General features: G+C 47.1%; 1 protein-coding gene and 1 pseudogene across 1 annotated transcript in view; one reads left to right on the forward strand and one right to left on the reverse strand.

Annotated features, from left to right (window-relative positions):
- The first annotated feature begins 34,337 nt into the window (after nucleotides 1-34,337).
- LOC119374950 (GTPase-activating protein skywalker-like) lies at nucleotides 34,338-59,079 on the forward strand (annotated as a pseudogene).
- Nucleotides 59,080-61,738: 2,659 nt separating this feature from the next.
- The window catches only part of LOC119374528 (protein Smaug homolog 1), a gene marked incomplete in the record, with an annotated part of 61,123 nt that continues 50,772 nt past the window's right edge, over nucleotides 61,739-72,089 (reverse strand). The window contains 2 exon segments of the mRNA XM_037644665.2: nucleotides 61,739-67,993; nucleotides 71,926-72,024. Of these exon segments, the coding sequence (XP_037500593.1) occupies nucleotides 67,974-67,993; nucleotides 71,926-72,024 (119 nt within the window).

Genomic DNA, 72,089 nt, shown 5'->3' on the forward strand with positions numbered 1-72,089 from the left:
GAGAAATAAGATAGTGGCAAGGAGACTGTAACGAGCAGTTCCACAAGGACCTCGTGTACAGATGCTGAGGTTCACGCAGACACCACACACGTTCAAACCACACACACTTCTGTTTTCGCGGTAGACATTTTTTCCTTTTAAGAATGTCTCATCATACGTGAAAAGGGACCATCGGGGTAAACACGAGTGTTGTAAAATATCGTAATCACGTGATGACGTCACCCTACGGCGCCATTATGACTTCACAAGTGACCGAAATTTGTGACCGAATTTGTGCTTAGTCAAAGGTGGGCAGTGCCAAATCATGTCGAGTGCAGAGAGCGTCCGAGGGGGGAGGGAGGGAGGGGAGAATGAATACAATCGACTGGGAAGAAATAGAAGATGGTTTTCGTCTTCCACACCGTGCGACTTTCTTTCTTTTTTTCTTTTTTCTTTTTTTGCTGTCATGAACATTCAGGCACATGTGCCAGATAACTCCCAGCATCATCATGGAGACAAAAGCTCAACTTCATTGCACGTTTAGAAACAAGGTTGGAATTATTATGCAACTACACCCTTGTATCTTGGTTCGAACTTTCCAAGCGGGCAACAGATGCGAAAATGCGGTGTCTCTTCAAGGGTACGCGAGAATTCACAATGGGCGCATCAGACGAGACCCGGATGTAGTGCCATGGCAACGTGCAGGCACGCGCCGCCTTGCGGGCGTTAGAACCCCGAGGCACAAAGGAGGCGCCTTGTGCTGTGTTCTTGCCCCTCAAAGAGAGAACAATGTCGTTGCCTCTGCTTACGAGACGCCCACCCTACCGTACTTCCGTGGCCGAGTGTGCCAGATTCCGAACCCGAGTGTCAGGGTCGCGACACCCAAATTTAGAGCACTTCCTGTCGTCCCTGTAATTGGCGGGGAAGGAAGCGTTCCAGGAAGGGATGTCGCCCCTTCTTTATGCTTCAGCCTCGACTCTAAAGTAGTTGAACTCATCAGATATGCAACTGCGTGACTTTTTGACTGCAGGAAGGAATTGTATAAAGCTGATAGGTGACCGCAGAAACTTCGTGCACTCTTGGTAAGAATGTTAGGAACAACGGTGATGTTTTGGGCACCAAACTAAAGCGGCAATGCTGTCACGTGACAGCATTGTCAACAGCTGTCACCAGCTGTTGTATCACTTTACGTTGGTCACATATAGCAACAGAAACAGGTGCTTTATTTGTGCTATTTCGTTTGCATATAAAAAACCGACACACAGCTCATATCATCTGAGTCACTTGAAGGGCTGCGGTGATGATAACCGTACAATATCTTCAAGGAAGGAGACAGAAAAAGAAAGGGTTGAAATCAGCCCTTCACTGAATTCACGTGGGCGAAAGGGAGGTCTAAGCGGGAACCAAAAAGGGTTAGCTGTTGTGCTTCTTGGCAAGTCATCTTGACACAGGAATTAATAATAATATCTGGTGTCTTACGTGCCAAAACGGCGATATGATTATGAGGCACGCCGTAGTGGAGGGCTTTCGAATTTTTGACCCTCTGGTGTTTTTCAACTTGCACCGACACCGCACAGAACACGGGCATTTCGCCTCCATCAAAATGCGACCGCCACGGCCGTGTTCGAACCCGCGAATTCCGAAACCTGTAATTAGGACGCCTATTTCGTTCACACACATACAGGAACACCACTGGCGCAGCCGGAGGGAGGGGGTATGATTGAACACCCCTCCACCCCCCCTACCCCGAAAAAAATTTGTGGCTACGCCACTGACGAACACACACCCGCGCCGGCAATCATTCAAAATCCTTCCAAAAACCGCCAGAGCGTGTGGGATCCTTTTGACTGATTACGTGTGCGGGCGTCTGCTTGCATGCGTGTATGAGTGTACACGAAATTGAGTTCTAATTAGATTATCAGGAGGAGAGAGGTAAAATGACCGAGATTTTGAAAGGTTATACGAGGGCGGTCCGATAAGTACTTAGCCTTCAAAAGAAAAACGAAAATTTTGGAATGGTGTCGATTTATTTCTCAACATAGTCCCCTTTCAACTCTATACACTTGATCCAGCGATCCTCCAACTTCTTGATCCCGTCAGAAAAATACGTTTTCTCCTGAGCTGCAAAGTAGGCTTCTGTGGCGGCGATAACTTCTTCATTCGACTCAAATTTTTGTCCGGCGAGTGATTTTTTCAAGTTGGGAATCAAGAAGAAATCACTCGGGGCCAAATATGGAAAATACGCTGGATGGGGCACCATTTCGTAGCCTAGTTCGACCAATTTAGCCATGGCGACGGCGCAGGTGTGAGCTGGCGCATTGTCATGGTGGAAAAGCACCTTTTTCTTCACCAAATGTCGCCGTTTTTTTCGTAATTCGGTGTCGAATTGGCCCAGTAATTCAGCGTAGTAGGGTCCTGTCACCGTTTTGCCCTTCTCAAGGTAGTTGACGAAGATCCCACCTTGAGAATCCCAGAAAATTGTGGCCATCACCTTTCCGGCCAATGCGACAGTCTTCGCCTTCTTCGGAGCAGGTTTTCCGTGTGCAGTCCACTGTTTCGACTGTTCTTTGGTCTCTGGTGTGTACCAGTGGATCCATGTGTCGTCGACGCTCACAAAACAACCCAAGAACTCCTTCGAATTATGCTTACACAGCTTCAAACACTGCTCTGAAGTGGTCTCACGGACACGCTTGTTGTCCGGAGTGAGCAAATGCGGCACCCATCGCGCCGACAGCTTTCTCATGCCCAAAATTTCATGCAGGATATGACCCACGCGGTCTTTTGAGATGCGTACTGTCTCAGCTATCTCGCGCACCTTCAGTCGGCGGTCTGCCAATACGAGGTCGTGGATTTTTGCCACGTTATCGGCCGTGGTAGCCGTATACGCGGCCCCTGGGCGAGGCTCATCAAAAACCGACGTGCGACCATGTTTAAACTCATCGAACCAATTTTTTACGTTTGCCGTCGAAGGAGAAGACTCGCCGTAGACGGCATCCAGTTGCTCTTTGATTTCGCTGCACGATTTTCCTTCCAAAAGCAAAAATTAAATCACCGACCGATATTGCTCTTTTTCCATTTTTAACGGACACACGAACAACACCTGCTTCCTCAAGCGGCCAAAACAAAACCCCGAGCCCGATTCGACTGAACCTTCGCATGTGTCCCTCTAAGAGAGCGTACTTAACGTCAGTATATGTCTCATGCGATAGAGTCGCGCCCTCGCGGTGAGGCTAAGTACTTATCGGACCGCCCTCGTATAACGCAGGAACTTGTAGAGCGGTCTCGTTCTGCTACCTTACTTATGTCCCTCAATATCCACGTTCTAGCTCCGGTTTCCCGGAGGCGACTGAAAAGTCGCAGCGCTTCCCTTCCAGATATAGCCGTGGCTGCTCAAAGGAATTAAAATGTTATTTGATTACGTGCTGGGCTGACTTTAGTTCATCTATTAATAGCTCACAATATACGTTCCAAATGAAACTGAAAAACGTCCCAATGGTCCCTTATGAATTTCGCGAAGACGATTTGGAAGCGAAAGCCAGCTACGCAAACATGGTGTTCAGTAACGTGTCGTCAGTGCCGTAAGTACCGCGTGTATCGCTTTGCATGACCTAAAAGGTGCAAGTGTTTCGTAGGATTACAGCTGTTGCAGATTTGGCTCCCTGCGCAAGACCCGCCTGTCATACCGTCGCGTTTGTTTTTTGTCGTACCGCTGTACCACTGAATACGTCTAGCTTGTTCAAGTTACTGGCGAATGCGCTTGCCAGGCACTAGCGTGGCCATAATATCATCAGTGCAAGCCGTTCTTAGGTGTCTGTTTCGGACGGCATGAGCCCCAATACGGCACAGTTAGTAAATTCGGTTTTTATGACGCAAAAGCAGCTGAGGCTATGCTGCGCCAGTTACAAGGTGTCAAGTAATGAACAGTGAAATGATGCATTTTTAAACCTTATTTGAAAAATCCCATTCTTTCAGAAAGTTTAGCACGTCAGGCTAGGGTACAAGAGGGTGATAAGGCACAAGAAAGACCGCTTCAACAGGTAGCATTGCAAACTACGATAAGTAGACTCCAGGAGTAGAACGCGGGTAGTTCAATCAAGGTGCCAACACACAAAAAAATAAATCCGTAAGTATAGCTCGTGTGGATTGTCCCGCACGCTTGCAGGTCGGAGGACGCACAGTTTGAATCACACTTCTCTACAGCGGCCAGTCGGCTGCTTCCAACGCCGTTTTTTTTTTCTTTTTTTGCAAAGATATGCAGAGACCGACATCGCGATGATACCAAACATAGCCGCACTGCACGCTAGGTCTTTGTGCTGTAATTGAAGCATAAGCGCATGCTTATAGCTAACGCGAGGTAGCATCTGTGGACGGCGCCCGCGTCCACAGCCACGCGCTTGACCGCTCAAGACAAGAGTGATTTTTCAGACTGTGCTAGCCCGATAGCGACTGTCACTATGAGAAATGGCACAAATTAACAAGCGTAGGTTGGTCAGCTAACTGCTTATTAAGGAATGCGCGGACGGTAAGCAAACGGTGAAGCTATGGCACCGAAATAACGAAATGGCATCCGTACTCACCGCGGAAAGGCGGCCCTGGACGATTTCTTCTCGGATCTGAGTCATCAGGACCAGGCACGTTTTCTTGAGTTTCCACAGGCGTGCCTATACAAAGGGCGGAGATAAAAAACCGTATCATATCGCGATACGTCACGGTTTACGACTGGCGCAGCGCCGGATACGTATCTCCAAAGGCATAAAACGAGTCAAAGCCTGCCGAAAAGACTGCGTACGGTTAAGAACGCATTTAAACAGGGTTGCTCATATTCGTCGTCTCTTTGCTATCACAGTAATTTTGTTGACTGTTTCTCATGCACACTCAATTAAAAAAATAAACTCTGTTAACGGCATTTTCCTGGCCTCACATGACCCACACATGCTTCCTTCTTTTGCAAACCGTAATAAAGGCAAGGGCCAGCAGGTGGAATTCCAATGCGCTATACAGTAAACGAGCACTGATCAGGTGACGAGGTCAGGTGTACGAGGCATGCTGAACGTCACGCGACACTACCGAACCGCAGCAGTCTGTTTTGCTTGATGTGCTTCGTTCTGTAGAAGCTTTGGAACGCGCAACATTAGTGAATGATGTCATGGTGGGTCGCTGTCGGTTTTTGTTATTGCAGCGACACCACGTGGCGTGACGTCAACAATTAACCCTCTTAAAACTAATGCGTCAAGAATGACAAGGCTCCTTTGACAAAGTCCACCCATAGAAATGTCGACCAGCCGGTCCAAGCCACCACATTCTTATTCGTACACCTCGCATTTTACAAAGGTTAATATAAAAGGCAAAGATAAATTTCCTAGGGAAACGAGAGGGGGGGGGGGGGGAGTAATAATCTCAACACATCTTTTCTTCCTGATTCGCAATTAAGTTACTAGTAACAAGTCCCTATCAAATGAAAGTTAACTTCTGGAATTGTTGAGATGCGGGCGGTCGTTGTATGAATATTTTTCTCACCATGTCAAGCCTAGGTGCGCTAAGTACGTTAACAGGTACCGACATCAGGGTCAACCCACCTGACACGCCTTGCACCACGCATCTCGGAGTTGAGCTTCGACGCCTCGCTGATGACCCTCCTCCCAGAAAGCAGGTGGAAGAACGCTGGCACATTGTTCCGGCAGCCTGCATAGTGGCTCGTTTTGAAATTTATGTCGAAGAACGCCATTGGAAGGTCACTGAAATGATCTTATCTTCTTCTAGCATATGGCATAACACTGCGTCACTACAACTCATTATGTGGTAACGTGAAAGACAACTGTGCTATCTTACCAAGGCGCAATAAGCACGCAAACCAAAAACGTTGAAATTAATATTTCTCTGCTTTTTCGGAGAACACGTCACAGACACAAGAGAATGAAGCAGTTTCCCCAATTTTCCACTAGAAAACTAAAGTGGAATACTTGATAAAAATGGTTTCGCACTTAAATTTAGTTCAATTCAAGTGACTTTAACGAAGGGCACTAAATTTGAGCCCTCAGAATGCTTCTCGAACTCTAAAACGCCAAGAATATTGCATCCACGGCATTGCAGCCGCTAACTTGCACAAGTTAGACATCAGTTTACTTAAGATGCAGCCTGTTGATGTAATAACCTTATTGAAGTGCGTTTTTGGGTGCTATATTACTAATTCGTTAAAACCTACAAGACACCAAGTATCGGTATTATCCGCTGGGTACGGTACTCCGAATGCGAATTTAACGACAAGAAGCGGCATGTCTACAACAAGTCTACAGCACGTCTACAGCACGTCTACGGCACGTCTGCAGCATTGTTACATCTCCTGCAGTACACAAAAAAAATATCTGGCTACTGACGGTCCCGACGTGGGAGTCGCCCGCTGCGCGCTGACGCGCGCCTTGCAGGACCCAAATAAAGTTTTTCAACCAACCAACCAACTGACAGAATGAATGCATGCAGTAGAGCTTCAAGAGCGGAAGTCAATGAGCACAAAACACTGCTTACACACTATGTATGTGAAGAAACAGTCTTTGCCTCCCTGTTATCGGAGTAATAAAAGCCCTGCATTTTACCCCGTTACCGACTTTTCAGTAAATGCTTGGGAGCCCCAACTTCAGCCCAAACATCAAGCAGGGGGATCTTACTCCTCGAGGAGATGGGAGAACACCTGTTACTGCAGTCAAGCGTGGCGCAATAAGTTACTCCTGTAGCTGTCAGAACCCACGCAACAGTATATTGAAGTTATTGGAACAGTTGCACGATGTGAATCATCACACTTACAGTCTCTGACAAATTTCATTATAGAGTAAGAGGTGCCAAGACTTTCCTGAGACGTAATCATTGAGACGAAAGTTACGCCAGATGCCGCTCATTCTTTGGGGACAAGGTAAGCAATAAATGATGTATGAAGCCATAAGGCCTAAAGAAAATATTTTTAGAGGTCACTTGTATTTTAGCACGTCCGTACATTTTCCACGATTTGTTCGAACATGCTTCCTCTGAGATGAACCCATAATACTAACGAACACACACTAGACTACACAGAACGGCACAGGACAACCGCTGTCATTATGTGTATAGTCTGTAGGGTGTTCGCTGTACTCCGTTTCATACATCAGGTGCAACACTGTGGAAGCTATGAAAAATGTTCGGCAAGCAAAATGTCTAAGCTCATGCGTCTCGGGCTTGGATTTCGGCGTTGTAAATGTGGCCTCCGTGACTGGCTCCGGCTGCGCACTACCGGGACTAATCGCGGAGGCCACGATACGAAAACAAATAAGACACTAAGCGATTCGGAACAACCTGTTGACAACCGCACAAATAGCGTGGTTTGTTTATTTCTAAGGAACAAAGAATGTTCATTTATTACTCAGTTTAAGAAAGAAAAAATAACTCGCATTACATGTGGTAACATCATTTAATTATTTCTTGGTACGAACATATCAGTGCAAGAAGACTCACTATAGCTTCCATCGCGGTAGCACCTGATGTATGAAACGGAGTATAGTATTATGGTTTCATCATGTCAGTCCCAACTAGCCCAGTTAAATGCATTAACGAGTCACTCTGAGATGCCGCCGCAACTGACCTAGTAGGACCTCGCCGGATCGAGGCGAAGCAGGGTCGCTTCACGGGAGGAGGGCCGTGTGGTGTCGCTCCCCAGGGGCAGATGGCGCTCTCGTCGTATACCGGCGGCCACCGCGGATAGTCGGGCCGCGGCGGCGGAATGGGCGTCAGCGAGTGCGCCATCTAGAGCACAGACGACAAAGTAAGCAAGGACATTAGCACTGTGGCACAGAGGCTGTTGCACAAGAAAGAGAGAGCCCCTCGTTACTAGCTGGAATATCCATCTCCCTCAAAGACTTCTTAGTAGACACTAGACTAGATATGCGCTTGTGATGAACAGTTATGAATGTGTTGCTACAAGTTAAATGATGTGTTTGTCCGTACAGTGTGGGTAGAACTTAGAAATGTGTGCTTGTGAACGTTCTTTTGCAATGTGAACACCTGCAGGCGAACTCTGCATTACAATGTTATTTTATTACTTGTTTCAGTTTGATATACGTGTTTAGTAGCAGGCTAGAGCATGCTATCGCTCAGGCCGACCTCTCTGTCTTTCTATAAATAAGCCTCTCTCTCTCTCTCTCTTTACTTGTTCATTTTTGTTTTTCGGTAACCACTTTTTTTTTTTCGCTGCAGAACTTATCATAGAAATGGAGTGCCAATATGATATAAACACCAACCTCTGCCCAGCAAGCCAGTTAAAGCAGAACAGAACAGAAATATCCATTTAAATTAGGGTTCACGCTACGCAAGCTCTGCATCGAACGTACTTTGAGTGGCTGCTCCGTCAGCAATGCCAGTACGAGGCATTATAGAATAAAGACATATGACATAACACATCAGTAAAGGAAGGAGTGGTCAGAAGTTCCCAGGCCGCGGTTCCTAGGATCATAGGCGTGCGCAGGATCCCCCTTCAGGGGGGGGGGAGATTCGTCGCAGCGCCCCCCCTCCCAATTATGTCAATGTATGTCGATGACATTGCGCACCCCCACCCGAGTCGCAGCACCCCCCCCCCCTATTATGTCAATGTGTGGGGCTGACTTTGCGCCCCCCCCCCCTCTTAGGTGAATAGGGGGGGGGGGGGCAGGGGGGCGCCCACCCGTGCGCATCCTATGTATAGGATGATGGGATAGCGGCGAGGGAACTTTTGACAACCCCTGTACACACTTAGCCACACGACACGAGTACAGAGGTGTAGCGCTGAGGATTGATGGTAAACGATTCCACAGTGGCAGGTTGACTGGTCTTCTGTCCTCGCGAAGGTTGGCCGCTAAAGAGGGCGACATGGTTATTGGACAGAAAATAAAGACATACGAAGAGCGCATATACGCAGAGGAAGAATCTCCTTATTTGGTAAAGCGAACCGAAGAAAAAAAAGTTCTAAATCAAAACACTATTCGTAAAAACACTGGGAGTATAATTTATTCTTGGACAAAGAGCGCAGGCTTTGATCCGTTCACTTGTATCTGTTTCCCAGCATCCCATACAAAAAACGAATTACTACTTTTTTGAACGAAGAAACAGCGCTAGAACAGGACGAAGACGAGAGCACACAAACACGGCGCTGACTAACAACCATATTTTATTGCGTTTGCACCGTCAATATATATACAGGGGAAAACACAATCAGTACACACATCGGGGAACAAGATATCGCTACATCGGCCTACGGTGCCTACGGTGCTACATCGGCCAAACCGGCCGATGTATCAATGAGAGGTTACGCGAACATGCGTAGTCGCTAAAAGGGTCCGTGAGCAGTCACCTGGTAGAACACTGTAGGGAAATGTGATTGCGAACCAGGTTTTAAAGATTGTGAAGTTCTAGGCACTTAGGTAGAGCAACGCCAACGTGAAATCTTTGAGGCTTTTTGCATCCAGATAAGTCGAGACTGTTGTGTCAGCGCAGCTTCGCTATCGTTTCGCAAAAATGAAATGTTGTATCTTTCAAAACGCTGATTTGGCAATCTTACAGCGATATCTTGTTCCCCGATGTGTGTACTGATTGTGTTTTCCCCTGCATATGTTGACGGCGCAAACGCTATAAAATATGCTTGTTAGTCAGCGCCGTGTTTGTGTCCTCTCGTCTTCGTCCTGTTGTAGCGCTGTTTCTTCGTTCAAAAATCAGTATGTACCAACCAGCCCAATGCAAGACGCCTATACGAATTACTACCCTTGTGCTACTCGTTTTCAAATATCGTGATCTCTCAACAGCTCAATCCTTCCACAACAGAAAAAGGACTTCTAGCAATAACAAACGCTGGTCGTATACACATGAAGAGGATAGGCATATGCAGCGGTGCAGTATTCGTTATATTCACTTCATTCACGCTCTCTGACGTCCTCGCGCTGTTTCTCTAATTGGGACCCGAGGATTTGCCCAAAATAAAGATAATGACGTCGCTGATTCTTACTGTACACAAAAGATCGGGGTTCCCGCCCGGTCGAGGAAAGAGTGCTGATTCTGGAGGAAGCAGGAACTGCCGCAAGGGCTTACGATAAGGCGGAGTAAAATAGAAACGCACGTCGACGAAAGCACCACGAGAGGAGAGAAGCCAGCCCTTGGACCCTTTCTTCGCGGAGGCCCAGTACGGCCTGCCGTGTCAGGCGAAGTTGAAGCCTCGGCTATAGTATATGGACTGGTGGCGCACATGGTCGAACACAGAGGGTTTCCCTTCCTCGTGCTGGCGAGTGCTTATTTGCACGTGCCGGCGGCTCCGTCACGTGCGCAGGCCTTGCCCCGCGGGCCAAAAATAGGAGCGCGTCCAACTCGGTGCCTTCAACCCCTGGTTAACACTGCATGCCCCACCTCTTTCCTCCCTCTTCATCCACTAAGCTTCCGCGGCTGACGAACCCGAGTTCAAAGCCGCAAGGGTGCCTTCTCCATTGGCCTTCTGTCTTAATAGGGATCACTCTGCCTGTCAAATCAAGAAAGCAGATCTGTGGGAGAAAACTCAGACGATCCTTAATGCATTTGCCTAAAACGGCTTGAAGGCGAAAGCCATCTTCTTCCTTTTCTTCAGTCGATGTACTGGCCCTCCCACGCCCTTCGAAAGCTTTCTGCACTTCACGTGGTTTTACAGTGCCTCCGGGAACGTCCCGGCTCACTCTTGAGCAAGCGACGATGCAATGCGATGACGTCACGTTATGTGACGTTATGATGACGTCGTAATTTTTGCGACCTGTGACGTGAAGACATGATGATGGTTTTTTTCATCCCTCGTGCTGACGCCAAAGCCGGCGGTTACTTTTCACGCTTGATGAGGCATCTAAGCGCTTTTAAAGAAAGCCTAAAAAAAGAAACAGAAAGAGTTCGAGGTATATGAATGGAGTGCTTTTCAATTTGTTGATTAACGATGGACAAATAACGAAAACATAATTAAAAAAACGTCGCCTTTTGGTGCTGCCCGTGTCTGTCGGTTTTCTTCATTTTTCTTCTGCGCTGTAGTCACAGTAGCATTAATAAGCACAACCTTCGAATTCCAAGGTTGTAGGTTCGGATTCCACCGACGTAAACGGTGATTTTGCGTCCACTTTAATTCATTTAAGTTTATGTCACAATTACCACACTACAGCTAAAGACAACAATTAATGTCCCATATATGCTTTTTTGGGCCCTACTTGTTGGATCAATTCGGTTGTGCCTAACCCAGAAATGAGTCCCTCCGAAGAAATATTCCTTATAGAATGCTTTGCTGGGCGAGTTGATTCAATGTCTTGAAATAAAAGTGCCCTTCCCGTCTTCTTGTCTTGCCTTTTTTGCGCTTTGCTTTTATTGTTAAGTAGTAGTCCTTCTTTCGTTCATTGAACATATCAAATAGCTTCATTTGTTCTAGCCGTGTAGCTACAAGTTGGTGAGTGTGAAGAAGATGCAGTTTCAACCAGTGGCGTAGGTAGAAAATTGTTTCGGGATGCGGGGGCACGTCCTTTATCTCAAGTGTGAGCCGGGCAGGCAAGTGTGGTCGAGTGCAATTTTAACGCGATGCCGTTAAATAGCTCGTTTCGCAGAAATTCCGGTGTCGGTGTCGTTGGCTGTGAGCGAAAAATCATCATCTTGTCCGTGGCCAAAAAATCGACAAAGATGCAAATAAAATAAATAATAAAAAAAACTTTGATTCGATTGATCGAACCCATGGCTGTCGGCGTGGCAAGCAGGAGTTCTACCACAGAGCCACGCTATTGCTTGAAACTGCTTCGGGAAAAAAAGCCCTATATGAGTGTCATGTATATTAGAATGAGTCTCCTTAACGCATGTAATACTCCGTGGCAGAAGCCTGGAATCACGCCGGGCGTCAAAACATATGAATTGCGCAACAAGTACGTGTTTTAAAGATCCACCTATTACAAAGCCGTGTTGCCTTACGGACACGTCGTGGGCCCCTCGCTGATTCGCAAAAGGAAGAATTATGGCGTAGTGGGCACTTAACAACTGTACTTGTAGTAGGCATTCTAGGATAGTTTGAAACCGCCAATGCTACGCGCACAGTCGTTCGTTTCCTTACGGCACGGTTGATGCATGCACCGAGAACCGAAGCTAGGCTTGCAATTGAGAAGGCGATGCGCACGGGGCCCGATTACGATATCGCATTCTACTCTTGAAGGCGAAGCTCAAGCGTCCTCCAAGTTTTTTTGCTCTGTATCCAGCACCAGAAAAAAATATTTGGGAGCGGGGGGACACGTACCCGCTGTGTCACCCCCTGGCTACGTACTGGTACGAGCTATAGACATAATAGATTATATGTGCTGAGCTCCTTTCTTCACGAACAGAAAAGTATGCTGTCTTGAGTTCATAGTGCTTTCTCGCACGTAGGTTATGCTGGCCATCCATTGCCATACGTTTTTCGAGAAAGGAAGATAAATACATAGGTAGAATCAATAATCGTAGAAGGTTATGCAGGGTGTCCCTAAGAGTCTTGAACGGCAGAAACAACGACGCTATAATGCCGCGCTCAAAAATCTTCGTGGCTGCGACGTCAAGTGAAGCAGCAAAGCGTCACTCGTACTTGTAGTAATCCATTTGAGGCAATCAGCGCTGCACATTGAGAAATGTCCTCTGTTAAAGGACAATGAGCAATACTGAAAGGCCACACGGATCAACTCGGCATGTCTTGCTATAAGGTGAATTTCTCGAAACGACGTTAGATTGAGCTGATCGACGCCGTTGCAGGGAGAACCCATCCATCCCCGCTGTCGAGATCAATCTATCGATAATAAGCGGGACCGAATAGCTGGCACAACGATGGCGACAATTCCGTTGACGTCCGTGACAGATGAGCCCACCCCATCTGTCTCGGTTACTGTGCGCCTTCTTTTGGCCTTAGACACTTGGGCCACGACGGGGCACTTGGGTTTGAGCTGTTACGAATTGCAACTGCATTCTATCTCCATGATTCTTCGCGGCCCCGCGAAAGGCAAATTATAGCATCGGTCACATAGCGGTTTCCGCCGGCTAATCCTTCTCTGTACGAGAGTAGTCGAATGAAAAGATTGTGACGTGAGCTGTATATTTATTTTATTTAGATTCGTGCCGCCGCTGCTGTCCTTCGGTGTTATGGTATCGGGGATTGTAGACATACAGAGCAGTTCCAGCGGTAGTGCTATATAAAGGCGAAAGCCTTAGATGTCAAACGCGAAAAGTGATCGTCGGCGTCAGCAAGAGTGATGCAAAAGACCATCATCCAATGATGACGTCACTCTACGACGTCATCATGACGTCACAAGGTAGCCAAAATATGTGACATCCCTGCGACATCGCTATGACGTCACATGATGACGTCACCACATAACATCGTCGCTTAGTCGAAGTTGGACCGATCCCGCAGGCACTGCAAAACCACGTGGGATGCAGGAAGCTTCCAATGCCTCCGATCTCGGAGGCAGTGCCGAACCACGTTGGTACAGAAAGCTTCAGGGGAAGGATCAATATAATCGACTGAGAAGAAAAAGAAGAAGATGACGGCTTTGGCTTTCACCTTCGAGTCGTCTTATGCAAATGCATGATGGAAAGTCTGAGTTTTTTTAATCATCCCCTTGGCCTCCCAGGTCTTCGAGTGTCGGCAGGTGCGGTTAGTACACTTAGGATGTGATATGTGCTCGTAAAAGAAATCCTGAGGGCCCAATTTGTCTCCGTCAGGTACACCAACCTGTTGCCTACCGCACGCAACGGAGGTCAATGGCCACACGCTTGCCGCATCCTCTCCCGACTCACTAGCTGCAGCGCGACGCGCAGCAATCACGTATACGACCAACGCACGTCACGGCAAACCCGGAAGCAGCACAGCTACCAAATGTCACGTTCACCTTGTAGTGAGCGGATGCCATCGCAAAGTATCTCTCAGATATTGTATGTGCAGCGTTTCAGGAACCTCAGTAGACGGCTGTCTCTTGTTGCTGGAACATTAGAATTTGAGACTCCTCGAAGCAACATTTAAACGGAGCCAGTCACCGATAGATAGAAAAAAATCCGCTAACGAGTATTTATTGCCCGAGCCCTCAGGACTATATTTAATAAAGTTCCTCCATCCATCCATCCATCAGGTGAAACACGGAGGATAACAAAGAAACAAGTGGAGTGAACTCTTTGTTGAGATCGCTCATGCGAGCGCGCACAACTTCCTTGTCTAACCCTGACCATCGGTATCGGCGTTTGCAGGAAACAGACCCTCACATGACTTTTCGCCTTTCGACTAGAATAAGCCGAAGCCGCGCCAGTTTGCTACACCGGATTCGCCAGGGCGTCACCTTCACTCGACGCTACGCGCACCTTCTCGGCCGTAGACTTCTATAACAATTGTTGGGGTTTTATGCCCCGAAACCACGGTATGATTATAGAGACACTGTAGCGGAGGGCTCCGGAAACCTCGACCATCTGGGGTTCCTTAACATGCGCCTAAATCCAAGCACACGGGCCTCTGGCATTTCGCCTCCGTCGAAATGCCGGGATTCGATCACGCGACCTTCGGGTCAACAGTCAAGCACCATAATCACTAGACCGCTGTCGCAGGCGCGCTGTCGACTTCTGAATGTCTCCCTAGTTTTCAAAGACGCCGATTCTACACACCTCGAGCGCTCAAAACATATGCATACATCTTATAATTCAAACGCTGCGAGGCCGTTCCGTACGAAGTTTGCAAGTGGCGAGTCGACGTGCACGCATTAAACGTGGCTATTGTAAAAATCAATAAATGCAGCAGCCAGCTAGAGCGTTGCCCTTAAATATTTTTACGTTTTGAAACGAAGTTACGAAAACAACCTATTTTCTTTTACAAAGGAAGTACTGCGTGTCGTTTCCTATACCGAATAACTATACACTACGAAACGCGTCTAAAGACGTATGTGTGACTTTGCTATTGCCAAGCTGGTGCCACGAAACTTCAAGGCAATGCGATGTGAGTGTCTGAACCCACCGAAGCGAAAACTAATACTTGTAGAACGAAACGTAAGCGGAACATTCAGGTTCGAAATCTGCGCCCCAGGACACCGTTCTTATCTACGCCACAACTTTGTGACAAGGAGGCACAACCGTAAATCAACCCCGGAGAACTGGCTAAGGTCTCGCCGCAAATGAGCCGGAGTAACTACCCCACGCTTCGTATATTTCCCTCCTTGCAGCGTAGCGTCTGCTTTTCGGAAACCTTGTGTCAAGTTGCAATGCATGCTCTTCGTCGTGCTCGAGTACAGATCATTCCGGGAGGGTGGCAAGCACTTTTTGGCGAGTTCACGAACAAGAGGAGCCCTTGTTTCGAAATCGTACACTGAGACGCAAAAAAAAAAAAAGGAAAATCGCCGGAATGAGGATCGGGGAAAAAAAAAAAAGGAAAAGAAATATCCTCTCCGTATAGAAAACGCCGAGCAACCGAAGCATCGCAAAAGCGTGCAAAGCTGGGCCATTTGGTAATGGTTCATTGCGGAACAGCGCAAAAAAGTTACAGAACGCCAGAGATGAGAAAGCGCAGCGCTTGTTTGTGTCTTTTTCACATCTTTGGTGTCCTGTCTTTTTTTTTTTTTTTTTTTTCGCGCTGTTCCGCAACGAAACTATCGCGACTGTCGGGCGCCTCCCGACGAGGCGACTTATGTGAGAAGGTCGGTACCCTATCTTGTTTCCGCGGCACGACGCGGCTAGCGTCCCGTCGCCTCGAGGTCCAGGCAGTGGGGGCCGACGCGTCTTGCAAATGTCAGCCGATGTTTGGAGAAGGCCGCGGTGTAGACTTACGGGTATCGCCGGTCCCATAAAGATGTCATTGTTACTGCTCGCCCACTTAGCTGGCGACGACCGCTCCTTCCCCGCTGCCTCTGCGAAAAGGAACTCCGTCGCCCAGAGGGCTTACTATGTCACCAACTCCGAGGTCCTTCCTTATTTTGTACTTTGGTCGTTTCTTACTGCGGTCTTGCGGTTTCCCGCTAATTTGGGTGACTTGACTTTTCTTCTTTTGCTTCTTAGGTACTGATTTCTTTGCTCACGATTGTGTATGTCTGTGGTTGACGCGTTGGGCGTAAAGCTGTTCTGCAAAGGTGCGGAATCCTCTGGCAAAAAGGCTCCTCGTCCCCATGAAGCCTTCAACACCCTAGCTAGCCCCCTGAACCATAAACGGCGCTCGGTTGAAAAGACGCAGAGATAGTTCTCACCAAAATGAGAATTTAGATGATATATGAATAGTCTGTATGGGCTACAATTACACTATATATAGTCCTGTCATCGCGGATTTATGCCACTTGCCACTTTCACTTTCCATTTCTAAGCGCCGTGATTTTGGACTGACAGACGAACTGTGAAAGAAAACTTGATCATTTTTATGGAGCCATTCTTAAGCTGAATAAAGAAATAACAATATTTCCTGCCTTGCTGCACGTCCGTCTCGGTGCTATGCCGAGGCTACGGTGGTCGGCCGCTGACCCGAAAGGCGCGATTCGATAGCAACCATGGCGGTCGCATTTCGATGGACGCGAAAAGTTAAAACCCGTGCACTGTGGAATGTCAGTGTACACTAAAGAACACGAGATGGTCGAAATATTCGGAGAACCTTCAGTACGGCGCGCCTCGTAATAGTAGCGTGGCTTTGACACGTTAAATTCCGGTAGTTATTATTAAGTTAGCAAAGATATTCCGTAGCGAACATCCATACGCGCATTATGCAGCAGTCTTTTATTTCTCTGCGCGTTTCCTGCGCGCATATGTACGCTCGTGCCTTTCTACCTTCTGCGCGCAGTGCGTCCACGCGCAAAGCGTTTGCAAGCATCGGAGCATACACAGAGACTATTTCCCTCTTACATTCTCTCTATGTCCGTAGTACCTAGTCGAGTAACCTTTTCGATAGGCTGCAGCCACTGGCAAGTTTTATATCGGGAACGCTGCAAAACCAGCTATGCGTTGTTCGGGTTTCTGTTGGACAAATCAGTGCACCGGACCCTACTGGCAGTGTGAAGTATTCTACACCTTTAGTGAAACCCTAGCCCGTACTGCAGAAAAACTTCACTTCATCTTCGGATTCATCACTATCGTCAGGCACGTAGGCAAGGGGGGGGGGGGGGGGGCCCGGGGGGCCCGGCCCCCCCCCCGAAATTTTTCCAGCCCTCTATATTTCCAGGCAACTTTTTTTGTTTTTGCCATGGAAAGACTGTCTTTCGAACAATTAGGCCTTGCCCCCCCCCCCCCCCCCCCCCGAAAAAAAATCCTGGCTACGTGCCTGACTACGTCGCACTGCTCGCAATTCCTTTCCATTTACGATTACAAGTTAATTAGTGCTACATCGCTGGCTTGCGCAATACGACAAACAGAAAAAAATGATTCAGGAGCCCTCGTTCTATAGGGAAAATTGGAGCAAGCGAAGCTTCGCGTCTGCATGCCTGATATACTACTTTTCTTCCTTTCTTTCTATCAAATTGCGCAACGCCCCCTCATAACTTCTTCCTTCCTCCATGCCGGGAATCGGACCTTCATCCAGCAGCGCAACACTTCAGTTGCTACGGGCAACAACGACGTTCATGCCAGGTAACAACGAAATGTGGCAACGTGAAATAGCAAGTCACTTCGATAAGAGATCACACTGCCGTATCAGAAACGGCTGATCGCCAAGTCCACTAACGAGAGATCATCACTTAATGGAAAAAAGGCGCACACAAATGCGCTTGTGACCGGCGCATCTTCGAGGGCCGCATTTTTGTACGCTCGCCGGCGCCGGCTTTCTCGCGGGCGACGCCGCCACCGAAATCTGTGATTAATAGAAGCTTCGCTTAAAAACAAAGCACACGCTGTAAGAAACCAGCGCAGACAATCGCATGGTGTCTTGTGCCGCCTATACCTCCAATTGAGCCTTTCCGCTTGTGTTTGCCATAATGAAGACGCTGTGCCGCCCACGCAGACTTAGTTCAATTTCAGCCCTCCTAGCATTTAGAGTGAACGCTCCTCTTGCGGCAATCCTGATATATATCGAGAATTACCTGTTCTTTTAGACAAAGTATCGGAGCGTTCGCCGAACATTTCTTGTGAATTGCCCGACCTGTTTCTCTCTCTCTCTCTCTCTCTCTCTGTATTTGTTTTTTTAGTGGGTAATCTATCCCTATGGCCGAACACCGCTAGGTGCGCTACCTCACGTTGGCTGCTCGTTGGTTGGTTGTTCCTAGAGGAATGGCACAACTACAGTGTAGGCACAACCCACCACGGGGGATCGGCCACGACTCGTGCGGCAGTAGGATTTGTGAATGAGAAAAAAAAAGGGGGGGGGGATAATTCTAAAGAGATAATATGATAATTTGTAGGTAAGCGAAAATAAAATTTATTTGTGTTTCCGGTTTCCGAATTGGATGCTAAAGAGATAGAAGAAAAAAAATAATCAAAGGGAGAGAAAGAGTGAGTTAAATAAAAGAATTAAATAAATAATTAACGATAAATGAAATAAATCAAATAAGTATGTGCTAGAAACATTAGCATGGCAGTCGGTTTGATTCTTTTATATAGTTAAATACCGCCTCACACATGCCCCTGTTGCAGTGAGCCAGTACCGACGCCCCCAGGGAGAGTATATATAATGCCGTTACGGAAAGCTGAAGCCCAAGTTTTCGGAAAGGAGGCTTGAGAAATCTTTGCCTTAGATGTTGATATCTGCAACATTCTGGGAAAAATGCTCTATGGTTTCTGCTTGCGAACAATAACAGCATTGAGGGGAAGGAACAAAGTCAGGCCTGTGTAAATAAAAATTTAAAGTACGCGCCCGCAATTCATTGTCCCAGTGATTTCATTTCTCTTATTCGTTTATGTTTCGTTCACAGTGATGAAATGTACGTATTCGTTTGTAAAATTTTGTTAGCCAATTCAACTGCTCGTTTTAAGCTAAAGGGACACTAAAGCGAAACAATGAATCGGTTTAACGAAACAAGGAGGATTTATCGCACATATTCCTCGCAAATGAATCGGTTTAGATTGATAAATTGCACTCTAAGAACTCTCATGTCGTTAATTTCACCATCATAGGTTTATTAATATAGGAGAAAATCAGTCAATTTTTCATTTTTAAATATAGCGCCGAAAACTGCACTCGTGACGTCACGAATTTCAAAGTATGTTTTTCGTACTTTGGCGACACTTGCTCAAGGAAATTTCCCGAAACTTGGCGTGTTTAGTCTATGGCCCATTCAGAGGGCAATGTACTTCATTCTTTACCGATTAGGAACTCCATAGCACCTAGTAGATACCGTCAAAATCTATGACGTCACAGCGATTGGTGCGACAACTTCAAGGCCGCGTTGCCACCGGCTATTCGTAGTACGCGTTTCCTCGCTTACCAAGCGTCTTCTCGCGGCAGACGTGGTGATTTTGGAATTGTGAAACAGTAACTTACTAATATGAGAAACATCGTTTCGTCTCTTTAGTGTTCCTTTAATCAAATCGAGACGAAGTTTTCGAGCATACTGCCTGCAAGTACTTGGAAGGTTCCCTGCCTCACTGCTCGTCCGACTAACCGAAACCACGCGAAGGCAAATAGTGCGTTTTTCCGCGCAACGCTGACATCGAGAACGGCCCGGGATCCGGCAACATACCTTTCCAATGTCCACGTCTTCAATCCCGTTGTGGACGAATGCAATCCGCGAACAACGCGCACATATTCCTGTCGAACACACCGGTCTCGCCGAAACACTCCAAGCTCGCCACCGGAGTCGTCGTCCTCATCGTCGCGCAGTCTTCGAACTTCGCCGTCAAAACCCGAGCCACGTCTCGCGAAGCCAGCCGGCTTTCTCATCGAACCCGCGGCTGAGGAGAAAATGCGTGCCCGCCAGCATAGGACAGGAAAGGAAAAAAAAAATTGTTGCTCGGGCTTAGCGCTCTTAAGACAGTGTGTAGTGGGAGGAGTGTTTCTTAGCCTCCTTCGTAAGAACAAAAAAAAGAAAAGCGAAAGCGTAAGGACGCACAGTAGGGAGAGTCCGGAGGGTGCCCAGTCCGGAGGGGGCTTGGGGGGGCACATTAGAATGGGGGGGGGGGGGGGGCGGAGTTGTGGGGTTGGAGGGGAGCGAGAGAGCACCACGAAAGTTGGGCGAGGGAATAAGATACAGCCTCGGTAATAGTAGAGCAGGAGAGGGATCGCTGTAGTTCAGGCGGAGCGGGCGCGCGTAACATGTATCTGCGCCCAAACCAGACGGAAGGGGGCGGGGGGGCATAGAGGGAGCATAGACTCCCCCGCAGTCCCTCCTTCTCTCTCTCTCTCTACCCCACCCACCCCCCGCTACTCTTCCCAGCTGCGCTTCCGCGCTGCGGGCGCAGCACGGCAGGCTGATTTGAGAGAGGGTGGGGGAGAGGATATCGAAACAGAGAACGTGTACTGTCTTGCGGAGGGAGGAGGTGGGGTGGGGGGGGGGCTTGGAAAGCAAGTCCACGCTCCGGAGCACTTTGTTGTTATTACTGACTGCCGGGCCCCAGACTCCATACGGGACGCAGAAACGCGGCACGCCGAATATGTAAACAGACACGAGGCATGATAAAATAAAGAACAAAAATAGAATAAGAGGAAGTCGACGGAGAGGGACAAAGCCAGGGCGTCAGAACTAGGAGCATTTGTCAGTGCGGTTCGATACAGCGCGGGCGAGACCCCGTTGCACCGTCGGAAGTCGAGAGCCGGCGGCAAATGAATTTCACTTTCAAATCGGCGCACAGACAGGGTATACCTTGGCAGGATGGTTTATGGGAGCTAAGGGTGGTGGCGCAGTATACGTTCTGAAGGAGCGCTGTCAGCGATGATACCGAGTGTACAAAGACGCGGGCGTGTCAATCGATGTTAAAGGTTTTCGGCAATGGAACGTCCGTCCGGCCATGTCTGAGATGTCAAGGACCGAGATATCAATATATATCCGACGATGTGCTTTGAGCCGTGCCCCTTTGGCAGGGAAACCTGGAGTCGTCAGGAAGTGGCGAGGGTAGCAGGTTTGAAATGTGCCAGTGCGAATCAGTGGCGTAAATCCCGAAAAATCACAAGGGGGGACACACACCTTGTCATGACGGTCACATTGTGTTTACAAATATCAGTTTTACTTTTATTTACGTAAGAACTGAAATCACGCTTTTAAATGAAATAAGAAAACGAGCACGGGCGTTGGCTCTGACATAACAGTATAGGATCGGGAATTCTGTATTCACTTTGCATTTCAAACAACAGTATAATAACTATTTGCGGCACGTCAGACGTAACCCATAGCATTTCAGGAAGCTCGTGCTATACGGTGCCTTTTGAGACGAAAAGCAGCTTCCACTTCTCTAATTCGTGTTTGCTCACGCAAAAGGTTTCAGGTATTAGAGTTGGTTGCACGGAGAGTGCGCTATTCGTATACTTAACTGTCAAGCAATTCAAACATAATGTTTTAATGATAAATTTTCAGAGGGGGGGGGGGGGGTGGAGCACACCTGCAAGAGGTGTCCTCCCAGTCTGAATACAAGGGGGGTCAGGACACCCCCCCCCTGCCAAGATTTATGCCACTGGCGCGAATTTGAGATGAAAGAATAGCACGGATGATGTAAAAATATTTTGATGCCGCTACAGGGCCGACATGCAGGGCGCTGGTTTTTCGCAATTCTTTTATTACCTGCATTCGATATCCATTTCCATGCGTTACTGTCCTCACTATAGACGCACCAACTATAAGCACGATTTGTTTTACAACAGGGGACGAGTAGACTTTTAAGCAAACATTTACTTTCAATTGCAGTTTTTTAAATTTTACTTTCTGGGTGATTTGATGTTAGGAACGTATGAGTTTTCCAAGCGCCACAAAAAGCCTCGAATCTGGCTCGGATTGAAACGTTATCGAGGATACTCCTACCTCTCCTCGTCACTATTATCATCATCATCAGCAGAGCAGCATCAACATTATCGGCATTACTACTACCACCATCACTACATCGCCACCATTATCATCCTCGTCAGTCTCGTGTGCGTGTGTGGTTGTGCTTATTTTTCTTTTTTCCCTATTATTTATTTTTTCTCTCTCTCTTTCAACCCCCTATTGCCCAACCCCAGTGCAGGGCAGCATACCGGATACCACCTTCTGGTTAACCTCCCTGCCTTCCGCTTCTCTTCTACAAAGCTTGTGGTTTGTTCACATACGTACTGATTTTACTTTAAAACAGATGATGACGACTGCCCACGTTGCGCAAATGGAGCCTTCATAGAATCAAATCTAGATAAAACAGCAATGAAAACGCTGGACACCTCGTGAGACACGACTTTAATTCATTCTAACATAGTTCTTATTTAGACCTGAAGTCCGTTCGATACTTTCATGCATCCTACAGCGCTTACTCATATTTACTTTCCTTCTCCACTTACTCTTCCCCTTCGCGGCACGCGCCCGGTGTGCCACCTCCTGGCTACGCCACTGTCGCCGATTATAAATCTTCAGTAAATACAGTGCCAACAGCGAGGCAGGCTTTCGCCTTCAAGTGTTACAGAGCGCAACATGCCACTTTTTTCTTGCGTATATGTCGTATTTATGAACGTGGGTCCCGTTCCATTTCTCCTGTCGTAATTCACAGTCACCTTATAATAATATGTGGGGTTTTACGTGCCAAAACCACGATATGAGGCACGCCGTAGTGGATCGAACCCGCGATCTTCGGGTCAGCAGTCGAGCACCGTAACCACTGATCCACTGAAGCGGACAACAGTCACCTTATGGGGCTTCAGCATGAAACTGAAAGTTTCTTTTTCTATTCAAGTCAATTTACTGCTTTAATAATCTGTCAATGAAAGAAAAGAGCAGTAAAAAAAGAAGCTACTTTTTCCCTTTTTGAAATGACTGCGCCTATGTGACCGTTCTGTTACAGAACCATGGCTTCCTATAGACGCGCATCCGGTGCTGGTCGCGTGGCGCGCTCTCGATTCGCATTCCCACTTTGCCGGGGAGACAGAGATTACAGTTTCTTCGCACTCACTTCCTGCGTCCTTCCGCCGGCTCTAGCACAGAGACGAGGCGGCGACCGACCCCCACGCTCCCGGCATCTGGAGCTGCGAGTGCTGTCGCCAGCCAACCGTCCAGCCAGCCAGCCATCGAGCATCCAGACAGTGCCGAGATGGCACACGTGCTCGCGGAGACACGACGACACCGAGGCCTCTTTAACGTCGTCGGAGGAAATTGAGCTGTCTCCTTCGTCCTACAAGCGAACGCCCCCCCTCCCCCTTTTTCTTGTTTTTGTTTCTGCGGGGCTTCGAGCTAGGTTTGGTTTTCAGATGAGTATTCCAAAAGTGACGACAGCTAGAAAAGCCAGAGGCTATTATAGCGAAGCAGTATATATACACCTATTGTGGGATACACATTACAAGAAGAAAGGGAAAATTACAACCATCTGTTTGTAGCAGGAAGCCACAAGGAAATTCATAAGGATATCTAAGAAATAAAGCTTCTTAGTTGCTGAAATAGTTGCCGGACCATGACGGGCCAGGAGGAATTTTTCGGCAACTAAGAAGCGTCATTTCTGAAAAATCCGTATGGATTTCCTTGTGGCTTCGTGCTACAAACGGGTGGTTGTAATTTTCCCTTTATTAACACTTCCACCAAACTGCGCGGAAGTGCTATATATATATATATATATATATATATATATATATAGTGTGGTGTTGCGCTCGGTTTCGGAATGCCATGTAAGGATGCCAGGGGGCGCCGCTCTGGTATCGATATTCCACCGGCGTACGTCTAAATAAAGTGAGTGTGTGTTGAGTACTGCTAGAGTGCGGACGTTTGTTTCCTTTATTCGGCGCTTCGCGCCGACCCGCGTGTTCGGGGCTGGTAGCGTCCCTGACGGCCGCGTTCGTCCCCGCCGGTCTTCTTCGCCAGGACCACCAGCCTACAACACAGCATATAGCTGTGCAGGGCAAGACACAGAGGTGACACTGAATTTTTATTGAAAGCTCAGAAAGACACAGAATCTTCATGAGATGTGCAGGAAGGTAAAAAAAAAATTCCTTTTTTAATCTAGCCTATGCTCTTTCAAAGCAGTCAATTTGAGCGACGTGCGTCTCTTTGCCGCGACATGCCGTCTTGTCTTGCTTGTCGCATGCGCTTGGTGTTTAGTGCACGATCTTGAGAGCCATTTGAGCAGCATCCGTATTTTTGCCGCATTCGCCGTTTCCCTATACTTCAGTGTACGAGCGGTGAGTAGTGGGGTTTGCCGAATTTCTGTCACACATACGTCCTTGGTGATTTTTCGTCCACTTTAGTTAATTTCATTACGTAATAATTGCTAAACTACACCCGCCATGGTGGTCTAGTGGTTATGGTGCTTAAGCGCTGACCCGAAGGTCGCGCGGTCGAATCCAGGCCGTGGCGGCCACCTTTCGATGGAAGCTAAATGCTAGAGGCCCTGGTACTTAATTCAGGCGCGCGTTAAAGAACCCCAGGTGGCCGAAATTTACGAATCCCTGATTACACGGCCCTCTACCATTCCGCCTCCACCGAAATGCGACCGCCGCGGCCGGGATCGAACCCGCGACTTTCCGGTCAGCAACCGAGCACCGTAACCACTGTGCCTCAGAGGCGGACACAAGAACTTACGTTCCAACCGAAACCGGAAAGAAGGCGCGAACTCGGGCTCAGCCTCCTCCTCGGGCACGCAGAACCGGATAGTATGCTCCGGAATATTAAACATAGCTGCACCCAACTAACTTTCCGGTGGCAGACCACTTTGCCCACGGTTAGTCAGCCCAAACCTGACGCCTCTCATACTATAACTCCAAAATACAGACCACAAGCCGTGCTTGGAAACCGCAAGAACTTCGGCACCCGCGTACGTATACTATACTCATACTTGGAAGAAGCTTCTGAACCCCCCCATCCGCCATGCCATCACCCCCCCTCCCCTCCTCTCTGCATCGTTCCAGCGTGGTGCCCGACGTTTCTTGGCTTTCCGCCTTTCAGCGGGTACGAGAGTTACGTAAACAATAGAAAAGATCGGAACACGGAGACGGGTGCACACTAGCGATCAAAGATGGCGGCGAAAGCCTTAACTTAGCGGGCAAGCCTGGAAGAAGGGGGTGGCTACGTGTACAAGAAAAGGATGAAGATAAAGGATCGCTGAATAACTTGGACCATACGTTGGGGCACGGCGAGCAAATATTTGCTCGATGCGTGCTCCTTACAGCACAGCCAGTTCAGGCCATACGCCCCCCCCTCCCCCTTCCCCTTCGCTGCGTTCTCCTCACCCCCCAATCATGACTCCCCAGCGCACGTGCGAGCCACAACGGTTTCGGCATGTGTTCGAGCGAACCCTGGAGGCACCCCCCGCCCCTTGTTTTTTCTTCTTCCTTTTTTTTTTGTTGAAGAGTGGTGGTCTGGTCCACAAGTCAAGGAAGGGTTCTTACGCTCTGGTTCCGCTTCGCTGTTCCGTGCGAAGGTAACGGCAACAAAATACGCGCGCAGAGGAACGGAAAAACATTTGTGATCCCATCTGAACCACCTTCGCTGATACGCCCCGAAATGACGATACGTGGCTGGCCCTGATACTTAAAAAGACATTTACCACCATTACTTCTATGCACGTTCTAGCCCACCACGATGGGCTAGTGGTTATGGTGCTCGACTGGTGACCACAAGGTCGCGGGATCGAAACCCGGCCGCGACGGCCGCCTTTCTATGGAGGCGATATGCTTGTGACCCGTGTACTTAGATTTAGATGTATATTGAAGAACACCAAATGATCAAATTTATTTGTTTATTTATTTATTTACAAATACTGCCATCTTGCACAGCAAGATATTGCAGGAGTGAGTACAAACACAAGATAAAATACAACGCATTAAGTCACACTAAATCATATTAAGTCACATTAAATACAACACAGATAATGTATACACATAGAGCATACACACTGAAGTATACACATTGAATGGGCAGAACATCAGGAAAGTATACACAGCTGATCAGTGAAAAAAGTTTGGCAATTGCTCAACGAATTCATCGTTTGACAGCTCGCGCAGGGAGCCCGGAAGACCATTCCAAGTATCAATAGTGTGAGGAAAAAAAGGAAAACTTGAAGCAATCAATGGATGACTTCAAAGGAGCTATATTAAGGTGGTGACTTCTCCTTGTGATTCGAGAAGAAGGGTTAGTAAAGGCAATGGGTGCATCGATAAATGCTTCCCCATGAGCGATCTTATGCAACAGGACAAGACGGTCACAAGTGCGTCGGGGAGCCAAACTTTTTAGCTGTAATTCATTAGCATATAATGTAGGTGAAAAATGGCGATCATAACGCTTACATATAAACCTTATGGCTTTTTTCTGAATAGAATCAAGCATATTTATGTCATTGGCATAATGCGGTGCCCATACGACAGACGCATACTCTAGGAGAGGCCTTATTAGAGATCTGTATGCTACTAGTTTACATTCCCTAGTTGCATCTCGAAGGTTTCTCTTTAGGTAACCGAGCTTTCTTAACGCCTTATTTGATATATTCAGAATGTGAGCATGCCATTTCAAGTCAGGGGTGAAAGTAACACCGAGGTATTTGAAGGTGTCTACACTTTCGAGCTTGTGGTTACAACTAAAATATGAAAACTTTAACGGATGCTTTTTATTTGAGAAAGTCATTGAGACTGTTTTTTTGAAGTTCAGTGACATCTGCCATGTCTTACTCCACTCGCAAAAACGGTCGAAAACTTTATTTAACTGCAACTGACCTTGAGTGCCAGTCACATCAGAATATATGACACAGTCATCGGCATAAAGTCTCAATTTCACAGAAGTCCCAGCAGTTACTTTAACGACATCGTTTATATAGATGATGAAGAGTAATGGACCCAGTACCGATCCTTGTGGTACACCGGATGTAACACTGACCTGAGATGAGTGAGCACGATTAAATGCAACAAATTGTGTTCTTGAACTCAGATAGTCCTGTATCCAGTCTGTAAGTTTAGTGTCATGAATTAGTTCCTTGATTTTAATGAGAAGCTTATTATGACATACTGTATCAAAGGCTTTCCTATAGTCAATGAAGATGGCATCAAGCTGTCCTCTGGCATTAGGCGTGGATGCAATATCGTGGGAGAATTCTAGTAATTGTGTCACCGTCGAAAAACCAGAACGAAAGCCATGTTGAGCATGTGAGAGAATATTCTGTTCAGACAAGTACTCGGTGATATATTTATAGATGATGTGTTCCAGTAGTTTACAGGACGTTGATATTAATGAAATTGGCGTATAGTTGCACACCACCTGTTTATTGCCATCCTTATGTATGGGAACGACCTTGGCGCACTTCCAGAGTAATGGGACAGTAGATGACTCAACAGACTTTGAAAAAATGACTGATAAATACCGAGAGGTCCATTCAGAATAACGTTTCAAAAACATAGGTATAGCATCTGGCCCGGCGCTTTTCGTTGTATCAATTTTGAGTACAAGGTTACGAGCGCCCGCAGTAGTAATTAGCATGCTTGGGAAAGGTGGTGGAGATGAGTTAGTAAAAAATGTGGGACTACGCCCATCATCACGTGTGAACACTGATTTAAAATAGTCATTAAATGCTTCAGAAATGCTAAGATTATCAGAGCATGGTTTATCAGAAATAATAAATGAGGAAGGACAGCTCTGACTTGGGGGATTGATGGCTTTCCAAAACTTTGACGGCCTGTCTTTCATGAACGACGACAGTGTATTATTAAAATAGAAGCTTTTCGCACTTGACATAGCAGATCTTAAACTACTTTTCAGTTTAGGTAACACAGAGGATTTTATTGGATTGCCAGGTTTGGAATGTTTGCGAAGACGCCTGATACGGCGAATCAGATGTATAATGTCGCGAGTGTACCAAGGATGCTTGGGATTGCGTTTTATACATTTTGTTGGAATGCAATTAGCAATACAACGGCCAACAATTCCATTAAAGCGGTTCACTAGTACATCGACATGGTAATGGCTGGCGCTGTTTAAAAACTCATCAAAAGAGGATGCAAGTATCTCGATTATGGAGTTATCATCAGCATGCTCGTAGTTCACAAGAGTCTGGTGTAAAGGAAGGTTAGGTACAGTCGTTAAGTTAAAATCAACTACGACACCTTTGTGATCCGACAGGCCTTCGACAATCTCACAATGATAGCCATATTCTTTGATATGCTCGTTAATGAAAACAAGATCAAGAATTGCATTTTTGCGGGTTGCAGAAGAAACAATTTGCGTCAGGTCAAAAGAAATAGTTAAGTCAATCAAATAGTCACAGGTGACCTTGTGTTGGCCATGTGCTGATAGAGTCTTCCAGTCTATGGCGGGGGTATTGAAGTCCCCAGTGATTAACATTTTGCAACCATTTAATTTTTGTTTGGCTATATAATCCATGAGATCAGAAAAGATACCAAAACCCGCATCAGGTGGACGATAGACCGCTCCAATAGCCAGCGTAAGACCACAAATCCTAATTTTACACCAAATAGATTCACAGTAGGTTACATCGGGAAGTACAGTAAATTCAATGTCTTTTTTCACAAAGAGCGCAACTCCACCACCACGACGGCCACATCTATCTTTTCTCAGAACATTGTAACCTGGTGGTAAAATTTCTGAGTCCATGATATGTTCATTAAGCCAAGTTTCTGTTACGCATATTACAGAAGGATGATAGCATGCAACGAAGTGATGAAAGTCTTGAATCTTGTTAAGAATGCTACGGGCATTAATATTTGCTAAAGAAAAGTTATCAGAGCGGAGTCAAGTTCCAGGAGGCTGAGAAGATTGCTTCTTGGCTTGAATGATAGAGTCGCCCGCTTCGCTTAACACGTAACGTGTGTTATCTATCAGCAAGGAATCATACTGCAGACGAGAGGTGGTGGCATTTTTTCTTTGGTTAGCTGAAAGTTTCCAAAGGGCGCTGCGTACCTTTCTAACGCGCTCTGAGAAGCCCTCGTTTACATATATTTGTGTTCCTTTCAGCTTTCTTGCATTCTTTAAAACAGCAAGTTTAGATCTGTAGTCCACAAATTTAAATATAGCAGGGCGGGGCTTTCCCCCTCTGCGCGCTCCAAGTCTGTGCCATCGTTCGATGTCGGTACATTCAAGACCAAGTTTATCAGACATTAGGCTCGTGAACAAATCAAGCAGCTGCCCGGGAGACTCAGAATGGTGTTCAGGCAGTCCGTAGACAATAATATTATTTCTACGGGACCTGTTTTCAAGTTCGTCAGAACGGTTGTCTAACTTCGACACCAAGTTAGCAAGATGAGTTACCGTTTTTTCAAGTTGTTCAACACGTGGAATTGCTTCCTTGGCTGATAATACCGAGGCCTCAAGCCTATTTAGACCCAATTTGCCGGTGCCCTCCCCTACGGCGTCCCTCATAACCTTATCATGGTTTTGCGACGTAAAACCACAACAATTATTATTACTATGCACGTTTTAGCGCACTCTATTCATTTCTACTCAGTCCATGCGCAATTAAGCTGCATATATGGTAATCCATATCTGAAAACCTTTATACAGAGAAGTTGTTTCAATGAGGCTTCCAGCCAGGCAGTAAAACTAAGCGCTCAAACTCTTTAAAGGGGTTGCCATCAAATATCGAGGCTATAACAAGCCTGTTGTGGGTTTCCTCTGTATGCAAGGACACTCCACACGAAGGGATGGACACAGCAAATGTTTAGAAAATATTTTAATTCACTTCCCAAGTGCACCTAAATGCCCATTCTCCTGATCGAGACCCATCGTTAGCGCGCCAACACTGACGTAGCTCTGTAGGAGGGGCAACGAAAGTTGTAGTGACGTCCCACCAGATCTGCTTAGTGACGTGAGTGACCTCCGGACCTCTGCCACCTCCGCAACGTGCGTAGCGGTAGGGTAGCTAGGGTGGCCAATTCTGGCCACCCTAGTACCAGCAAACCGTCGGTTGCTACATCACTCGCCGAGTTTCGATCGCTTCTTGCCTAAGTGCGTCAGAGCCTTGTGTGGTCACGTGACCAAGTCCCCTACACTTCTACGTCACAGCCCAACCTCGGCGCCCAGAAACCGAAACCGAAAGTTGTTCACATAAAAAAGGCGATATTAAATTATTGAGCGACAATACATGAATCTTGGTGCGTGTATCATGCTTCCTGGAGCTATAGGAAACGCTTACAGCAAAGAATGCGCCAGCCACAAATTTGGTGGCACCACCCATTTAACAATCTTGCATAGGTACGCTTCCTTACATATTTGCAGTGAAACACTGCGTCCTGGAGAAACACTAAAGGAGGTGCTAAAAGGAAGTTTTACTGTATTCCCCGCAATTGCCGCAAGGTGTCGCGCCGCAGAGAAATGCTGCCGACCGCCACGGGCGCAGACAATGTGGACGTTGCCCTTAACCTTCAGCGCGCCGAAGAAGCCAGGCAACTCGCCAGTTTAGACGAGGATTGGCGCAGTTTTGCTTGCGAAACGACGTTCGCCTAAAGAACATATCGTCAGCCCGAGCCAACTATATTATGGCTTTACATATGGCCTTGCGACCAGAAGTCCTGGAGACCCTGCATGGTGACCTGACAGCTGGACACCTCGGTTTTACCCAGCACCTCCACCAGATGTCACGTGGTGGTGACGGTCAAGAGCACGTATCTCAAGCTGGTAAGGACTGATTGCCACTGAACATGTGCCCCGCAAAAGAAGTAACACTTAAAATACAAAGATAGCGTCGAGCAAAATCGTCGGTCGTCGAAAATGTGATGGCCGGCGGAGCACGTCGCCTTTCAAAAATTCCAGCGCTCTCGCTGCTACCCGCGTTCGCTCCACAATAAACTCGACTACGCGTGTCGTACGCGCATTCTTATCGGAACAATATAAAACTATCGCGAGGTTTCCCAAACATTCCGGCGCGGCGTGCGCCTAGCGGTGGTAACATAAGAGTTTGTGGGGAAGCCTGATCACATAAAAATAAAGAAATAAGTGGGCGTGGAACTATAAGCCAGCGCGAAATGCGTGAAAGCAACATTGCGAATAAAAAAAAACTAGCGATTAGGAATATGCAATGATAATTAAAAGTAATGCCAACTGCGCGTGCTGCTTGTTGCTTTCCTTAGCGGATCAGACCCACAATAGGAGCTACTCTAAGGAATGGACGAGAATGGCCATTTACTCACTCATGAATATCCTCTATTATAGAAAATTTCGAATAAGCATAACCCAGTTGAAAACACAACACAATACGACGACAGAAAATTCTTATCTTTTGTCGTATTTTGGGACTTTGCGCACTGTTATTACCCTGTTATCTGTCGCAAGGCTCTGATGGAGGTCCGTTGAGTCAACAAATTTCTGTTGTGCTACAAGAAATTCTACGCGGTATTTCAGCGACACTTCTGTTATTACAATTCGATGCCTGTTGTGACAACACATTTTTCGGCAGCACTACAAACATTTGTTGCAGCACTACAGCTCTCTGTTGTAACACCTCACATTCGACGGAATTCCCTTCTGTCGGCATGACAGAAAATGTCTGCTGCACAACAGAAATGTCTGCACTGCATCAGGAATCTGCTGCAAGTGCAGAGAAGTCTTGTTATACAAGTCTTGCTGTCATGGTATCCCTGGGCGCCGAAACATGCGTCAGCGAGCCGTCGATAAAACTATCTCCTGCGGAAATCGAGTTCGTGATGGACGTCACATAGGCGGAGTCAAGTGTACTATCTCTTTCCACGTGTTTTTGTGAACTTATATTTATATGTCTACGCATGAATAATAAAAACCAGTTGAAGTTTGCGCTCGTCCTGTTAACACTGTGTCCTGTGTACTTTGTAACGTCTCCCTACCGTAAGCGCATCACCAAGCCAAACCAAGGGTAATTTCTGCTATTCCAATGGCAACTGCTGTTGTCATTTTCAACTGGGAAGTTTCATACAACAGCGATACTGCTATATAACTGCATCGCCTTGACTCAAGTGCAAACAGTTAAACAAATCGTTTGTTTGCTTCTTCATTTGTTTGTTTGTTTGTTTGTTTCCTCGAAATTATGGCACATACCCACTCTGGGGGTTGGCCAAGACTGCGTTTGCGACACTCTTCGTTTTCTGTCGCCTATCTTTGACTTCTTCCACAGCGCACGCTCTGCCACAAAAGAGGAGAAAGAAAATGCAATGACATATTTAGCTTTTCGACGTTCATTTGACGTCTCATCGTTACTGCTATCTCTAAGTCATTTCAACGAATGTATAATCATGAAAGCCCCCCATCTCAAAGCCAGTGCGTAGGTACCACCGTCTATAAGGACATCATCATCATCTGAGATTCGCTTACCGCGCTCCGGAAGTCTCAACGAGTGCCTCTGGGTCGGAGTTCCCGATAACCTGCCGTAAGTGTTCTACTGGTCACTTCAGCCGCTTCCCTTACTAAGGTACGATGCGTACAATAGCACAGCCTATCGCGACCAGAGCAGCTGTTAACGTAGTTGCCGGTTTTTATATTAATCTCTGGCAACTAATCAGTATTGGACATCAATAACTGAAATGCTCAGCATAGATATCCGAGGCCTCTATCGTTTGTGTTGTCTCACTAGTTCCTATCGTATACATTGGGTTGGGAGGAAGAGTACAGCGACCCAAATTTAACTAGCCTGAGCGAGCGGCGACTTTTCTGCACTTGAGCGCCATACGACAGAGCCGAGGAGCGAACATTGCGAAGGTAAGCGCATGCCCACAGAGCTCGTTCCAATAAGAATTTAGCATTACATTGTTCGCGTTGTTCATTGAAGTCGTGTAGTCCATTGTGTGATCAAACTGCTGTTTTGTATGTTCACCCGAATCAGACAACAAGAGAGATTGTAGAAGCTTGGCATATCTCCAGACTTCAAGGCGCATGTGTTAGTCATCTGTCCATCGCACTGAATAAAGACGAAATTAACTCGCTAAAAAAGATGTGATAGTGTACCGGTTCTGTTAATGGTTGTGTCGTTTTTACGTAAAGGAATACAGGGCACCGTGTTGCTCATACGCAGTGATTATGAGGAGCTTATCGGGAATGTATATATGTGCTTTCTTATGGAATAAAGGTCAGTTGTTAGTCTGCGCTGGTCCTTCTGAACTTTTTTCGTTGTGCCTTCGTGTGGTGCGCGGAATTTTTTTCCGCTATAAATCTCACTCAGCTGGGCCTGTTGTCTGCTAGGCTGTTCCTTCTTAAGGAATTAACCCCACATCAGGACACTTCAGACAAACCACGTCCTTCGGCTTGTCTCATGTGTGGCGTATCTGTAAATGTTATTTCATCGATTGCTCGCTGCGACGTTCATCTGCGGAACATAACATACGATCAAGACTATTCGCCTCCTCCCGCCGCCTGTTCGTCGGAAGTGCGCTGATATGGGGCGACGTCTTTAAGAATGAAGAGCCTAGCAGACGACGGACCTAGCTGAGTGCGCTTTGTGGGCATGCGCAATTACCATCATGCTGTTTTCAACTCGGCTTCTTTGTGTGGCGCTGGCGCACAGACAATTAGCCGCTCCAGCATTCTTGTTAAAGATTTGGGTGGATGTACATTACAACTTGTCAGCATTGAAGGCAGACTCCACTGCTTGTGCGGCTTGGAACAAACGATGTGTGCATTGGTCACGACGACCTATGTCGACGAGCCCTCTTCATCGTGCTTTTCGAAATTGTAGCGGTAAGCGAATTTCTCCAGGAAGACGTGAACCATCATCGCTAGTAACTGTGAAGAGCTCCGATACGTTTACTTTAGGGTGGTCATCGTTCCCAGTCCGTGACGGGTAATTGTATGTGCAGAGACTCAGTGCAATATAATCAATCGTCAATGAATATGGCCTTGTCCAAGTTTTCTCTCAGTGACTATAGCATGTTTGTCTATTCTTGTCTTGTTCCTACACTATTTTTACCTACAGAAACATGAATGACTGTTTTACTGCAGAACGAAAGAAGGCAACTCGTTGTCGCCCTAGAGTGTTATGCATACTTGAACGTAAAACGCTGCGTGAAAATAAGACGGTCACAAGGGAGGGTACGGGGACAAGCTCTTGTACCAGTACCCTTCCTGGTGACTGTCTTTCCTTTAAAGCAGCCTTTACGTTCAAGAAAGATGGGAAAATGTTCAAGGGGCCCGTTTCGTTGTTACACAGACAACCATAATAAGTTCAGTGATGAATTCGTTGTTATTCCGGTGATAGAAATGGATGGTGTTTCTTTCACTATGTTTGGTGCACATCAAATGGCACCATATATGTCACCTTCTCTGTTGCCGTCACAGCGTCGGTGTTCAGCAACTCGCAGTTCTTTGGCCTCCGTTAGTGGAGACTGTGGCGGTTACATGCGCAGGATCCTTCAAAGTGACACAGGAAGAAGGATGGCACTGCCTCCGTGTTTCCAACGTGACTTCGTCGACGCCAGCAAGCTGCCACAGCCGCTGCCTGCTCCTCCTACACCTGTTACTAAAACGTACACGGACGTCGTTCAGTTCGTCAAGCAAAACAAGATGAAGGAGGTTAGTTTACCCTGTGGACTGTAACATATCTGTGCGTCCACCTGCGAGCTCACCGTTGCTGACCCGCAGGTCGCGGGTTTGATCCCGGCCGAAATCGACATCACCGCATTTCGATGGTATTTAAATGCTAGAGGCCCGTGTACTGTGACATGTCAGTGCACGTTAAAGAACACCAGATGGTCGAAATTCCTGGAGCCCTACACTACGGCGTGCCTCATAATCATATCTTGGTTTTGGCATGTAAAACCCCAGATATTATTAAGGCGAACGCCTTAGATCCCTCATCAAACGCGAAAATTAAACGTCGGCGTTGGCGTCCCTCGTCGTCAACACGAGCGATGCAAAAAATCATCATTACGTGATGACGTCATCACATGTCATCGTCGCTTGGTCAAAGGTGGGTATATCACGGAGGCAGTGCAAAACCAGGTGACGTGCAGAAAGCTGTCGGAGGGAGTGGGGGTGGGGGGTGGTGGTCGGCACGTAAAACTGATCAGTACTAGAGTGTACTAGAACAGGGGAGTGCTCGGAACGGCCGCAGCACCAATGTACAGAAAGTGAAGCCCAAAGAGGGTCAATCCGCTTGCGGCGCTGCGATCGGTAGTCTGCAATGTGTCGTCATTTAAGAGTTGCGCGCGGTTCCGCCAAAGTGGTGCAGCGGTAGAATACCCGCTTCCCGCTCAAAAGGCCCGGGTTCGAATCGCAGCTGTAGATGGCGGGCTTTTATTCTTATAGTGTCACCTTTTATAGCTGTATTGGTTTTCTTTCGTTTCTTAAAACTATAGCTTCTGTTGCTACCTATTGCTACAAAAAGTAACATAAAGTGTGAAATCTCGTTTCGAGTCGCGTATTCGCAAAAATCTCGGAGGCCATACTTTACGTTTTTGTTGAGTCCCGGGCGGTGGCGCTGCAAATAACTACGCTCACTGTCAAATTTCTTCTACATTACTTTGCATTTTGCGTTACTTTTTGAAGCAACACGTAGCAACTGAAGCTAGTTTTAGGGGGAAAAAAGGAAAACCAATACAGCTGCAAAAGGTAGCACTAAGAAGAAGTACCCACTATCTACAGCTGCGATTCGAACCCGGGTCTTTTGAGTGGGAAACGGGCATTCTACCCCTGCACCACTTCGGCGGAGCCGCGCGCAACTCTTAAACGGCGACACGATGCAGACTACCGATCGCAGCGCTACGAGCGGGTTGACCCCCTTTGGGCTTCACTTTTCGAAGCTCGTTCCGGGCACTCCCCTGTTCTAGTACACTCTATAAATACGTAGACTGAGAGAAAAAGGTGGCTTTCGCATTCGAGTTGTCTTAGGAGAAATCATAAGGGACCCTTGTGAGTTATCCCTTCGTCTGTGTGTCAATTTTGGCGCAGTATTTAGTAACGTAGCTAGCAAAGGTAGGAAGACGACTGCAAGGCGTCGCTTATTTCCGTGACCGCAGGCGAAGGCCTTAGTGCGGACCCAGCACTGGCCCATCGACGACCCAAACAGACGCGAACTCTGGCTGAAGCTGTGCGAGGGGCACACGAAGGATGCCGTGCCTCACGACTTCTACCATAGCACCGTCAGGGAGTCCCTAGGCGGACTGTGGCCTCTGAGCATGCCGGCGTTCGTGGACCCCGTCTTCGACGAGAGCTACCTGCTCTCCGCCGAGGGCCAGAGACGCGCCGAGCGGGTCCTCTTCGTCACCTCCGTCAGCCACCCGTTCGTCACTTACTGCCCGATCCTGCACCCCGTCGTTTCCTTGCTGTTGCACTATTTGCCCGAGGAGCAGGTCGGTTCAGATCGAAAGTTTATGTTATATGTACACATAACAAACACTTGTAGGACATGTAGCCAAACGCAATAGTTGAAGGTCCGATAAAAAGAAAGTACCTGGGAAGTCCTAGCACAGCAGGGAATAAAAAACAGCAGCAGTAATAATTGCATAAAAAGTTTAAAACATGTCCTAGTTGAATTCTCAAATCAAAACAAAGTAAGTCAACGAACTAAGAACTGGCATACATCAGATTGCCGAAGAACAAGGTAGGGGCTGCATACGGATGCAGGAAAAGAGCTATCTCAATTTTAGGATGTGCGCTATTGTGATTACCTTACGCATGCCCAACAAAAGATGCAGTACAGATATCGACTAAACCTGAATTAGTAGATGATACATATCTTCTGATTACAAAGCGTACGTTATGAGCAAAATAAAAAAATAATGACTCCTTTGTTACATAATAATACAACAGTGTCGCGCTGCAGTAATTACACAGAATAATCGGTAAGAATATAACTGATTACCTTGTACAGAACTATCAAAGGCTGCTCTCAGCAGGCTTCGTTTTCCTCTTCATCACTGTCGTCACCACCATGATGATGATGATAATAATCATTATTATGAACCTGTTTGATGCCCTCAAAAAACGAAGGTCTCTCCCACTGGTCTCCAGTTTGAGGCGTTCCGAGCGAGCTGATTCTATTCCATGCCTCAAGTTACCCCAGCTGACTCTCTGCCGTCTCAGAAGGGATAATAGGATTTAGGAGTGTAGGTTGCTCATTGCTAAGCAGAACAGACGTAGCGCAAAAACGAACACAGGACAACAAGACGACAGGACAGGCGCTAACTTTCAACAAAACTTTATTGCAGATCGGGAGCATGTATACCCGCAATATCTGAAACTGCAAAAGAAAGGAATGTACAGGCTGAAGTAATGCAGCAAATTGGGCTAGTTGGAACATACGCATGAACATACGCATACATACGAATTGGGCTAGTTGGAACGTACGCATGTTGGCCAGCGCCAACAAGAACACAGTGCCTGTGTCGTGTACTTTCTTGTGTTTCGTGTCTTGTTTGAGCTGGCCGTCACGAGTACAGGCGACGTAAGGGAGAAAGAGAAGTGTCACGTGTGCACTCTGGCTTTCCCGGCTGCGTTTCCAGTTTCTTGGCCAGTTCGACACTTTCCGTCACTTTCCGCCATTCCGTCATTCTCACTGACCATCTGCTATCTGTCCTACGCGTTACGTAAGCTGCCCAGGTCGATGACTAAAGCGCCGCGGGGGTCTAGTGGTTACGGTGCCCGACTGCTGGCCCGAAGGTTGCGGGAGCGAATCCCGGCCGCGGCGACAGCATTTCGGTGGAGGCAGATGGCTAGAGACCCGTGTGCTTAGATTTAGGTGCGTGTTAAAGAACCCCAGGTTGTTGATATTTCTGGACCACCAATCATATCTCAGTGATGTTATTTTCTTTTTTTTAGATTTTTTATTGAGGCAACAAAATGTATCGGGTTCAAGTGCAAAAGGCAGTTGCCCTCTGCCTGGCGGTGACCCCAGAAGCAAAGTTTGAATGCACACACTCTTAGAGTGCAGCAACAAAAACTAGATCATGATACACTATCACACATCGATTGTGGGACGTAAAACACCAACAATTATTATTAGGTCGATTATTTTCTCTGAATGCCAACTGCTATATTGGCTGAATTTTATATTTAATGGGCTACATCTTACGTAAAATTGTTGAACAGTGAATGTTGCTGGAGCCATCGCTTCGAGAAGAGATTATGTTTTTACCAGGGCACAGTTCCTGCCCTAATGGACGTGCACTGAGATCGATGACTTGATCAACTGGTTAGCGCGATTGCTAGCTTTATACAATTGCAGCATAGCTTCGTTAGGCGGCTGTGTTTAGACACTAAACCTTACGCAGCATCAGGCATGCGCTTGGTTTTAGAGCGAAGCTGTCTTAGCCTACCCTGTGCTGCCCTCGTCGTCGTCGTCGTTAGCAGTAATAGTAGCAGTAGTAATAGTAGTAGTAGTAGTAGTAGTAGTAGTAGTAGTAGTAGTAGTAGTAGTAGTAGTAGTAGTAGTAGTAGTAGTAGTAGTAGTAGCCGTCACGCAGGTTACGTGACCTGGGGGAGAAGTTGTTAAATAAATAAAACGAAACTATCATGATGATGCTCAAGATGATCATGATAACTTTCGGTATAAAATACCGGGAAAGCAATTCTCACCCTCATTAATTAAATTAGCTAGACACATTAATTGTAATGAAGCAAGAGAAGACAAAGCAATTCTCACTCTAAAAAATTAAGATGCTTGCATTAGTTGCAATAAACCAAGGCATAGCACCTGGGTGCGTAAGATGGTCATGCAGAAGACAGCGAACGCACACTTGGCCGGATTCCGCTTGCGCCGGCGGCTAATCACATGACACGAGGCGTTCGCTGAAGCGCCATCGCCTGAGCCCGCAGGTCACGTGATGTCGCTTTGCCCAATCAAGTGTAAGCGCGCGCATTTCAAACTGAGCATTAGATTTACCACACCACGTGATCTCGCTGGCCTATCACATGCACCCACGCGCTTACAGCCTCACTGTCCGACGTTTCTTTCTTTCTTTCTTTTTTTTTTTTTTGACGCAGACGTACGAATGTGTGTGTGCCCTCGTGGACAACACGGCGGCACAGCACCTGAGCCAGACGCGACTGATGCACGACATTTCAACCCACACTCTCGTGAAGCTGACTAAGCGCCTGGCGGTACGTTGGTGTGGCAACAATTGACTCGTTCCACGTGACAAAGTTGAACGTGCTTTGTTGAATTTTTTTTTACACAGCGATAGCACTTCATTTAGAGTGTGTAACCGCGCGATTCGGTTAATGCAAATTATAAGGGCAGTGAAAATGGTATAATGCACTGAGAAGAGAAACACTAGTTAGTTGAGGTATTTGTTTGTTGGTTTTTGTTGACAAACTTGTGCACGTTGCTGAAAAAATAAAGTTACCGATCAAGATTACCATTTCTTCATTGTAAAAAGTAACCGATTACAAGTACAGCGTTAGAAAACATAATCGAAAAATTACTCTAGAGGATACAATTACTCTAGAGTAATCGATTACTTCCCACGTCCAACTTCCCACGTTACGCGCGCAGTCATTCGTTTCCTTACGGCACGGTTGAGGCATGCACCGAGAACCGAAGCCAGGCTATAGCCATTGAGAAGGCGATGCGCACGGGGCCCGATTGCGCTATCGCGTTCTACTCTTGAAGGCGAAGCTCAAGCGTCCTCCAAGTTTTTGCCTCCGTTATCGACCCACCTTTGACCAAGCTACGATGTCCTGTGTACGTCATCATGTGACGTCACGCAATGTGACGCAATAGTGACGTCATGGTGACGTCGCAATTTTTGTCGGCCTGGGACGTCATTATAACGTCATAGATGACGCCATCGCTTGATGATGATTTTTTTTTTCATCACTCGTGTTATCGCTGCGGACGGTCACTTTGGAGGCTTCTAAGACTTTCGCTTTAATATCCGGTACACGTAAAGTAGCTAACATATTCGAAAAGCGATCCACCATTGCAAAACGAAAATCATTTATAGCTAATGAATGGTCAGTATTGAATCTCATGCTGCTGGACAGTATTAGCTGATGTTGCCGTACCAACGAGCACTAACTAAATTGAGCACTAAGTAAATGCATGAAATGTTAACAGGGCTCACGTGATCTGGGGATTTATCTTCTTGTTTTTCCTCCTTCGCACGTACTCAGAAGAAGACGTACTCGCGTCTTCTACGCAAGATCCAACGGGAGGACGAAATGGAGAACATCTTCTGCACCTGGCAACTGTGGATCTTTCGTGGCCTTCCTTTCTACCATCTGGTGCGCACAGCGCATCCTCAAATCGAGACAAAGCCTTGCGTCGATTTTCCTTGCCACATTTTATTGCATATCAAGAGCTACAATATTCTCGCCGCCTAGCTCAGCTAACCTTCGATACAAGTTGAAAAGTAGGAAAAAGTAGTAGAAAATCTACCGCTGCTGTCACCTTTTTTTTTCGACTTTTTTTTTTATTTTAACCTTACTCTGTATAATGTTTTGGCGGTCGAGGATACTTGAAAACGAAATAAAGCTACCGGAATGCAAGACTTAGGGGTCCTAGAGTGGCTCGCCTCGTTGTTTAAGTGGTTACGGTGCTCGGCTGCTGACTCAAAGGTCGCGGGTTCGATCCCGGCCGAGGCGGTCACATTTCAATGGAGGCGAAATGCTAGAGGCCCGTGTGCTGTGCGATGTCAGTGCCCGTTGAAGAATATCAGATGGTCTAAATTTCTGGAGCCCTCCACTACGGCGTGCCTCATAATCATATCGTGATTTTGCCACGTAAAACCCCAGATATTATAATTATTATTGTAATTAAATTGCTTGCACGACGCCAGTCGTGGAGTACAGTGTTGACTGTATGCGGATGCCAAAGATTATGCTGGAATCTATCGTGACTCGTGTAAAAATGGCCGATGAGATGGTAAGACAAGATTTCAACGACCGTGTTGGCCCCTATCGTGGTACTGTGAGCGAACATCGCACCAGCGCAAGCTCGCGTTACAAAAAAAAGTTCAGTCTGTCCCAGTTTGACTGCTGCATTCTAATCGTCTCAAAAGGGCGACCGTGTCCTATTGAGTGTACAGACTGGTCCACTGTTAAGGGAACAACGGCATGCAGGGCATGTCTGGATCTCTCTCTCTCTTGCAAAAAACATAGTGTCTTAGATTTGCACAAGACTACTGGTGGTTCACAGTTACGACTCTTTGTGACAGACTAGTGTCATGCACGAAAAATGTCTCCACATCCGCTTGCAGTTAGGGGGGCCAGCAGTGTGAAATGCGCTCATTCGAGTGTTCACTTTAACAGGGTACCGTACTGTCGTTCACTGCCTTGTATTCATTTCACGCTCCCGTTCATAACCACTGCTCGCGATATCGGGGCGAGCTTTCGCGAGAAACGGCGAGTGTGGATTTTGTGTCTCAATCCTTCACGTATCTCGGCGAGGCGAGAAAAGATTGATTGACTGTTCAGCCGTAATCAATTACAGAAGTCTGACAAGTCGTTAAGCTAGTGTGTACAATCGTACTCGATATAACTTGCAACACGGGATCGCGTGGCCTCACGAGCTCCAGGACTGCGCATGGCTTCAAATTGCCTTGACTTCCACACATAGATTAGATTTGCTTATTTGGGATCGTTCCCAAGTGAGAGGACGGCGTGTAGTTGGGAAAATAAAGGGTATAGTGGAAGCCATGGGTGATCTTTGAGTTCTTGAGGCCACGCGCTCCGATGTTGCAAGTCATATTGAGCGCAACTGTACTTTCAGTAGCACATGGTGTTCGCAGCCCTTAGTGAACACGCTTTATCTCAATGCAGGTTCGCGTGATGGACTGCTTCCTAATGGAAGGTGTGCGCGCTCTTTACCGCTTCGCCATGGCCATCCTCATCCTATACGTTAAAGGAAACTCCAGTGAGTAACTATACTTTCCCAGGCCTGCTTTAAAGGGCCCCTAAAGAAACTCCGAAAATACGAAGGACATGCGCTTTTTTCCTCCTGGCGTTTCCCGTTTCTTCGGCACAATTCGTGACGCCAGCAGGCTCTTCACGTGACGTCATGGGGAAATAAGCTCTCGATTGGTACACGTGGTATAGCACGGTGTGAATTGTCTCCTACGCTGCTTCGCCATGCAGTAGCACTCCGATTCTGCCTTGGCTCGCATGTCTATCACGCGCGATCAACTGATTTCACTTCGTTTCGTGCGTTTTCGACTGTGCAAGCGGAGATAACGGCGTGTATCTGAAAAACGCGAAATCCTGGTAGGCTGGACGCTTAGTGCTGACATTGTGCACACGTGTGTTTTATGAAGAAATAAGTGGCGAGGGGGAGCGCCTGTAGGAATGGTAGTGCAGACGAGAAAGAAACCAATCACTCGTCCTTTAACTCAAAATGGTTTGGGGCCCTTTAACATTTAATAAACGAGAAAGACATCTTCACAGAACTTAAACAAAGAAGGGAAGCAAGGTTTTCGTGTTTCTTGTGTTTAGAAAAGAATGATGATAATTTCTGGAACCTTACTGCCGAAAGCCACGACATGATTGGCACACACACGCCAAGCTTCGCTTGACTCCTTTTCCCGGTAGAGGAAGGGCTCCTGGCTTTCTTTCTTTTTTATGTTCGTTACAGTTCAATAGCTAGCAAAAAACCTACAAACCAACTTGCTATCGTTGATACTGCACATTCATGAAGAAGCCCTGCTTTATTAACTTAGTAGGGAACATTTTTTCAAGCTTTCACTTATTTCCTCGGAGAGCTTCGCCCTTTTGTTGATGACCGCAGATATCACCATAAAGAACTCACAGGGTCCCGATATGCATTCGCCTCAGCCGACTCGAAGGCGCAAGCCATCTTGATCTTCTTTTTATTCTCAGTCGATGTACTGATCCTCCCCCGCACTCCTCCAATAGCTTTCCGCACCTAACGTGGCTTTGCACGGCCTCTAGGATCGGATGCATTGCAAGCTTTCTGCACCTCACCTGGTTCTGCACTGCCTCCGTGATCGGCACACCTTTGGCCAAGCGACAATATCATGTGATGACGTCAGTTTATGTGACGTCACAAATTCTGGAGATCTGTAACGTCATTGTGACGTCATCACGTGATGATTTTTTGCCTCACTCGCGTTGACGCCGACGCCGCGGGACGACGGTCAACGGTCAATTTTCGCCTTTTTTAAGGCTCTCACCTTGCAAAAGTAGCCACAACTTTAAACAAAACTTGCATGTAAGCTCCGTAGCAGACATTAGAGGGCGAGCTATGTACAGTAAGTATATCCTGAATGAAATGCTCCGCCACGGTGGTCTGGTGGTTATGGCGCTCGACTGCTGACCCGAAGGTCGCGGTATCGAATCCCGGCCGCAGCGGCTGCATTTTCGATGGAGGAGAAAATGTTTGAGGCCCGTGTACTTCGATTTAGGTGCACGTTAAAGAACCCCAGGTGGTCGAAATTTCCGAAGCCCTCCACTACGGCGTCTCTCATAATCATATCGTGGTTTTGGGACGTTAAACCCCAGATATTATTATTATTATCCTGAATGAAATAGTAGCGTGATCTAAAGAAGAGCGCTGCGACGCCTATATGTTTCACTGATGAAAATACTAACGCAATGTTTCGTTAAAACGACGAGCTTGGCGAGCTGGGCGTTTCGGTCCGTGATTACGAGTGTTACGTTGGCTTAGGAAGTATAGACGGTTTCAAGACTGCGATAGTAGCAGCACGTGTTGTACCTCAAGAAACTTCCGGTTCTTCATTTGTCACTCTCTAACACAGAAGCGGAAAGCGTGTTTTTAAGTTATGTCAGCGTAAGGAAAGACCCTTTTTCTGCCTTCAGATAAAAGGAAGGCGCATAAGTTAAGGACTAACTCTTATAATGTTGGGTATAGATTAGAAGCATCTTTATTTGAAATATTTGGCTAGGCACAGGGTGAGAACTGTTGAAAATCTGCAGACTACCCGCCAAGGCTTTTGTTCCCCGCCAATGCTACGTCAGTGCACGAAACCGGAAGCCGTCCAGGGTCTGTGTTTACAGCTAACGGTGAAGAAGACAGGAAAGCGACCGGAATACCAAAGCTTCCTGTCGTCTTCACCGTTTCCTGTGATCGTTTCTTTTGGCTTGATATATACTTCCTAATGCAATGCACCAACTAACTCAACAACTTGTTATACTATTTAAGGGCTTATTTCCAATCTAACATTTTCGATTAATCATCTATCGCATATGTTCCCGCTCCGCTAGGTAAAGGTCGACAGTATACAATCTCGTGCTGCTTTATCATCGCGTATCTATTTTGTCTCTGTCTGCAGAAGAGTACCCCAGCAAGTCATTCCTATCACGAGTGTTCAGAAGCAAGAAGGCGAAGAAGAAAGGTGAGGCAGTGCGCAGCGATATCGTCGTGCGATTCACGTGCTACCAGTTTCTACGCTTACTGTGCCGCTGGGCGCTCACATCAAGCATACACGATCCGTAGTTTGAACGCATTTCACGACAATTTATACATTCTTTGTCGACGCATTGTAGTCGTTAATGGTCTCCGTAAGTTTCACGTTACGCTGACATACCGAGGCCGATTTGGATTGTGGTGTGCTGAACGAGTCAGAAATCGTCTGAGAAATTCAGACCGAACTCCAGGTAACTTCAGTGAAGAGAAGGAGGTACAAATATACGGGAGCAAAGGAAGATTAGCCAATTCTTAGACCGGCTGCTGGCCACCCTGTGTTGGGGAAAGAGGGTACGGGGAATAAGAGGACGGAAAAATTTAGGAGCCCTTGCCCAATCCGGAAAATGGGGGAGGTGTGCGCGCCTGACGTACTACTTTTCTTTCTTTCTTTCTTTCTTTCTTTCTTTCTTTCTTTCTTTCTTTCTTTCTTTCTTTCTTTCTTTCTTTCGCAATGCTCCCTCCAAACTGTGTCCTTTCTCCATACCAGGAATTGGACCGTCATCCACGTGTTCAGCAGCGCGACACTGAAGTTGTTACAGGCAACAACGACGGTTATGCGTTCATATCCGGGCAACAATGAAATGTACCAACGTGAAACGACAAGTAACCCCGATAAATTATCAGATTGCGATTTCAGAAACGGCTGATCGCTGACAAGCCCAGGATTGAGAGAGCATCAGCTATTGCGAAACGGCGCATAAATATATGCATTTGACCGGCGCCGGCGCGGGGTTTCTCGCGTACAACGACGCGCCGCCGCCGCCGCCGCCCCAGACATTTAGCTCATACCAAGCATCGCTTGAGAACGAGAGAACTACAAAAAAAATGAACGAAGAAAACGGGAAACGGGAATATGAGACTGCTTAAAGTCTGTCTCTAAAACCCGCAGTACAAGGCTCATTTATAAGCCCAGTAATACGGAAATTGTTCACGAACTGGTGATGGGATCGAAAAAATCTTGGCCGAGTGAACTGCGAGCAATTTGCTTTTGAAAATTGCCATTTTCACTCACTCTGTCTCGGACATGGTCGCGTGATTTATTAACCCGAGTGATGATTTACGCCTGCACTGAGGAACAGTGCCTCAAAGTATAGGTATTGGAGCAAGTTCAAGTGCTATAGGAACGCTCGGTGCAAGTGGTGATTGGCTGGATTTCTTTTCTAGAGCAGTTACCGGGAGCCCAAGATTTACAGCGACGCATTCGTCCAGATTCCTCGAGTAATTCGAGCGAAAAACCATTTGCAGTTGTGCGCTAAACATAAATGATTTAACGGTTGGCGTATATAATATGTAAGCCCTTTTCATTGACCGTACAATAACAATGTTGAGCTAGTAAGGACGGCTATAACTTAGGTCATCAGAAATGATACAGTGAAACTCCACTAGCTCCTTTGAGGGGTGCCCCACTCCTGCTTGTGCCACTCGTTGCCACGGGACTTTCTAAATAAATCAAGAAACTGAAACGTTGTACGTGTTCCTACATTTTTCCTGGTTTCGTACAAGTGATACGAGGCACATTTTAGAGAGGGCTTCTTGAAAGGCTCCTCTGCAGCACCATTAACTCGTGGCCAAGGGTAGTCAACACTAGACAACATTAGGCAGTGGCCGCTTTATGCGATTAGATACGGTGTGCTTCATGAATTGGGCTTCCATTTTGCCCTCCTAATGTTAACGCCATCAAGGAACCTAGAAAGTAGGAAGAACGGTTACAACCTAAGACCAAATGGCAGCTCCGCTCACAGAACCGCGGCGCGCCTTTACCAGACAGTCGTGCTATCTATCTGGTTTCCGCTCGAACCGTAAGTACTTTCTGTCGGCTAATGTAAATACTAGGCATATTCAGAATTAAATGTTCGTCGTTACTATATAAAACATTACGTTTACCGGGCAGCGATGTCAGAATCCCTGAAAAAAATCATCAGGGCGTTCAAGTTTCTGACCTAAAACCAATATTAATGAGGACTTACAGACAATAATGCCAAGGAAAGTATAGGGGATGTTATCTGTAGTAATTATGATATAAATCTACATTTATATAATAACAACAACAATATAGTACAATTACTACAATTTCGACAATATATTATACATTTATATAATTACTACAAATAACATCCCCTATACTTTCCTTGGCATTATTGTATGTTAGTTCTCATTAATATTATGTCTAGCAAAGAAGGAAAGAGCCCTTAAAACTCCCCTTGTGAACAAAAACCAGCGACACGAACGTGAGTCTGTATGGGAAAGTCAGCTGTCTGAAACACTCTAAAAGCGCTTGACGTCACGAAAATGAGTGAGTGCTATTGGACGGAGCACTTATGCACATTCTCTGTGGGAGGGACAGCGATGGCTGTGGGCGGAGCTGACTTTCTTTTTCTCAGGTTGTAGCCGAGTATAGATGAACAATGCTTTGTAGGGTGATCTTTTGTGCGTAATTTAAATGTGTTCGTCTCGACAGGGAGCTTTTCACGAAAGGCCACTCAAGACGCAGGGAGTTTCCTGGATATGATCATGACGTTCTGCAAGAGCATGCCCCACAATGTGGACAAGTTCCTGATGACCGCCTACAACATCCAGGCATCGTCTTCTGCTACATGTTTGTACTAAGTTTACACACACACACACACACACACACACACACACACACACACACACACACACACACACACACACACACACACATATATATATATATATATATATATATATATATATATATATATAATCCGCTTGGGGTCCCCAGCACTAAAGCTCTCTTTTAGTGCCGGGGACACCAAGCGGCTTACGTATGCACGCTCTTGAGTTTCTTTGTACTCCCAGCCGCCACCAAGGAGAATACAAATGAACGCAAGAGTGAGCGTACGCTAGTGGCTAAGGGCCCCCGGCACTAAAACTCTCTACTAGAGAGTTTTAGTACTTTCTAATAGAGAGCTCCGGCTTTAGGTCTGTCTAATGGACAGTTTTAGTGCCGAGGACACCGAGCCGCTTGCGTACGCACGCTCTTGCGTTGCTTCTTACTGCTAGCCACAGCCCATGGATAATACAAAGGAACGAAAAGGCTTAGAAACGCAAGCCGCTTGGGGCCCCCGCACCATAGCTCTCTATGTTATAGAGCTCATCTTTACATAAAGTATGCCAATATGGAGATTACTCCCTTTATTGTAGTGGCGCACGATGAACGTGAAAGCTATGTGCAGGGTATCAGCGCGAAGCTGCTGAATCAGCAACATCTTAAGTCCGAGATCCACGTCCGTAGCCGATCGAGCGGTCGCACGCGGGCGAGCTCTGAGAACTCGAGCGGCGTCGGTGGAGGGCGCCACCTCCACGTTGCCTCGTCCTGCCTGTCGGTCAAGAACGACAAGTACTCTGCCACGCGTGCCGTCTCGGTGGGCCTCATCGGCCTGGCCAACTTTCGCTCCGAGGTGCTCACTGGCGAACAGGTACTATGTGCATCATAGGTTGTGCCCAGAAAATGATAGTCACATAACGCTATAGTACATACTCTAGAGGAAAAGCTTGGCTGAAAGAGCGCCGTCCGCAATAACACCGCAATTGTCAAGAGCGCCTGCCATTGTGAATGTTGCCTTTGCAATTATTTACAGATTGACCAAAATTAGCGCTATTCAATGTTAGTAATACTTCCAATATAAATCAAACACGGGTATTTTGACGAATTCGAAACGTGTCTGCAATTATTTACAGATTGACTAAAACTAGCGCTATTCAATGTTAGTAATACTGCCATATAAATCAAACACGGGCATTTTGACGAATAGAAACGTGCGGACAGGGTTCATTGTTCATTTAGAAGACTTAAGTCTAGCACGCGTCTCAGGGGCCGCTAACGCTCGCACGGTAGTGTAATGGCGGCAATGGCGGCCCCCCTACGGTCAAGTTTCCAACGGATGGGCCTTATGGGGAGTTTTTCTTCTCATTGGTTACACCCTCATTACCAAGCTTCACTTCCCAATTGGAGGCACTGCAAGAGGGGAGAGGGTGAGGCTCGGTGGAAAGCGCGCCGGAACCACGGCGTAAGATAAATATACTGTTTAAGTGAGAATACACTCTAAACGCGATCGACAGATAAAGTAACAACGCCGCGCGCCCGTCAGTTCTGTGACGTCAGCGCGTATCTATCGGACGCAACTTCAAGGCAAAAAGGCGTCGCCGTAGCAGCCGGCGTTTCGCGAGAGATCTGAATTTCTTAGCCAGCGAACGCAGCTATGGCACGCTAGCAACCAATGCTGGAAACTGAGCCCCACCACGGTGGTCTAGTGGTTATGGCGCTCGACTGACCCGAAGGTCGCGGGATCGAATCCCAGCCGCGGCGGTTGCATTTTCGATTGAGGCGAAAATGTTTGAGGCTCGTGTACTCAGATTTAGGTGCACGTTAAAGAACCCCAGGTGGTCGAAATTTCCGGAGCCCTCCACTACGGCGTCTCTCATAATCATATCGTGGTTTTGGGACGTTAAACCCCAAATATTGTATTATTAATGCTGGAAACTGATGCCGCGTTTGAGCCATGATATAACGCAAAAATATTTAGAAAAGACTTAAAAAACATCGAAATACTTAGAAGAGACATGCAAAACATAGAGATGCAATTGCTTGACGAAGAGGAGAGGGGGGGGGGGGGCATCAGGTTCGCTGCTTCGACGGCGTTTACAGTGTGCAGCTGGCTCGATTATTTTTTTTTTTTAAGGTTGTAACCGAGTGTAGCAGTATCCAAGCACTCTCTAACGTTCCCTCTCCACTGATGCTTCGTAGATGGCCATAGTGTGGAACTGGCTGCCGGCGCGAATCACAATGCTCGAGCCGGAGGTCGTGTACTCGACCAACAGGCACGGCAGCAGTCTGGCCAGCTTGTTCGCGCTCACGGACTCGCGTGAGCCGACGGTTCTGGCTGTGCTGACGACACGTGGGGACAGGTTCGGCGCCTACTGCTCGGTCAGGTGGCTGGAGCGCAAAGGGATGACGTACTTCGGCACGGGCGAGACGTTCCTCTTCACGTTCGTGCCCGAGCCGAGACGTTTCGCGTGGGTCGGCACCGATTCAACGCAGGACGTGCCGCACTCGTCCAAGCTGTTTCTCTCCGCCAACCAGAATATGATTCAGATTGGCGGCGGGTGAGCATTATCTTATGCCCGGGCATGTCGTGCGCACGAGGGGGGCAGGGGGTGGGCGGCAACTCCCCCTATTCACCAATGGGGGGGGGGGGCGCAAAGTCTGCTCCATACCGTTACTCAGGCGGACCTGTCTAGTCATTGTTTAATGAGCAGGGTTATGGCCACGCAGGTTTTTGACGATAATGGCAGTCAAAGGCCCCTCACGTTGCAGTCAAAGAACTGTTTACCTCCCACATTTAATCCCGGAAAGCCACGGACCAAAGGCAGGCCACTATCAGAAGCACCTCATCGCTTGAATTCATTGTTCATTTCATTTTTTTTTTCATCCATTGTGAAGCATATTCAGTAACGCAGCTTGCTGGGCGAGTTGGTTCATAGTAATCGGAAGAGGAAACCAGCGAAAAAACGAAGACAGCGAAGAGAACAACCAGACGGGACAAGCACTAGATCCTGTCTGGTTGTCCTTCCTCGCTGTCTTCGTTTTTCGCTGGTTTCCTCATCCGATGAAGCATAATGTGTATTGGATTCGACCAATCGACCAACGAGGTAGGGGGGGGGGGGCGATGAAACTTTGCCCTCCCCCTTCCTCCTAATGACGAACCCTGCGCACGCCTATGTAATCGGTTACAACGTCAGAAAAACTTACCTCAGTTACAAACAGCGTGAAACCTGCAGCAACAGCGAACAGAGGTGCGGTTCTTCTGCGTTTCCTTTGCGATTACCGCTTCGTCCGCGACCCAGGCAGTTACGCTATCTATGGGTGTACCTGGGAACCGGCCGTGTCCGGGGCGACTTTAGGCCCTATTCGCGCTCGAGCTGTGCTTCCCCGTTTCACTGTGCGGCTACCGTTTGGTCCGTGACCGAGCCACTTACACCATCGATGGGTGTATCTAGCAACCGTAGCGTGACATACAGCGCGGACACTCATCTGTCGTCAGACCCAGCCCTAAAGCAGTTCCGCTGTTAAAGGGACACTAAAGAGAAACAATGAATCGGCCTTGATCGATAAATTGTGCTCTGGGAACTCTAATGTCGTTAATTTCGCCATAACAGGTTTATTAATAGAGGAGAAAATCAAGTTAAACGTTTTATTTTCAAATTTCGCGCCGAAATCTCTCCGCGTGACGTCACGGATTTCAAAGTGTACTTATCGTATTTTGGCATCATTGGCTCAACAAAATTACCCCAAACTTGGTATGTTAAGTCTATGGCCCCCTCAGAGGACAATGCACTTCATTTTTTTACCGATTAGGAACTACGTACTCCCTAGTAGACGTCGTCAAAACATGTCACGTCACGGCGAATGGTGCGGAAACTTCAAGGTGGCGTCGCCACCCACATTTTGTTTTTGCGCGTTTTCTCGCTTACTAAGCGTCTTCTCGTAGCAAGCGTGGCGTTTTTTGGTATCGTAAAATAGTACTTTACTAATATGAGAAAAATCGTTTTGCTCTTTAGTGTCCCTTTAAAAATGTGAGCTCCGTCCACAGAATTGCGGCGCGCCTAGCTCTTCACCTGTAAAAAAACAGTTGTGCTAGCTCGTTTTCGCTCGAATTGTAAGAACCTTTTCTCGGCGAATGTAACTACTGCGCATATTAAGAGGCCGAGCAGCGATTACCTTTGGCCGAACAGCGATGTGACAATACCTGACGAACTTTAACGAAACATCAAAGTTTCCGACCTTAAACCTGCGACGCAAATGTGTGTCTTTATGGGAATGTCAACTAGGGGAAACTCCCGTGAAGTGCTTGACCTCACGAAAATGAGCAGGCACTATTGGATGGAGCATTTATGTGAATTCTCTGTGGGTGGAGCAGCGATGACTAACCGACTACAGTGACACCACTTATCAAGGAGCCGTATAATATACAAAAAGCAATATTCGACAAAAGCACGTCCCAGCTTCCAATGTGAATACTGAATGTATATTTGGCTATTGTTCAAACAGGATCATTGCAAGTACAATTTATTTGTTTTCTTGCGTATACTTCAGTCCGCGAGAAAATTTTCCGTTACATGAATACTATAGCAAAAGTGCCAACGTGAGTTTTTGCTGTTGTAACTTTCTGGTCCTCTGCTCCATAGGCGTGCGGACGGGCGGGGCGCTGAAGTGAGACTTGAACGCCCCCCCCCCCCCCCCCTCCAAAAGGTGAACCCTGCGCACGCCTATGCTGTGCTCTCCATCGCAAGACCTATAGACCTATGTGACTAACTCGTTGCTGGGCTAGGTGGTACATAAACTTGCGGAAAAAGATTTAGACGCCTAAGCACCACCGAAAGAAAGACGAAATACTGGTTTCTGTGGCAATATGTCTTCGACCCCTTTTCATTATAAGCACCGCGACCGATATAATTTGACCTTGAGACATGTAATTTGACCTTGAGACATCGTGAGACATGTGACTTAGAATAACTCGTTGCTGGGCTAGATGGTACATAACGTTGCGGAAAAAAATTTAGACGCCTAAGCACCCCCAGAAGAAAGACGAAACCGACAAGAAAATAGCTTTTTTTTTTCTTGTGTTTCGTCCTTCTTTTGGTGGTCCTTTAAGGGCCCCTAAATCACCCAGAGGTCGAACTTTAGTTGTGGCGTTGCAGTTGTGCACGAGTCTACAGCGAACGCTGGCGTAGTTGCACGCGCTTTCTCGTTTCGCTCTTTCCTTCGCTAGGCTGCGTTCGTCGGCTCGTCTTAGAGTGCCTCGATACGCTCGTTCGCCTCCGCTCCGTTCAATCGGGGGCGCGCGCATCGAGGCACTCTAGCTCGTCTATCCTAGAGATGGGCAAAGCGGCTCACTTGAGTGAGCGGCTCCGAACGGCTCAGCTCACTTAAGTGAACCGGCTCATTTGAACGGCTCACCGGTTCACCTAAATCGACGGAGGAAGGGAAAACACTAGGAGGGAGAGGAGGCAAGAAGCAGGATACCTTCCCCCTCCTCCTCCTGGGATTTCGCGGCGTGCGCTGGTCGCTGCTGGATGCCTCCGCTCCCCCCCCACCCCTTTCGCTTATGCACCCCTCTGCAAAATGTTCTGGAGACGCAATTGAGTGCCACGTGCTTCCGCGTGACTCGGGAAGCCTAGAGTTATTGTATAGATTTTATATGCTCCCTACCGTAGGGGGGGTACTTGCCCGCGCACATGAAGGCTCCCTACGTAACGTACCTCTCTCAAGGAACGCGAACTCGAACGAAGTGGCTCGACCGGTTCAACGAACAACACCTAGTGGCGTTGGTTCAACACGGCTCACTGAGCGAGAGAGAACCGGCTACCGACAATGCACTACTGTACCGCCACGTTAACCCGGCTCATGCGCTCACCGGCTCACCGCTCATCCCCGGCTCTCTGAGCACCTGAGCAGATCGATTCAGCACGGCTCACTGAACGAGCGAGAACCGGCTTTCCCCCTTTCCCAAAGAACCGCCGCTCACTTTTACTGAGCCGCGAATCACCCGCTCTTTAAAAAGAGCCGCTCAAAAGAGCCGGCTCGCTCCTGAGCGACCCATCTCTAGTCTATCCACCCAACGCCACCTAGACAAACTTCGTCAAGGCCTGGAAGCTGTTCGAGTGACGTGTCGCTAGTGGGCTGACGCTCGACCTGCGTGAGCTACGGTATTCGTGCTCTAGCGGCCGTTTAGTTCATTTAACATACACTGAAATCGGTATGGCGGGACAGGAGTGTATGACAAACAGGACTCATAGGCAGTAACATGTAAATTATGACATGCATGTCATGTAAGGCTTGATTTGCATGACACACTGTTTGAGCGCTCGCCGCCGTTTCATTAAATGCATGTATACCAAAATTGGTATAGCGTGACATTGTTGTACGACGAACACAAATGATTGGTTGTAACTTAAAAATCATGACAGTCATGCCACGTGCGGCATGACTTGCATGCCACGCTTATGGTGGCCTCGAAACCGTTTGGCTAGCAAGACTGTATGAGGGGCATAAGTGACAGGTCCTAGCACGCAAATCATGACGTTTGTCACGCAAGGCGTGAATTATATGATATTTTCTAAGTACACTTCCGGTTGTTTCGCTAACTGGATTTCTACCAAAAGCGGTAGGACGTGAAATAAATGCATGACGAATATAAATGAGCAACCATGTATTGTATATACCAGAATGTAAGTTCTATAGCACTGTATTTAACCAATTGTTATGACATGAAGGCCTTCATTCGCCTCACAGACAAATAATGCGATATATGCAGCTCCTTGCTGACTGCTACGCATTACATCAACTCCTACAGTGCGTGACATTTGGCGACTTTTATAGACGATTTTCCGCAGCTGGTTTATTAAATCAAACTAGATGGCGCCACCGCACCGTGGCCGTCTCCATGGCCCTCCCCCTGCCGTGGCCTTTGGCAGCGGGGGAACCTGCGCTGGAGTTTCCGCGGACAGGGTGCGCCGCCCTGCCGGGAGCGGCCGGAAACACTCGGGCATACAAACAAATACGAGTGGCCGCTAACGTGAACCATGCCGCCGTGCGCGATCATCAAACGAGGAAAAAGAAGCGTCTGAGACCGGCGGTATTGTTGTATTCACAAATGCCACAACCAAAATGTCTTTAATAACTGAAAAAAAAAAAACAGTCCAGAGCATAGTTGACTCCCTTCAGCCTTGCTTTCCACCGATCCACATGGGTTGGCGCTCTGGAAAACATCACAAATCTTTTATTTGAAACTGGCCTTGAAAAAGTCAAAGAAAGCAAATGACAGCTTAGGTTGCGTAAGCATCGCGCCGTACATTAAACATACCGTATTTACTCGATTGTAACATGACCACGATTGTAACGCCAGGGATGACATTTCATTACGTCCAGGAAGAAAAAATAATATTTCGGTATTCGATTGTAACTCGATGGTCGACTTTAGGTTGCAAAAATCTAGAAAAAAAAAACTCGCGTTACATTCGAGTAAAACGGTATTATACGTCCGTCACGTGCACAGCTCTACACCGGTTACAAGTCCATGACCGCTAGAAAAACCGTGTTGTCTACGCATGTTCCATTGCCGATCACAGTACTGCATGTCAAACTCGGAACCACCACGAAGCCAATTAGCACTAGGTTCCTCAAAGGCATTTTTTTTAAGTATCAGGCTTAGACGACGCTCGATCGCAAGTTTGCAAACGGTCTGCAGACGATGGCGAGTCGACGTCGTTAAAGCACGAGACCTGCGACATGTTTGTATTTCCGCTAACACCACTGATCTCTACTTTACACCGGCCTTTTTACATTTATTTCGCGCTTCACCGTCAACTTCAAAAACGTTGTTTGTAAAGACTGCGATACGAACATTTAGTGGGCACATGGAAGCCGTTAAAATTTTTAACGGCTTGCATGTGCCCAGTAAATGCTCATATCGCAGTCTTTACACCGTAAAGCAAAGCGTGCAGCGAAACAGCTTCTGTAATATAGTACGAGAGCTGTAACTACAGATTATGTAATTGTGATATGCTCGCTCAAAACAGCTGTCACTCACTGAGCCGAATGTTCTCAGTGCTTCCTGAGGCACTAATTTTATTTCAAAGCGGGCGCACAACGAGCACACTGCATACACCGTCAAGCTTGCTAGCGCTATTTGAACACGCTTACCTGTAAGTTTACGTCGTGCGGTGCTTGGCACTTCGCCGAAAGGTCACAAGCGCTGTCTCTTCGAAAAACAGCTTCTTTCACGTCATAGACATACTTCTCATTGCCAATGACAGCTTCCATCCTTTCGACAGCACACTCTAGCGAAGGTACCCGTCCGCACACATCAGCGGAGAATAATCGGTGGCATCGCTGCTCACCCGCTGCGCCACAGTGCAGCGAAGTGTCCCGATCTTCGCTAGTCTTGCGCGTTCCAAAGTACCTACAAAACGATGCACATCGAGCAAAAGCCGCGGTAGTGTCGAATGACGTTCAGCATGCGTTACGTGCCACGAGGTATGTGAGTGCACGTTGAAACGTGCCGTCGTACGCCTCGCGGCGGCTTTGTATTACTGGTTGTTTCTCAACTAGCTCGCCAGGGCGGCGCAGCTTGTACATTTTAGGCGCGCCACCTGGGCAGCGCTGGCTACCGCGTCGCGTCGTCTGCTCGGCGTTCCCATAGCGTCTGCGCGCACACGAGTAAAAGCGAGCAGACGGCGCAGACGGCAGCGCCGGAAAAGTAAACATGGCGGCACCTGTGGATGTAGTTTCCTTCTGCCTCGAATTTATCACGTCGTCGTCCTGCGCTGTGTGGCCCGTAAGTTCAAAACCTACGCATTTATTTGCTTTATATTCGCGTCCTGAAGCTTCGAGAGCGATGTACTCGTAGGTATTTTTCAGTATTTCCTATGGTATTTCCAAGATTCATTCTCATATTGTCCGAGACAAGGCTTAGCAAGCATGGCTAAATAAACACAGCTGATCGCAATAATAAAGACAAAGCATACCTGAAGTTTCTTCTCCAGCGTGAGCTGACACAAAGCGATGGCCGATTTTGCCATTTATTTATTGCTGTGAGGACAGTGAGCGAGTAGCAAGCGCGAGTTCGGATCGAAGCGGGGTGTCGCGTCTGCATGGGTGCTGCCATGTTGGCTTGTAACCCCATCTACTGGCGGTTGCTAATACAACAATTAAAGACATACGCCATAAGTACGACACAGAATAAACATATCCCTTATCGTTCTGGCGTGGTACGTACCAAACAAACGCAAATATGTCTCAACGTTTTCAACTCTGAGGCGATTACATATAGAACTATGTTTTGCTGCGCAAGCATGTGACTTGCTTACACCCTGCAGCAGCCAGCTTGTGTAGTACTTTCGCTGGCCCAATGCGTTGGCTGGGGCAAATGGCTGGGGGGGGGGGGGGGAGGCCAGTTACGATCACGTGATCAAACATGGCAGCGCCCGTGCGCCGCTGCGGAAAATCTATATATATTCGACCAGAACCCCCGTTATTTACGTGCCAAGTGTTCTAATAATGAAAAACAACACATGCTTCAAAGTATATAAAGCATACACATCTCGTTCCGCTTTTGTGCCTTGTTTATTGCAAACTTCTCGTAGAATATAGTCCGGACTGAAGTGTTTTTCGCACACCTGCAAGGGACAAGAAAGTGACAACTTTACAATTCGCGTTTCTGCAGTTCACCCTAACATACTGCAAAACGCACGCACGTGTCAAAAATGAAACGTAATACCATCATACTACATGAAACGGAATACACGAAAAACAAAAGATAAGGTGTGTATTTACCTTTGAATGCTTTGTCGGGCTGGAATTGTCCTTTAAGAAAACACGTATCCATGCCTTCCGCATGTCTTCATCGGTTGGAAATCCAAATACGTGTATCTTGGGCCTCGAATCGTAGTTGCCACAACAATGTGGAACACAACACTTCCCTGACATCGCAGCCTAGTCACTCGACGACCAACACGCGCACAAACACAAGCAGCACACATCACAGCTTCGAAGGAACTGACGGCACTCAGAGCAACGCAGCATTAGCGTTTCTCGCACTGCTTTCAACTTGATTCGGCATCGGATGGCAGCCAGCGCGTGAGAGATTCGATACACGTTCAGCTTCGAAAACTAGTAATGCTGAAGTGACCAAAACGCCGATAACGCCGATGTGAACGCGCCGCCAAACGCGGGCGTAGGTGATGATCCGCTACCAAGCACAGTGCACAACGCAACCGGCGTCGCAGCCCTGTAGTGATGCACGGGTGCTAGCGTCCGCCGAGGAAGCATAGAGTAACAGAAAATGACAAGAGTGGACACTGGACACACGAGCCTATACGTGATGCGCAGCGCCTATAGGGGCGCCACTGAAAGCCGCGTAGCGGCGGCCGTTAGAACCGCTCGCGGGTCGCGTAGCAGACGCCTCATTTGCGCGCATGCGATTCGCCGGTTGTGCGCGTCCCAGATAATTACTTTTGCGGCAACAGTGTGCGCAAAGGAGCCGCACTTTATAATAGTGGAGTGTCCGATGTCACAGCTGTGTGGGACGACAATGTCCCCATACGCGACAAGTGTTTGTCACAGACAATCGACAACAAGCTTCTCCTACGAAGTGGAGCTCATCGTAAGTACACCGCTTTCTTTATAACGTCCCTATCACTAACGCCCGCATGCGTTGACGCGTGAACCAATGTTTTTTCTCGACACAGTAGCTTCGTTTACGTGCCATGTGCTATAGTAGATTTTGAGGGAGCGCTGTCGCACCGGCGTATAGATTTCACAGGGTCGGCCACGTGAATGGTCAGCGTTGGTAAAACTTTGAAACCAGCACGATAAACTTGTGAAAAAATAAACGATAAGCTTGTTATCATCGGTGCAGAAGCGCACAGCGAACATTCTGCACCGATGATCGCATTCCAGTGCCATCAATAGGTAGAATGCAGCCGATTTCGTACAGCACACGTGTGATTCCACGGCGCTTTTTTAAAGGAGCCGTCACCTGCCCTACATTCTCTCGCATTGCGCTTCGCGCCATTCGTTTTTCAAGTGAGCCAAGGTATCGCGTCTTATCAGTAATAACAACCTCATGTGAATTGTAGTGTCTACAATGCAGCCGAGGTGACAAAGTGTAAACGTAGTAGCGTTCGCTGAAAACGTAGCGAAAAAAAAGAAGAAATAAAAACACGGTAATCGTTCTAACACTGCCGTAAACAAAGCGCGATTGCTCAGCTTAGCCGCAATCCACCGCCGCCGTCGCTTTCGCTCATGAAATAGCACCGGAAACCTGTAGATGTGCGTTCCTGGCGATTTTTAGTGTGTGTTTGAGCAGCCGACAACGCAGCAGGTATTTTTCGACATCGCTGAGGCCCGCCAGAATCGTTAAATCACGATGAAAAACACATCCGTGCACTTGCGTATAGACGCTCGCGGGAACACTGCTCGCCTGACCCCGCGAGCGCTTCCGAGCCATGGCGGCAGATGGCGTCGTCGGCGCTTTGCGCATAAAGGCTTTATTTGCGCATCGCCTGTGACTAGCACTTTCGTAACAATAGAATACCTCCCCGCGTTCTTACCACTGAGAAAAAGCGTGAACTATGGCTAACGAAACGCTTGTCCGGCCTGCTGTACGCAGGAATGGTGTCGGGCTGTACAGTGTCAATTTTTATGAAAGGGAACACGCGAACGCGTGGCCTGCGCTCTGCGACGGCTGCCTTCAGCTCCGTCAACCGACAGCTAACGAAAGCTCGCCCACTTTGGCGTCATCTATTGGCAAACAAAATAACAAGTCATGGCCGGTTGCGAAGCGCTTTTAGATAACGCTGCATCTCGGCTCGCGTAACGGGCGATGCAGGCAGCGCGTCGTCTGCCTGTCAACAAATCGAGCGTGGCGCGACAGCACTGCGCGAGCTGCAGGAATTGCCCTTAACGCGAGCCGTGAGGCAGCGTTATCTAAAGGCGCTTCTCAACCAGCCATGATTCGTTATTTTGTTAGCCAATAGATGACGCCAAAAGCGGGCAAGCTTTCGTTAGCTGTCGGTTGACGGCGCTTACGGCAGCCGCCGGAGCGCGCAGGCCATGCGCTCCCGTGTTCCCTTTCATAAAAATTGACACTGTACATCGACGGTTCGCTGGAGAACGGACGCACTGAGCGCTGCGACACTTTCGACAACAGCCCGCTGGCCTCAAGCCAAGACTTCGTTGTGCGGATCGTCGAAGTCGTTGCCTTTTCGTGATATTCGCATGCAACGGCGAACTCTGTCGTAATTTTGTTCGCGCGCTTGATCCTGCAGATACATCTTCACGTCTATGTCATCAACGCCCTTTAGACTTTCGTTTATCACTGTTGCGATTTCGTCCACCAGCCTGACAGGCGAATGGCGTAATTTTGTTCGCACGCTTTATCCTGCATACATCATCGCGTCTATGCGATATATGCCCTTTAGACCTCCGAGTATCACCGTTGCGACAGGCCAATGGCGCGGACGCATTCATTATGTAACAGCGCGAAAAGAACAGGAAAACTCAGTTGATAGTCAGCGCTGCGTCCTGTCGTATGTGTGCCTTCGAAAGTTAGATAGTGCTGGGCATGCGTGCACATTCAGAGACGCAAACAAATGCACAGAACTTTTCCGCGACAACTTTGAGTAGAGACCTCATTGCTTTACTTTTATCATCGATTATAGTCTCCCAGGTGCGAAGGTTTTGTTTACCACTCTATAAAATAATTCACAAGCCTGTGGTACCAACGCGAAAAAAATAAGCTCGTTTCTTCGCCGAGCCTTTAACATACCACTTTCGAAAGTGCTTAGCCTGTGATGTCAATACGCACATTTTACTACATTCTTCGCGGAGCACTATTGTGCCTCTGTTGACTAATTCTGTTGCATGCCGGTGCTTGAAACTGCTTTGCAAAAAGACCCTATACAGGCTTCATGTCGGGAAGGAACCACATTAACATATGTAATGTAGCGTAGTAGAAGAGTAAAATAACAACCAAGTGTCACACAATGCGAATTGCGCAACGAGTGAGTTGAATGCTTTCAACCCATTACAAAGGGCTCTGCCATAACTTCATCGTCATCAGCCACAGCATCAACAAAGTGCACGTAATACCTTACGGGTGTTAGCAGGTACCACGGTTCTGCGCAGAATGACGAAAAATTGCGTAGTGGCCGCTTCCTTACTTCGCAAAAATTGATTTATAGCGTAGTGGGTTCCTCGCTAGTGCACTTCTATTGGTTGCCAAGGAAGCTCATAAGGCTCCCATGATCCATTTCCTCAGGGTCTCAATAAAGTTAATTTCCCTCTATCTCTTTCTCACGTTAGCGTGTTATAAAGCGTGGTGGGAGAGTGAAATAACGACCGGGCGTCACACAATGCGAATTACGCAACTAGTGGGTCATTTAAAGCTTCAACTCATTACAAAAGGCTCAGTCATAATTCTTCATCGTCATCAGCCGTCGCATCAAGAAACTACACAGAATGCCTTATAGATGGTACCTCGCTTTTCCGCAGAATGACGAGTAATGTCGTGGTGGGTGCTTCCAAACTTCACAAAAATGATTTGTGGCGTAGTGGGTACGTTGCTAGTGTAGTTGTATTAGTAGCCACAAGAGAGTTTATAACGGGCTCTAGAAATGCCGCTCTTCGAGCTTTTGCTGCGACTGTGCTGTGCTTTACGCGCAGGCCTGGCGTTTTTTTGTTACTGAAAGCAATATTTTAGGATGTCATGCAAAATATTTTTGGAAATGCAGTCCTGAAAAATGGAGGCATGTTTGAAATTCCAGGTACCTGCACCGACAAATGCAGACATCACAGTTCTCTAAAATGTGTTTTTGGAGCATATTACGCGTTCCAATCTTTTACATGCGGCGTCTTATACAATTCGTACAAACATTATTTAATATTGTATGCACAAATTTAAGGCGTACTTGAAAGCGACACATAATGGATCACTGTCTGACAATGGTCTATGGGCAAAGTGTCCTACAGTCAGTTGAATCTATAGTCGGATAGAACTTAAGGCAGGAGAGGCCCCACCCAGACGGACCGAAGCGTGGCAGCCAATCACCTCCGCGACTAAAGAAATAGTCCCGCTCATGCACGCGCCGATGTTCTCCGAAGGCGGAGCCCCCGGCCGTGCCACTCACGACGTCAGTCCCGAGTGTGCGGCCGTTGGTGCAGGCTCGTGTTCATCCGCCTTTGAGGAGGAAATGCCGCTGCCTTTCTTTGGCATTGTCTGTTAGTTTTCATTATTATTGTGTCTAACTAAGAAACGAGTCATCGCTGCCTTCTAAAGTTGTACCCAACTATAGCTCTCGCTTAACGCCAAACCTTAATCAAATCTACTTGGTGGTTGCCTAGCGAAAACATTTCTGCTGCATCTGCATAGTCTAGAGCCAGCCTTAAAGGGACACAAAGAGAAAACTAACTATTCTCATATAAGTAAATTACTCATTCACAGTAACAAAATCGGTGCGCTTGCTGCCAGAAGACACTTGGCAAGCGAGAACGCACAAAAAGAGAATGCGGTTGGCAACGCCACCTTCATGTTCCCGCACCAACTGTCATGACATCATAGATTTTGAAGGCGTATACTAGAGCCTACATAGTTCCTAATCGCTAAGAATGAAGTAAATTTTCCTCTGAGGAGGCCAGGTTTAACATACCCAGTTTCAGGAAATTTCGTTAAGCCAACGTCACCAAAATATGAAAAATCACTTTGACATCCGCAACATTATGTGGCAAGATTTCAGTGAAAAATTTAAAAATGAAACTTTAGTCTTTATTTTCACCTCTATTAATAAACATATGACAGAAATTAATGGTAGTTCTCAGAGTACAACTGAATACCCACAAAATAGTATTCTCCAAAAGAAATAATGAAACAGGTGCAATGATGTCATAAACTTTATTCGTAAATCATCTCTCTTGACAGAAGTACAAGCAACACGTAAGTGCAAGTCACATCAGGTTGCACACTGCTTCCTCGTCCCACATGCACACGGAGGAAGGCTTCCACAACCATCTCTCGACAGTCATACGGGGTTTTTATTTTTGAGCGTTCAGCGACACATCCGAGGCGAGTCACCGGCTTACTCGGCGTCGCCTCTGCCGGCTACGTAACGAGGAGTGCCGTTCTTGGCACCAGTACGCGCTCAACGCCCGTGAGTTCAATGCCAAAAGAAAACACAGGAGCCCTGTCAAGTCGCACAATAACCTCCAAGATGCACGTGCAGAAGCAAGTTGTTCAGGGACAGCGGGCTTTTCTTTCTTGCTCCTTAGGAATACTAATGATGCTAACATCTTTGCAATGTGCACCAGAGTTAATGGCCACCGTGCATCTGACATGAGAAAGTTTTTGAACGTGGCGCATTCAAAGTTAGTTAAAATTGGAGGGACACTAGAGCGAAAGAAACATTCTCGCTCATACGGGCAAAGCTACTCTTTGATGACATCAAAAGCGCCTGAAGACAGGCTACATTGTGTTTTGAGGACGCCAGCCGTTAAATATGGCTAGTTGCTGCAAATTTTATTAAAATGTGATGAACATGAAAAGACGTACTTTAAAAAACCTGTGATACCACACCGACATTGAGGCACTGGCGTTCTGGCAACCAATCATATTAACCTAGAATCGTCACTTTGACAATATAGTTCTCAAAAAATGTTATCTACATCAATGCAGTGCTTTAACCTAATTTTCCCTCAACCTCCTCTGCACATTCCTACTCGCAGCTGCTGTATGCTAAATCTCGCTAACAGTCAAGCAAATTGAGGCAAACCAATCCCGTTCACATGATCACACTGGCCTGCTTGCTGCGAGACTTATTCCAATATGACGCTTCAAACGAAACACCGCTTGGGGAATATCAGTGCATGAGTAAGCCGAGTTTTTGGCAACCTTAAGCCGAGTACCAGAAAAGTGCTGAAGCTCTTGGAACTACAGATGACGCTTGACTGAAATTCTTAACATGAAAGAAATCCAAAAGACTGAACGCAAGCTATCTAGAACACATATGCTCTTTTTTTTTCTAGAGAGCTGCTACCTACGTTTTGACCAATGAAACCTGCCGTGTCGTCCATTGATTATTAGTTGGAGAGCAGAAGAAGTTCTAGAAGCAGTGAATGTAATATCACTGTTGCCATCTTGGTGAACTATCTGCTGCACCTGGCAAACTATTGGCTAATACAGCAGAAGAAGCGAGTGCATAGCGCTTTTGTTTTTATTGAAGGCTATAATTTCTGCACCTCTTCCAGCCACAGGTACAATGACGACAATAATTTTTGATACGATGAAGACAATAACTTCTGATCTCATTCAGCAAGTGCTGGCCTTCCCTAGCTATTACACAGTTAAGAAAGGGAAAATAGACAACCACCCAATTGTAGCACGAAGCCACAAGGAAATCCATACGGATTTCTCAGAAAAATAAAGCCTCTTAGTTGCCGAAAAATTGTCCTGGTCCGGGGATCGAACCCGGGACCAACGCCTATCCGGGGCAGTCGCTCTACCAAGATTTCCTTACACAGTGCAGTCGCATAAACAAGGGGCACTTTTTACATCTATAAACGAAAGCTCTGCATGACATCATTCTGATGCTCTTGTGTACTTGAATTCCGGGATATCAAACTCTCAGTTGAATTTTGATGAGGTTGGAGACAGTATTTCGAAAAGACAAAAAAAACTGTAACATTGTCCTCATTTAGCTGCAATCCAATGACTGGCAAACTTGTTTTTGTCTTCACAAATTTTTCTTTTCAGCATTTCACATCAAAATTGTCTCCGGGCCTTTCCACAGATTCTGTTTTTACTACCTTAAGCGAACGAAAAGTGTTCCGCAGTACTAAATTGTAACGATAGTCAAAATGGCATCCTACGTGGGTGTCCATGCAACTGTCACGGCGTATTTTAATCTCTTAAGTGCCATTAGTTTCAACTAAGTTATCCAACTACAATGCTGCTGACTGTATAACCTGATAACCTTGTGACTGCCTTCCTTGTCTGAGTATTTGCAGGTTTCGGGGCTCAATAAAAATACACAAATTGGCCATATCCCTAAACTTTCCACGGTGATTTCCTGAACCTCCTCCATAAATCGCAACAAATTCCCGATTCAGTGTTATCCAAATCCTTGGTAGAGCAAAATAACATGTCAACTCTGGTTAATGCAGCCTGTTGATACTGCAAACAGACAACACGGGTGCGTAGCTGGGTTTCGAGAATTCACCACGCTTTTCGGGCCTGCCACACCCAGTCGCATACGCTACTTCCAAAAACTCTCTCACATCAATGCAATCGCAGTAGCTAGGCCATTGCTCTCTCACACACTCAAGCGATAGCATAGGCTGCTGGGTGGCCTCCGATTCGTCACAACGCACGTGGAGAGCATTCCCAATCTTTTTTTGTTTCTTTTCCTTTCCTTTTTTTTTTTTTTTTGAGACACTTCGCTGCGAGTACCTTTCAGCGACGCGCAACACTGGTCCTGCAGTGTTGTGCGACGAAGAGAGAGATGAGGGTAGGAGATAGAGAAATAAGCTCCTGCTTTCTCTTCCAATCTCGTTCAAAGGGTATTGCGAGTGAGAAAAATGAAGAAATACCATCTGCGGCGAGTCACAAATAAGAAAGGTGAAAGCGAAACATTTGTGTCGTTGCATCACCCAAGCCAAGCTAGGTGCACAGCCAACATGTACTCAACACTGAACCCCTGTGTCATTAAAGGCCAGCTGCAACAAAACTTTTACACCGTATAAAAAGTGTATTTTAACATATTACTGGGGTGTAGAGAAGCCTGCGCGAAAAACTTGACTCTCAAAAGCAGAAGCATCCCAAAAAGCTTTGCAACCAAAACAGTTTTCAATGCTGAAACTGAAGAAATAAAGAAAACGCCACTACTACGATGCGTGACCAAGGCATGAACGTGTGGCTCCTCGGCATTTTGTCAGGCACAACAGAGGACCCCTCAACACCTCGGGCGCGATGTACCTGGCCCTTTGCTGTAGCGATAAACATCAAGCGAGAGCATTGCCCGCTTAGGCCATCTTTTCAGGCTGCTAACAAGAAAGGTACACCACAACTAGTCCAGTTGCCTTGCCAAGAATGCTTCAGTGGTACTGTGCTGCTCAGTCGTAATGAGTTTAATCAAGGCGAAATTTCGTTGCAACCGGCCTTTAACTGACAATGGCTCAGTGTAGGGCTTGCCGTGGCCCGTTTTCCAACAGTGGCTACTGGGATCATTCAAATACTGCTGCAACTCCGACTGAACTTTTTCCCCTACATTCGCGCAAACCGGCACTCTTGCGCCTGACCAGTGACGGGCGGTGCCCACGGGAGAGATGCGCCGACGCCCAGTCCTTCGACCACTTCAGCCTCTTGGAAGTGTCTTTCCTACTAGAGTATGGCACCTGGCCAGAAATTATGTACAGTCACTGTAGATGTCATATTTATAATATATATAATATTTATATTTATATGTATGTATACATACACAATCCTAGACACCCACTCCCATGTTGCAGGGGGAGGGCGAACAGAAGCACACACAGTACAAAAGAAAAAATATTGACCGCGCAGAGCGTGCGGCAGATATCCGTCTGACGAATCCGAAGGGGCACACTCCGTGTGACACACTCTGTGGGAAAGAAGGCGGGAGAATTACGGAAGCAAGGAGAAGGCAACAATATGAAATGCCAAGGGAAAAAAGTATCGGAACCGGGCGTCGCATTCCTTTTATAAAAGGCAGAGGCAGCGCGTGCCTTCCTGCTACTTGAATATTATTCTGCACGTTTGACCCAAAGAGTCCGTAAATACGGACTACGGAGTCCATAAATACGGATATGTGCACACGCGACATGCATGCGCTCGATTTCACGCGAAACCCGATGACAGGGTTTTCCTTTTCTTTCAAGAAAGCCTCGCTTCCGAGTGCAGGGTGAACACAACGAACGCAGCGGGTCGCTATTGTCAATTTCACTGGCACACACACAAACATATGGCGCCGCAGAGTCGGAGTTGATGTTCGACTCAGCACGACACTCTACATTGCTACAGTGCAACGAACTGCACACCATTCTTTCTGAACTAGCATAATGTGCAGTTGATTCTCGAAAATTCTCATTCGGCACTGCTACGCTAAAACTGATCTGCGAGGTCTGTTGAAATCACTAAAAAGTGAACATAAAAAGCCCGCCCCAGGGGAAGGCACTTTTTTAAAAAATGATGCGAACAATTTTTCGTTTTTTTTTCTTCGCGTGCTTCACATAAAGAGAGTGGTAAAGGAGGAGGCAAGGACAGAGAAAACAAAAGGTGAGCCTGGAAGACTGCCCACGACTGCACGCACTCCACAGATAAACCCCTCTCCAAGACACATGCACGCGCACACAGCACTGATCAACAGATCGACTAAGGCACGTAAAACTGCGGGTTTCACACATCTCGAAAAAATGAAGCTCACAAAATTTGCAATGACAGTGCAATGATGAGCGCAATCGATCGGCAACATATCAAGGGATAGACAGGTGACATTCACAGTCAGGATTCTAAGACAAATAAGGATGAGGGTCGCCAAGATGCGCGCCAGGATCGCAGTCGATGGTCAGAAGCTTCGATTTCGTTTTCGGCCGGGCGAAGTGGCTGGGAGGAGAGTTTTGTAATGGCCGAACTGCCCTTGCAGGTGTATCCACACAACAAACAACTGCACGAACTACTACTCTGCGCACAATTCCGCAGCTCATGTGGCTGCTGACGACAGCGTTGATGGGATGGACAAAACGAGTGGGTGCCATCGACCGCATTGCGTCGGTCAAGTAGTTGTCACGACTCGTTTGGCTCAACTGTTCCTCAACCACGCTTGAACTTGCTTGAGATTTGCATCCCGATGCTTCAACAGCAAGGCATTCACAATCATTCGTCCCGTTTCAGAAATCTGTTTTCTATTCCCAATGCCCCGTGCCTCCTGAAAAAAGGATACAACAGTCACACGTTGCCTCCGGTGGCTTGCCGACAAATTTCAGATGCCAATTCGCCTTTTTTATTTTCCTGTGCTGCCCTCTGCCATTTTGTTAGGGTTTTGCTAGGGGCCGGGACAATCGCCATCGCCATAATGAATGGCTCCAAGATCAAAAGGCGTTTCGCGACTTTTCGGCTAGGGGAGGGGAGCATGCGCTATGGAATCGTGAAAGGGGTGGTTTATTGATGTTTGCACATTCTGAATACATTGTATCAATTATGCCACAACCTAAATTTCAGTAAAACTGAAACTTGGTAGTTGACCATGTTCAGATTTTTTTTTCTTTTTTGACTGGACAAATACTTGGTTTACCTGGAAAATGGTCTTGTTCGTAAGAGGACAGAGATTGTAGCGAGGCATCCAAAGCATCTTAGGCTGCACTTTCATTGTCTGAATATCAGAATCGCCATGCACTCGTCTGCGTTCACCGCGGATAAGATGCTGCCAACAGCGATCAGTGGCGTGCTGTCGCTCATGCCGATGTTCATATCGTGGTTTTGGGACGTCAAACCCCAGATGATAATCATTCCGATGTCCGGCCGGGAAAACACGAATTTGTTCCGTCGTGTGGATCAACCGTACAACAGCCAGAGGCGATGACGAGAAAAAAAAAAAAGAGAGAGCACCTACATATAGTAAACAAAATAAAAGTAGATCAACTGAGCAAGTGGTAACGATGAAAAAAACGATCGCAGGGAGCAAAATGGCATGCCCACAAACACATACACTCGCACATGCAGTTGTCTCGCGATAAAAAAATTGCCGTTTCTCAAGAACGGCATCGCCAATGCCGGGGGAAGCAATAAGGCAGGCGATGATCCGGAAAACAAATAAAATAAAGGAAACAACCAACGGTGGCACCTACAGAAAAAAAGGTCCTGTCGTGCCCGGCAACGTCAACAAAGAACTTTGGTTGCGACAAGGGTGACGAAAGGCAATGCGGAGTAGGAGATAAAATATGAAGATGGTTTTCAGAGAAGGTCGTGCGCTAACAAGACACAAAAAAGAAAAAAAAAAAAGGTGGGGGAGAGCGACAAGCTTTGATGAGGCCATGGATTGGCACGATGACAAACAATCGTTCCCGCCGTGTTTCCGGCACAGGCCGCAAGCCGTGGTGCCTAGAACGGAGGCATGCCATCTGCAAAAGGAAATTAACACGGCAATGGTTAGATTACTGTTTGCTGCAGTCAAACTCTGATGTAACGAATTTGCATAGCAAGCGATGTAATGGCACTGGCATTGTGAAAAACAAGAAATGCCCTTTTAAAGCGAGGGGTTGATGTGGCCACCATTATGGTTAAAAGCCAGTAAGATGTGGCTGTATGAATGAATTAATGAACGATTAAAGGAATGAATGAATAAATGTTCTTTATTGCACACATTATCTTATAAAATTATGCGCTAACCGTATGGTCCCATAGCCAAAGGCTAGTGCGAGTCCCATTTAGAAATATACATAGAAGAAACTGTAATAATTATACTAAAAGTAAGCAGAAGTACAAAATGAAAAATAATATCATCATGCAAGAAATAACATTTGGCTACTAGCAAGAGTCAATTCAGTTCGATTAAACAAAAGGAAAAAGAAGGAATATGACTTGTTGTCAGTGATGCTACCGAGGACTTCTGATTTGGAGCAATTTTTGGAGCAGCAAAATTTCCGTTTTGGAGCACTTTGGAGCAGCAAAATTTTCATCTTGGAGCACTTTGGAGCAGATAATTTTGCATCTGGGAGCACTTTAGAGCAGCGAATTTTACGTCCTGGAGTGCAATACAGAAGCATATTGCATTAACATTCAAGCACCTGAGTGTTATTATGGGGCTCTTATGAAGGCTAGAAATATTTCGATTCATTGCAAATCTCATAGAAAAAATCATCTCAGGAGCATAGGCGTGCGCACAGGGGGGGGGGGAGGGGGGGCAACCCCCCAATCACCTAAGAGGGGGGGGGGGGCGCAAAATCTGCCCCGTACATTGACCCTTGCGATAGCAATTATATGGACACTCTCGGCGGATTTTTGCCGTCGCCGTTGCTGTAATTTTCTGTATAGTGTCCAAATTAATAACATCACCCCGCGTATTCTAGCCGCGGGTAAAAGCTCGCGAGCACTGGCGACGAACGCGGCTGAAGTGGAGATTAAACTAGCCGGCCGTCTGTCTCCGCCGCACGGACAACGCATGAGATAACATCTTCCCGCGTGCGGGCCTGCCGTCGATTGCTCATCAAACAGAGAGGAAACGACCCGCCCGTCTTTCGTAAGGAGCATGAAGGGACGCCAGGGGAGCGGAAGGGGGGGGGGCGCATCGTTCGAAAGGCGCAGTCGCTTGCGCGCGCGCTATCTCGAGGCATCAGGAGACGGCTCGTAAACTTGCTGTGCTCTCAACGCTTACTTCGCATTTAGAGAACTCAGAGCAAGAAAACGCTTCGGTTCCTGGAGGGGCCATATTCCCTTAAACCAGCGTTTTGTTGAGTTACGCGAGATAACAATAATAATATCTAGGGTTTAACGTCCCAAAACCACGATATGATTATGAGAGACGCCGTAGTGGAGGGCTCCGGAAATTTCGACCACCTGGGGTTCTTTAACGTGCACCTAAATCGAAGTACACGGGCCTCAAACATTTTCGCCTCCATCGAAAATGCAGCCGCCGCGGCCGGGATTCGATCCCGCGACCTTCGGGTCAGCAGTCGAGTGCCATAACCACCGTGGCGGGGCTTACGCGAGATCGGATCCAAAAGAGTTAGCTGCTAGTCTTACTTCGTTTCACAATACAATATTTTTTTTTTTGGTATCGCATTCATTGCTTCGCTCTTAAGCGAAACTGAGTTTTTTTTTAACCGTTAGCTATTGACCCCCGAAAGCGAGGGGCGGACGTGTAACATGGCGTAGCCGCTTCACTGTGGGCCGTCAGCGACGGGCCCGCTACTGACAGCTGCGCATTTGCGGCTGCTCCGACCAGGAGATATGATTTTACTAATGAGAAGACATTTTTAAAAAAGGCAAGCAAAAAATTCGAATTGGAACCCTAGCACGCGAGCTCGAAAGGGCAGGGCCTTTTAGGGGGTATTTACCGCAGAGTGATTAGAAACTCGGACGTGCTGGCGGAAGGAATTACGAAAAAGCTGTTCTGGATGATGATCCATGGATAAAGTATATCTGAAGAAAAGTGTCAACGCGTTTCCACCGTTCGCGTGCTCTTCCATAAACGCGAAGCAAGGAAAATTCGATATTGTCCCATATATCTACTGCGAGCGATCCCAGATTTCATTCCGCGATGTCCGGAAACAGAAGTGACAGACATTTTAGCGGCACTCATGTAGTTATTGCTCAACACTGCTTTCCTTACGTGCCGTGCGACGCTTGAAACGAGCTATCAGCAGCGTTTCTGGAACAGACGACGTCCGCCGATGAATCGCCGTCGCACTTTCTCGCTACCGATAGGCCTCGACGTCACGAGCCTCTGCGGAGAGCGCGTTTTGCTGTCGAGCCGACTTGCAGAACAGAAGCTGCGTCGGCACCGTGCATGGCATCGTGGCTTACTCGGGACGCACGCGCGAGCGCTATTTATTCAGCGGCATAATTCTTGGTCCATGATTGCGACTTTATTGGCAGCCCCAAGATCGAGCTGCACATGTTCTGACGCGCCGGCGGTGCGATTGCCGGTGATAGACGCCCCCAAACCCGAGACTTTGGCGCAGTTTGGCGCAAATTTCGTCGATATTATCAGGATGGCGCAGTAAATACAATTTGGCGCACTTTGGCGCAGTTGGCGCAGGAGTGGAATCACTGCTTGTTGTAAACAAAAAAAGAAGCTGGTTAAAAGTAGTGCAGAGATCTGCAAAATGAAACTTTGGGAGTTACAAGAATAAATAATAGTTCCCTTCAATAGGTTAGGGAACATGGATATTCCAACACTTCGCAAAAAAAAAAAAGAACAGGAACATGTTATAAGTACCGTGAGTAGGACATAACTAATCACATTTGCTTCAGTTGCATTTCTCATCTTGCACAGCCGACAATGCAAAGAATTCAAAAACCATTCGACAAATATTCAGGTCTTTAACAGCGATCATGCGATTCGATCACCAAAATAGGGAAAGAGACTATTCGGTCAGTTAATTTGGAAATTTAGGATACATGCGCACTCCTAATTTCTGTATTAAGTCACTTGCAGTGCACACACTAAACTGAGACTAAGCTCTCAACAGCCAATCGTATTGACGCAGTGCAGATCTGCTATGCTAACGAATGACACAGTTCAACTTTTACTGTGTGGACAGACAATTCATGATGAAACACTGAGTGAAATACACGTTCTAAGCAAACCCCTCTATGTGTATGTGGAGGAGGTGGATATTGCATGAACTTATCAGAACTCGAAAGGAAAGAGTTTCGTTGAGGACACTATTTTCTGTCGTAAAGCTTCTCTTCACGTTCTGAGGGCCTATGCACATTGTACGCATATCAAACCAACACACGTAAAACAGTGAAGGTGAATGGCAGCCTAAAACGCAGCATACACCGAAATAGGTGAAGACAGTTCGGCATTGGAAATCTGATGACACGCACTGGCCAAGATGCGTAAGACAGCGCGGGCACACCCTGACATTCGTTTCTTCTGCAATTTTTAGCAACAAAAAGACCCAAGTTGAAAAGGGAAGTGCTTCAAGCGTCTCACATTACTAGGCAGGGGAAAGGCGTGCATAAGCGCAACATACTGAAGCCTCGGTGACAAAGATGTCTAATTTCTTAGTGCTTCCACAGCGAGCAATTCGGCTTTAGATTAGTATTTTTTAGCTCATTTCTTTTATGGTTTCCACATGCGCACTGTAGCTTACTTATTTGTTTATTCCCACAATAAACGTTTCAATCGTTAAATCAGCCTCGTCCCGTCGCCTCGTGTTTCCACGTACATTGCGTTTTCAATCGTTATTCACCTTCGATCATGCATCAAACAGCACATTTTCCTACACTGTTGCAAGCGAACATTCGCAAAGGCTCTCACACATAAATGACGTGCAATGTAATATGAAGGAGGGGCAAACGTCGGCTGTGAGGCAGTGCTTACCAGAACCTCCGAGGGCATGCTCAGTGACACTGAGACAGAGAGACTCCAGCCGGTTGTTCAGGTCCGGGTCGTTTGCCGAAGTGTCAGCTTGCATGCGTCCTGCACGTGAAGCTTGCCGTCAAACACGAAGCCTTTGTTGTTCAATCACAGGCACTTTAAATGTA

The sequence above is a fragment of the Rhipicephalus sanguineus genome, chromosome 11, assembly GCF_013339695.2.
Source record: "Rhipicephalus sanguineus isolate Rsan-2018 chromosome 11, BIME_Rsan_1.4, whole genome shotgun sequence".
In the NCBI taxonomy this organism is placed as follows: Eukaryota; Metazoa; Arthropoda; class Arachnida; order Ixodida; family Ixodidae; genus Rhipicephalus; species Rhipicephalus sanguineus.